The sequence below is a fragment of the Dromiciops gliroides genome, chromosome 1, assembly GCF_019393635.1.
Source record: "Dromiciops gliroides isolate mDroGli1 chromosome 1, mDroGli1.pri, whole genome shotgun sequence".
Taxonomy (NCBI): Eukaryota; Metazoa; Chordata; class Mammalia; order Microbiotheria; family Microbiotheriidae; genus Dromiciops; species Dromiciops gliroides.
In genome coordinates, this window is record NC_057861.1 from 262,282,945 (window position 1) to 262,355,033 (window position 72,089).

General features: G+C 37.8%; 1 protein-coding gene across 1 annotated transcript; it reads right to left on the bottom strand.

Moving 5' to 3' along the window:
- Window positions 1-11,879: 11,879 nt before the first annotated feature.
- On the bottom strand, window positions 11,880-49,797 carry LYPLA1 (lysophospholipase 1). Its single transcript, XM_043975624.1, has 9 exons — window positions 49,586-49,797; window positions 48,475-48,506; window positions 36,338-36,403; window positions 32,794-32,841; window positions 23,155-23,225; window positions 21,859-21,932; window positions 17,664-17,765; window positions 14,674-14,850; window positions 11,880-13,952 (listed from the first exon to the last, which is right to left on the bottom strand). Exons 1-9 carry the CDS (start codon window positions 49,652-49,654, stop codon window positions 13,899-13,901), a joined length of 693 nt encoding a protein of 230 aa, XP_043831559.1. The 5' UTR covers window positions 49,655-49,797; the 3' UTR covers window positions 11,880-13,898.
- Between the last annotated feature and the right edge of the window lie 22,292 nt (window positions 49,798-72,089).

Here is a 72,089-nt window from a genome sequence, read left to right on the forward strand (position 1 = left end):
TAGGAAAGCTCCACCATGAGGAGAAGGCATCTGAGGGCAAGCCATGTGGCTTGGAAGGTCAGTTCCTGGGCGTCAGGAAGTGATGTTTGCTGGTGAGTACTGTCTATCAAAGCTACCATCCAATTAGCCTGGAGCTGTGTGTGTGCACGTGTGTGGATGGGATGTCCCCGGTTTCACAGGAGGCTTCCAGGAGGAAAAGGGGCGAGGTGCTCTCTTTCTCCCCCCCCCCCCCAGGACCTCAGCGGGGAGTGGAGATGGAGACACTGGCTCCCTGAGATAGATAGCCTCTTTCTCTCTCTCTTCACCAAATTCTTATGCTCCTTAATAAATGCTAAAGGGGGCAGCTAGATGGCGCAGTGGATAGAGCACCGGCCCTGGAGTCAGGAGTACCTGAGTTCAAATTCGGCCTCAGACACTTAACACTTACTAGCTGTGTGACCCTGGGCAAGTCACTTAACCCCAGTTGCCTCACTAAAATAAATAAATAAATAAATGCTTAAAAGTCTAAACTCTTGCTAACGCTTCTAATTTATTGGCGACCACTCATTAGATAGACAGTATAGCTAGAATTTTAGCCTCTTACAGACTGTAAGCCCCAAAGGGCAATAAACCATGTCTAATCCAGTGATCTGCACATACTAAGCAGGCATTTTGCTAGATAAATTGAAAGCCTTATTATTCCCCTACAAAAAGAATCCTTTGTGGCTAAATTCTAAAACACCCCATCCTAATACTGACAACCCTTCATAATAAATCCAACCTATCTTTCTACCAACTGTTGTCCTCATTATTCCTAGGTCATTACGATATTGTCCAAATCCTTCCTTCATGTTGTTCCACCTGTCTGAAAGTCTTCCCCCAGTATCTCCCTCTATGAAAATGTGACCCATTCTCAAAAGCCCAACTCAAATACCACCTCTTTCATGAACCTTTCTTTTTTTTTTTTTTTTAAAGTGAGGCAATTGGGGTTAAGTGACTTGCCCAGGGTCACACAGCTAGTAAGTGTCAAGTGTCTGAGGCCGAATTTGAACTCAGGTACTCCTGACTCCAGGGCCGGTGCTCTATCCACTGCGCCATCTAGCTGCCCCACATGAACCTTTCTTGACCCAACATGACCAAATGTGAATTCCCAATTCATCCTCCAAACCCAAAGCAACACTGTACCTCTCCTATAGCACTTATCTACCTTGAATTATGCTAGTTTGCATAAAAAGACTTTATCTATAAAACATACGTTAACAAAAGATTCAAAATATCTGATCCTCTAATTCTGCACAGAAATATAGTGGAGATAAAAAACATGCAATTGTGTTCTTGTTGCCTCTGAATTTAATAGAATTAATGTATAACTATCCCTAACTGCAGGGAAATATTTAGAAATGTTATAGTTTATCAATTAGATTTTAACTGCCTTCACCTACCCTTTAATTTTAACTTGATTCAATTTCATATTATTTTAGAGCTGGAAGGGTCCTTAGAGATCTTCTAATCCAGTTCTCTTATTTTGTTGATAGGAAAATAGATTGGGCCAAAAACTGACATAGCTAATTTGTAGAAGAGCCAGTTAACAAATTTTGACAAAATCTCACCCATGTATACCAAGAAAAATGTTCATTAAAACATTTTCTGGGGGCAGCTAGGTGGCGCAATGGATAAAGCACTGGCCTTGGATTCAGGAGAACCTGAATTCAAATCCAGCCTCAGACACTTGGCACTTACTAGCTGTGTGACCCTGGGCAAGTCACTTAACCCTCATTGCCCCACAAAAACAAACAAACAAACAAACAAAAAGAACCCAAACATTTTCTGCTTTGGAAGTTTCAGGAGAAAAACTTCCCAATTGCCTTAAGCATTTGGTCCCATGTCTCTGCATCTGTATCTTCCATTTAATGTAGATCTTGCATTTCTAAAATTCAACTCCTCTAATAAAAAGCTGAAAATAAATTGGGTCAGAGTAACTAAGGAGTTACATGTTACTCAATAAGCCAAGTGACTTTCCAATGTTGGCATTGTTTTTCCTTTGACTCTACATCATGCTAACAAAAAGATGTTTTCAATTTTCTATTTTGTGTCTTATATTCTTAACACATCTGATCAAAAGATATGTGATTAAGCCTCATATAGGTAGAGGTATATCCAACCAGAAAATGAGAATCAATCTATCTTCAAGCCTGATATCAATATATCTGTGAGCTGTTTGACACCACCTTCTCTTCCACTCCCCACCAAAGTTTCCTGGGATTCCCAGGAGGGGAACATCACTAAAAGAATTGAGACAAAAAGATTTTCAAGCTGGAAGGATTGGTCACTGTGGTGTTTAAAATCGAATGTTTGGTTGCCTTGTTTCTACCCCCTGTTGGGGGAGAACTAGCTAAGGTTTATTTATAAGCTAGAAATGTCAGCACCAGTTTTTGTCATTAAGCATTTATTAAAGAGTAAAGAGAGCACAGGGAGTACAATATAGCAAGAAAACACAGTTGCTCCAAAAAACATCCAAATAAAGCCATAGGAAAATGCCTAGAGCAATAAAACTCACAGAAGAATGTGCTGAAATCATTTTCTAACCAAGAACGGCTAGGAAGGTCAGAAGGAGGGAGCTGCTGTGCTGATACAGGAGTCGAGCCCAACTCCACAGTCACCCTGACACAGATCCAGTCTCAGGAAGGTCTCACCAGAGGAGGAGACCCCAAGAGCCTCTGAATCAGCTGAAGTGCCAGTGTCGTCTAGAACTAAGCTCACAGTCTGGTGAGAGGGCTGAGCCCTGAGCAGAGGGGAGACTACAGGGGTCTATGCTGGTGCTAAGGCAGAACTTGGATTTTTACACCCCTGCTGAGAACCAGGAGGTAGGCTTGAGTAGCAGTGGCCCAGGTGGGGGAGGGGCACAGGCTCATCGGAGCTAACAGCCACAACACACAAAGCTGGTTGATTAGCAAGTTGGTCTGGGGTCATCTACAGACCAGGGAAGTGAAGAACCTGATCCTCCTTAAATCATACCACCTGGGATTCTTAAGCTTGGGATACTGCAGCCTGGAAACACTGCCCCACTTTAAGGAGCTAAAAGTCAACTAAAAGAAAGGCAAGATGAGCAGACAAAGGTGAGAACCGTAGAAAGTTTCTCTAGTGACAAGGAAGATCGTGGTGCACCCTCAGAGGAAGATGGCAACATCAGGGCCCCTGTATCTAAAGCTTCCAAGAAAAATATGAATTGGTCTCAGGCCAAGAGGCACTCAAAAAGGACTTTGAAGATAGAGTTAGAGAGGTAGAGGAAAAAATGGAAAGAGAAATGAGGGTGATGCAGGAAAGACATAAGAAAAAAGTCAACAGCTTGCAAAGCCAATTGGAAAAGCTCTCTGATGAAAATAATTGCCTAAGAATTAGGATTGAACAAATGGAAGCCAGTGACTTTATGAGAAACCAAGACACAATAAAGCAAATCCAAATGAATAAAAAAATAGAGGGCAATGTGAAATATCTTATGGGAAAAACTGCTGACCTGGAAAACAGGTCCAGGAGAGATCATTTGAAAATTACTGGTCTACCTGAAAACCATGATCAAGGAAAGAGCTTAGACCTGTAACGATCAGAATGATGCCACCTGCTGGAGACTTACTGTAGAAAAGCTCCGCCATGAGGTGAAGGTCTCTGAGGGCAAGACCATGCGTCTTTTCTTTGGTGTCAAGAAGTGACGTTTGCTTGTGGGAGGAAGAAGGGGGAGGCTGGTGCTCTGACTCGCTTTTTTTTCATGTGGACTCTGGCAAAGAGCAGAGCTAGGAATGCTCTCTCTCTTTAATAGATAGATGAATCTAGGCCTTTCCCTTTCTCTTCACCAAATTTTTTTTTTTTTTTTTTTGCAGGGCAATGGGGGTTAAGTGACTTGCCCAGGGTCACACAGCTAGTAAGTATCAAGTGTCTGAGGCCAGATTTGAACTCAGGTACTCCTGAATCCAGGGCCAGTGCTTTATCCACTGCAACACCTAGCCGCCCCACCTTCACCAAATTCTTATTCTCCTTAATAAATGCTTAAAAGTCTAACTCTTGCTAAAGCTTATAATTTATTGGTGACCACTCATTAGGTATTTTAGACAGACTAGCTAGAATTTTAGTCTATATAGACATTATCTTCCAAGATATTCTCAGGGAAAATTGCCCTGAAATTCTAGAAGCAGAAACTAAAATAGAAATTGAAAGAATCCACTGATCACCTCCAGAAAAAGATCCCAAAAGGAAAACTCCTAGGAATATTATAGCCAAATTACAGAGCTCTCAGGTCAAGGAGAAAATATTGCAAGCTGCCAAAAAGAAAGAATTCAAGTACTGTGGAGCCCCAGTCAAGATAGCTCAAGATCTATCAAGCTTCTACATTAAAGGACTGGAGGGCATGAAATGTGATATTCCAGAGGGCAAAGGAATTGGGATTACAACCAAGAATAACCTACCCAGAAAAACTCAGCATAATCTTGCAGAGGAAAAAATGGGCCTTTAATGAAAAAGACTTTCAGGTATTTGTGATGAAAAGACCTGAACTGAATGGCAAATTTGACTTTCAAATGCAAGACCCTAGAGAACTATAAAAAATTGGAGTTGGGGGACATACCTGGGGTTGTACAGTGTGTGACTGTCTTGTGTCTCCAAGGCCAGGTTATGGCTGGGATCCCCCTGGGTCCAGGGGTGATACTTTGTTTACTGTGTCACTTAGCTGCCCCATGATGACATCCTTAGGGTTAAATTGAAGGGTGAGGGGAATGCACTGTGGGAAGGGGAAGGGCAGAGGTGAAATCCTACATGAAAGAAACAGGAACAGGCTTATGGAGTTGGGGAAGAGATGGGAGAGGAGCAGGGCAGTAAATGAATTTTACACTCATCAGAAAAGGCTCAAAGAATGTAAACTCATCAGAGTTGCCTCAAGGAGGGACTAACACACACACCCCCAACTGGGTGAAATAATCTATTTAATCTGGGCAGTAAAGGTGCCTAACATTCATCAGAATTGGCTCAAAGACCACAATCTCATTAGAATTGGCTCAAGGAAGGAATAATGTACACACTCAATTGGGTGGATTAATCTCTAACCCTGCAAGAAAATAGGAGGGGAAGGGGATAAAGAGAGAGGGGCAAAAGAAGGAAGGGCAGAGTGGGGGAGGAGGCAGACAGAAGCAAATCCCTTTTGAAGAGTGATAGGATGAAAGAAGATGGATAATAGAATAAATATCATGGGGAAAGGAATAGAATGGAAGAGAAACAGTTAACAAATCAAGAAAAAGAAAAGGGGGGGGAATTGTACAAAATATATTTATAGCGACTCTTTGTGGAGGCTAAGAATTGAGAATCAAGGGAATGTCTATCAAATGAGGAATGATGGAAGAAGCTGTGCTATATGATTGTGGTGGAATGCTGTTGTGCTACAGGAAATGACAAACAGGATGATCCCAGAAAAACCTGGAAAAACTAATGAACATTGATGTATAGTGAAGTGAGCAGAGCTGGGAAGACATTGTGCATAGTGACAGCAGTATTGTTCAATGAGCAATTGTGAATGACTTAACTACTCTCAGCAATGCAATGATCCAAGACAATCCCAAGGAACTAATGAGGAAGCTTACTATCCACCCCCATAGAAAGAACTGATAAAAAGAACACTTGTGGATTGTACGTATATAACCCGGATCCAATCTTGTGGAGGGGGGAGGGAGGGAGAAAAAGAATGTTGAAAACTACCCTTACATGTAACTGGAAAAAATAAATTACAATAAAGCAAGAAAAGCCTATTTCCTTTCCTCTCTCTCTGCCACCAACCTGAAGTCCCAGAACAAAAAGAGGCCAGAGCTAGGGAGCCAACCTCCCTTCCTACTTCCTGTCTCCCTTCCCTAGAAGGGGAGGTCCTTCAAGCTGATTGGTTCATGGTGGTCTCATGTTGATGTCATGGCCACAACCTCTGAGAACACCCATACCCCCCCCACACACACACACACACACTCAGGGCCAGCCAGATGTGGTCTCGATTTAATCAACCTTAACTAGGTTCTAAGTCTCTCAGTCTCATCCAATTCATTCAATTCAAAATCAATCTTTAGGTGGGGCCCTTGGGCATCTGCCAAATCCCATTATTTTTTCACATCACATAGTTAATGATGCATGTTTTACAGCTGAGGTAACTGGGGTCCAGAGAATGAAATGACTACTTCAGTCATACAGAGTGAGGATGGGAATTCAAGTCTTCTGAGCTCCAAATCCAGTGTTCTACTTCACAAACATATTTATACCATCATCCTTTTCACTCCCTACTGATCTCAATAAATATCTCTTTGCAAAAAGTTGCAAGAATCCATAAATGGTTGATTTTTTAAAGTTTGGCTGTAAGCTCAGTAATACTAATGTGTTCTCCAACCCTCTTTCCTCAAATATTTTATGATAAAACATGGGGAGAGGAATTATTGGGGGGGAAAATGAAGGAAGGTAACCTAGCCATACCACATCTCAAACTGTATTATAAAGCGATCCTCAAGGGGCAGATAGGTGGCACAGTGGATAAAGCACCGGCCCTGGATTCAGGAGGACCTGAGTTCAAATCCGGCCCCAGACACTTGACACTAGCTGTGTGACCCTGGGCAAGTCACTTAACCCCAATTGCTTCACCCTAAATAGATAGGTAGATAGATAGATGAATGAATGAATGAAGCAATCTTCAAAACAATCTAATACAGAATCAATTAGGTGCACAATAGTAAATGACCACAGTAATCTAGTGTTTGATAAACCCAGAGATCCAAGATTTTGGGACAAGAACTATTTGACAACTGCTGGGAAAATTGTAAAACAATTTGATAGAAACTAGGTATAGACCAACATCTCACACCATATACCAAGATAAGATCAAAATAGGTACACGATTTAGACATAAAGGGTGAAATCTTGAACAAATGGGGGAGGGGGGGCGTGGAATGTCTATCTGTCAGATATATGGGGAAGGGAAGAATGCATTGATATATAAAATGGATGCTTTTGATTATATTAAATAAAAAGATTTTGCACAAATAAAGCCAATGCAGCCAAGATTAGAAGGAAAGCAAAAATGGAGGGGGGGAGGGGGGGTGTGGGTTTACAGTGTCTCTGATAAAGACTACTTCTCAGATACATAGAGAATTGAACCAAATTTATAAGAATCCAAGTCATTCTCCAACTGATAAATGGTCAAAGGACATGAACAGGTAATTTTCAGATTAAGAAATCAAAGTTACCTAGTCATGTGAAAAAATGCTCTAAATCACTATTGATTAGAGAAATGCATATCAAAACAACTTTGAAGTACTACCTCACACCTATCAGACTGGGTAATGTGACAGAAAATTAATGTTGATGGGGATGTGGGAAAATTAGGATACTAATGCATTGTTGATAGAATTGCAAATTGATCCAACCATTGTGGAGACCAATTTAGAACTATACACAAAGGGTCATAAACCTGTGTATACCCTTTGACCTAGCAATATCAATACTAAGTCTGCATCCCACAGAGACTGGGGGAAAAAAAAGAGGGAAGAACCTATCTGTACAAAATTATTTATAGCAATTCTTTGTGGTAGCAAAGAATTGAAGATTGAGGGGATGTCCATCAATTGGGGAATGGCTGAACAAGTTGTGGTATATGTGATGAAATATTATTGTGCTATAAGAAATGATGAGCAGTACGTTTTCTGAAGGAACTGGGAAGACTTTTATGAACTGATGTAAAGTGAAGTGAGCAGAATTGGAACAGTGTACAAAATAGTAATTTTGTACAATGAAAAACTGTAAATGACTTGCTATTCCCAGCAATACAATGATCCAAGATAATATCAAAAGTCTTATGGTGAAAATGCTATCTACCTCCAGAGAAAGATCTGATGTAGTCTGAATACAAATTGAAGAATACTATTATTTACTTTTTGGCGGGGGGAGATGGTATCTGTTTTCTTTCACAACATGACTGATATGGGAATATGTTTTGCATGATTTCACATGTATAATTTGTATCAAATTGTTTGCTGTCTTGGGACGAGGGGAAAGAAAATTTAGAACTCAAAATTTTAAAACAAAATAATGTTTAAAAAAAATTCTACACGTACTTAAAAAAATAAAATCTTCAAAAAATTTTAAAAGATCAATATGGGAAGAGAACTGTTTATGGAAAATGATACCATATGCTAGACTGGTGAATTTCTGAAACCTCCAAAACAGATATGCAGTCAGAAATTTTATCCTTTCCTTTGCATTCTTCCTACCTTAAAAGCTATAGGAACTCTGAAGAAGAGTTCTGAAAAGGAATGAAGATGTTAAAACTGTATGTGGAGGGCAGCTAGGTGGCACAGTGGATAAAGCACCGGCCCTGGATTCAGGAAGACCTAAGTTCAAATGTGGCCTCAGACACTTGACACTAGCTGTGTGACCCCGGGGAAATCACTTAACCCCCGTTACCCTGCCCCCCCCAAAAAAAGTGTATGTGTGTATGTTTATTTCTTACTTCGAACATACAGAATCAGTCTGTACTTCAACTACTCTTACCAATATTCCTAACATTCACAAAAAACCTCAGGGGAAATTATGGGGAAAAGGAAAAAATCTGTTTCTTCTTTAAAACGTTGGGAAAAAAAGGGGGCAGCTAGGTGGCCTAGTGGATAAAGCATTGTCCTGGGATTCAGGAGGACCTGAGTTCAAATCTGACCTTGACTTGACACTTACTAGCTATGTGACCCTGGACAAATCACTTAACCATCATTGTCCCACCCCCCGCAAAAAAATGTTGGAAAAAGGAAAATGAAATGGAAAAAAAGTATATTAGAAAATACAATACTGTTATGTTCTGAGACCAAAAAAAATGTTAGAATCTCATCTGCAGTGTTATAATTAAAGTTAATAAGAAAACATGATTTATTTTGCAGGGAACTTTGTTGAAGCATAAAGTGAACAAACCATACTGTTAAAAAAAATTAAAATACATTAGAGTTGTTCATTGTGGACTTAAATGATATACAATATTTTTACAGAGAGAAGCAACATGATGTAGCAAATGGAACACGGACTGGATCTATGATTTCAGTGTTTTAAGGAGCTTCTCTGCTGTGGAATTCCACTACCAATTTAGATAGTCAATTTACATTCTTAGAAAGTTACTTGCATTGAGAGTGACCCGTCAGCTAGTAAGTATCAGATGTGGAAATTAAATGCAAATTTCCCTATTTCCAAGGCCAATCCTATCCACTACACCATGCATCCTTTTCAATTTCCCCATCACTGACAAAGTATGAAAACAAATGTATAAAACAAAAATATAGATCCTTCTAGATTGAATTATTAAACATTTGGTTTGTGCATATTAGCAAATATGTAGGACTTAAGAGGAACAAAATAAAAATAAATCATGATAAATTAACTAATTTTTAAAAATATAGCATTACTGTGGGAAAATTGGAACACCAATGCATTGTTGGTGGAGCTATGAACTGATCCAACCATTCTAGAGAGCAATTTAGAATTATGCCCAAAGTGCTATAAAGCTCTGCATACCCTTTGACCCAGCAATACCACTATTGGGTTTTTCCCAAAGAGATCATAAAAAAGGAAAAAGGACCCACATGTACAAAAATATTTATAGCTGCTCTTTTTGTAGTGGCAAGGAATTGGAAATTGAGGGGTTGACCATCAGTTGGGGAATGGCTGAACAAGTTGTGCTGTAAGAATCGATGAGCAAGCGGATTTCAGAGAAACCTGGAAGGACTTGCATGAGCTGATGAGTGAAATGAGCAGAACCAGGAGAACATTGTTCACAGTATCATCAACATTATGTGTTGATGTACTGTGATAGACTTGATCAGTCTCAGCAATACAACGGTACAAGATAGTTCCAAAGGACTCATGATGGAAAAGGCTCTCCAAATCCAGAAAAAAAAAGAACTGTGGAATATGGATGCAGATTCAACCATTGTATTTCTTTTGGTTTTGGTGGTGCTGTTTTTCTTTTTTGAGGTTTTTCCTTTTTGCTCTGGTTCTTCTCTTATAATGTGACTGATGCAGAAATATGTTTAATGTTATTGTACATATATAACCTATATCCAATTACTTGCTGTCTTGGGGAGGGGAAACTGTCTCTACATGTAACTGGAAAATAATAAAATACTTTTATAATTAAAAAATATATAGCATTATTAAACGGAAGTAGATAAAGAATAAGATACACTATATATTGATTTCACATAAAAAATGACATTTCTTCTGAAATCCTTATGGATATGATAAAAGGCTGGTTAGATGAAATGGGTGGGAGAATTGACGGAAAACTAAACCGTTTTGTGCTTTGTCAGTAGATCAATGACAACCCCACAGTGAGGGTCTCTAGTGACAGAACACAAAATGCTCTTTACCTAGTCCTATTCTGGTACAAAAGTTTTAGCAATCACTTGGATGAAGATATAGAAGGCATGATTATCAAATATGATGACACAAATCTGGGAAGGATAGCTAATATAACAGAAAACAGAAGAGTGAAAATTCTCTTATACTGTAATGATGGACTCTAACAAGAAAACAATAATGATCATTGTTAAAGCCTTATGTTTTATTTCAGAAAATCAACTCTACAACAAACTTGGTAGCATGGGATTTTTATCTGATCACAAGTTCTCTATGAAGTTAGCAGTATGAGGACCTGTGATTTCAGTAGGATAGTGAACTCCCAGATAAGTAAACTTCCTCTACCAGTGAAGATTCTGGCACTCTTCTCTGCAACTCTGCAAAATATAACGGGCCCATAGCACTAAAAAATTAAGTGACTTACCCAGGTCATCTTCTTCATTCCAGGCCAACTTTATCCACTGCATTACAGTGCTTCTCAATAAAAGCAATATATGCAAAAAACAAAAAACAATGGTACCACTGTACTATGTGCTAATCAGATAAATCTGGAGTACTGTGTTCAACTTTGTATATAGCATTTCAAGAGGGCCATTAACAAACCAGAATGCTTCTGCAGGAGAGTAATTTAGCTAACGAGGGGTTTTAGTAACCATAACCATATCAAGTTATATGATGTAAAAGTGTTAAACCTACAAGAGAAAAAATTATGGGAGAATGATAGTCAAATATTTTAATGGCTAGTATTTGGAAAAGGGAAGATATTTCTTCCATGTTTGCTCCAGAGGACATGATGATGAATAAATGGAAAGCACAGGGAGGCAGATTACAAATTGGGACAATTCCCCCTCCCCTTCCCCTGCAAAAAAAAAATGATCAATCAGAACTATCCAACAATGGAATGAAATAGTAAAATAGTAAGGTTTCCATTACTGTAAGTACTCAAGTAGAAGCTATATAAGTATCATGACTTTTCTGGAAGGGGTCCCTGCAAGTAATTGCAAACTGATTAATTATAAATTATTTGGCTAAATGATCATAGCGGTCCTTTCCAAATATAAGATTAAATAGCAATACTAAAGACTGAAAATAAAGGAAGGTGTTTGTAAATAACCTGCTATGTAAATAATTTAAGGGTTATCAATGAAAGACCATAAAGGGAATAAACAAGGACTAAAAAAACTACTAATACTTAAAAAACATCTAAAACCCCCAGGAAATGCAAACAAAATAAACTTTTGCTATTGTTCCTAAAATAAAAAGGCAAACAAAACAATAAACAAAATACTCTGAGTAAGGGATATTATATTCCGGTGCCTGGACCAATTCTTATGAATTGCCTAAAATGGGGGGAAAACCCAGATACAATAATAATAATCTCTTCATGATTGCTATGTTATTTTCCCTCTCTTCTTTGTTAGGGACTCAACAAAATGTGAATACAAATGTTAAAAGACAGTGAAAGGAAAATACTTTAAAGAGCATTCACAAAAATGTCAGCTTTAAACTTTATTTCACATTGATAGAAACTGTGAAAAAGATGTACATCTTCCCATCTACAGCAAAACATTTCAACGGAATATAAGAGATTTCTTACCATAAATAAAGTAGTTAACATCTCATTGATTTTCATATCAACTAAAACAGTTTATGTTCTTCAAAATAAAGTGATTCAGTAAATGATTGTTTTAAATTTTTAAGCCCAGACCTTAAACTTATGGTTTAATTATTAACATTTCATACAGTACATTACTAAATTATATCCATTATGTGACAATTAGCACCTATTTAATAAAGATGCATTGATAACATAGCAATACAGTATAACAATTACTAACAGTTCTAAATCCCCAAGCATACTTTTCTGCTATGTCTTAAAGTATTCTAATAACAGAATGCTTACTTAAATAGGGTTCTGACTAGTTACACAACCCTATTAGTACATTAACAAATTTGCCTCTCAATAATTTTCCAAGTGATCTGAGACTTTTGTCTGTATAAAAATCAACTTTATGTTTGCACAAAAATTAATTCTAAAAAGGCATTTGTAAAAGTCAGAATCTTATATTGGTCAACTGACAGGAAAAAAAAAAAAGCAAATTCTGCAATGGCTAATGAGTTTTCCACAGTGCTTGGTTTAAAATATATCTATAAAACAGGTAACCTCAAATCGAAATCCATTAATTTATTGAAACCCAAGCATTCCTATATCCATGACAGGAAGATCATTGAAATTAAATATCTACTCGAGTTCATAACAAATCTGAGTTATGAATTTGGAAGGTCATAAAGGAATTAAAACCTGATGATTAAATGTTCCGGTACATGTAGGTATGAATAAAAGGTCCTCAGTAATTTTTCTCTATTGAGTTTTCTTAAAGGTAACTCCTCAGATATGTAAGAAACTTGCTCTAACAAAGCAAATCATTACCTTTCACAAAGGAAAGTCAATTATTTCCACTCTATTTTAGTCTCAAATCAACAGAGTAAAGGAAATCCTTTAGGACCAAAATCCAGGAAGCATTTAAACTACTTGATGTAGAATAACAACATATATTTTCCAGCTGATTACAGCAAAATATAATCCTGAAAGTAGTCTTATTAACCAACTTGTAAAATTTGTTGAACTAAACAGTTCTTAGCTTGCATTAATATACAAATTAAGAAATAAGCAATTTTGAAAGTAAAAAGTGTTATCTACTTTCTTCCTACCAAATAAATATATCTTATATACCATATGTCTGATTTAGGGTATCACTTCATAGCAACATATTAACACCAAATAACCATGGTATGAAGAAAATATTTGGTCTGCTAGGAGGGGTAATATAAGAAGAATGAGTTTCATGATCAGAGAAAAAAAATGTGACAAATGATTTTTTGAAAAAGAAAGGAAACAACCCTGTCCCTAAATACAAGGGCCATTAAGATGAAGAGCACAATATTACTTATACATTGACACTTAAAAGCATTATCCCATATTCTCAGGGATAATGTAATATCATCACCTCATTCCTATTATGGATTACACACACATATATATGAATACATATATAAAAATACAGAAGATGCATGGTGACTAAGCAATTTTGGAGCAAATCCTTATACTAAGTCACCGCACGCATAAAGTGATTATATTTTAACTGCTCATTTATACCTGACCAAATTTTCATTAAGCATACTAACACTTTTTTTAAAATGATTTAATCAAAAAAGTCAGATCGCAGTGTTTTATCTTAGTATGCTGAATTACATTTGGAGAAAACCCAGCTGCCTCATTTATTTTAATACTTGTATATTTTATAACATATATCATAAATATATGTATAGAAACTTGAAAGACCCTAATTTTCCCAAGAAGAGACATTATTTCATCTGTATCATTGGCATGTATTTGCAAATTGGTAGTAACACTGCTATAGTAGATGTAAAGTTTCGGGACTGGGCATGTGAAAAGGTTTATTCTTGACTACAATGATGCTGGTGTACTTCTATAGAAGGCCTCTTAAATGATGTCAGTCAACTGGAGGTAGGAGTTTATCAACGAAGCTCTTGACATCTTTCATTTCCTATTGAGAATGAAATTATTTATTAAGCAAACAAGTATGAAAAATTTAGAAAAATATTGCAACTGAAAAGTATACATGAAATATCACCAGGAGCCTTGAAAAAAAAAATCATATTATATAAGCGGTTACAGTGAATGTCTAGTTTTCTTAGTCCTATACTAAAGAAATGAAGTTTCCCCGTAAAATATATCCAAATACTTTCGTTTCCATCTATTTGGACATTATTTTATATTTTTCCACCATACCAGGAACCACTTCTTGCTTATTAAGAACTGCCAGGGCTTACACCATCATATTCAGAGGGCAACTAAATAGGATATTAGTAAAGGATATATGTTTTTCATAATTCAGAATATACTAATGAATAAAGCCCTGGTAACTTCTGATTTAACATAAATTCATTGAAAGCTTTCTCAACTCTATAAAAGTCCCATGAAAGTAATAAAGTAAGTGTCGGGAGCCATTTACTCTCGTCTTCTTTAAAATGATCACCTCAGGGCAGCTAGGTGGCTCAGTGGAAAAAGCACCGGCCCTGGATTCAGGAGGACCTAAGTTCAAATCCAGCCTCAGACACTTGACACTTATTAGCTGTGTGACCCTGGGCAAGTCACTTAACCCTTGTTGCCCCACAAAAAACAAAACAAAACAAAACAAAACAAAAAAAACATCACCTCAGAGAAAAAATATATGGTTCGTACAGAGCAGTAAAACTGACATTTACCTGGTTACATGAACTGTGCATCATGCCTTCATAGGTACGGAAGCTTACATTAGCTGGATTTACCAATGTTTTTAGCTTTTCAACAGTGAGAGAACCAAACATATGGGGAACCAAAGGGTCACAGTCTCCATGACACTGGAGAATAGAAATATCTTTATTAACCCCACTGATGGGACCCTGTAAGAAGACAAAAAAAGTTATTTGACTCACTAAATGTTCAAATGTATATGGCATTATGCCAGATAACCTTAAGATAAATACATATAAGCATTAAGTATTTTATGAACTATAAGCCAAAGAAATGAAATGGGTGTATTGCTTTGTACACATATCACATATCACATCTAAAGTCTCAGAACCAGCTAATGTCCACATGGATTATAGATTATATCTGTTTTCTTATATTCCCATCCCAAAGTTTCTCCTCTTTAGGAGCTCTAAGCAAATTTAAAAGGTGCTTTAAAAAACTCAACAGGTCAAAGGATATGAATAAACAGTTCTCAAAAGCAGGATAAATTTTAACTACCATATGAATCATAAATCACTAATTTAAGAGAAATGCAAATCAAAAAAACACAAGTTATCTCTTATCTATTAATTTGGCACAGATGACAAAAGCTAGGAATAGTCAATGATGGAAGGGCTATGGAAAGTAAACACATTAAAGCACTGTTGGAGTTGTGAAGTGGTCTGACCATGGGGCAGCTAGGTGGTATAGTGGATAAAGCACCAGCCCTGGATTCAGGAGGACCTGAGTTCAAATCTGACCTCAGACACTTATCACTTACTAGCTGTGTGACCTTGGGCAAGTCACTTAACCCCAACTGCCCTGCCCAAAAAAAGGAAAAAAAAAAAAGTGGTCTGACCACTCCAGAAACCAACTTGGAATTATTTCAAGTTCATACTCTCTCACTCAAAGATTCAACTGCTAGTCACATATATAAAGGAAGTAAATTATAAAATAGAAAGCTTCCCTATACACCAATATATTTATGGCAGTACTTTTTGTAAAGGCAAATAACTGGAAACAAAGTAAATGCTCATCTGCTGGGGAATGGCTTAAGAAGCTGTGGTACATAAATACAATGGAATAGTGTAATATAAGAAACAATGAATATGATGAATACAGAGAATGGGAAGAATTCTATAACCTGATACAAAGTAAGCAGAACAAGAAAAAAAGTGTCTCTGTGTGTATGTATATGTTTGTGTGTGTCTGTGTATAGATAACCATATGTATATAAATAACTATAGCAACATAAATGGAAAGAAAATCAACAAAACAATTGAAGTTGAACACTTCAAAATTAATAATGAAGTTTGGCCCCAAAGAAGAGATATGAGACAGTATCTCTTTCCCTTCTTATATCAAGATATCAAATGATTTTGATGAGTTGGTTAGTTTTGCTGAACTATTTTATATTCTCTTTTTTAGTCTTTGCTTTAAAGGATAGCAGTCCAAGAGGGTTAAGTGAAAGGACACATGAAAAAGTACTGATGTCAAAAACAAAATCTTAATACAAATTTAATATTTTTTAAAGGGAAAAAGGAAACTTCAAAAAATTTATCAATGTGCAACCACTGGTAAAGCACAACTCCCACTTCTCAGCTGAGGATGTGAAAAATAAGGCACACCTTTTTACAAACAGGCCAATGTGCTGATTTGTTTTGACTATACTGATTTTTACATGGGAGTGTTCTAGAAGAGCTAGGAAGGGGAAAAGTCAGTGGTCGGCAGCAACATGCAAAAGTGCTTAAATAAAATGTTTACAAAAAAAGCTTTTAAAACCAACAATTAAATTTGGAACCAAAGAAAATACAGACACATGTCCTGTCAAGAATCAAGTAATTAAGCCTTTAGACTATATATTAAAAAAAAAAAACAAAAATAGAAAAACACTAAGGATTTTAGTTAGCCAAGACAAGCTTCTGTTGTCTTTGGTTCTCCATATTATCAAGACCACCATAGGACTCTTTATCTTCCTAATCAGTCAGCTTCTAATTTTTCACCACTTCTATCCAATTTATCTATCACTACCAAATCAATCTTACTTATGCAGAGATCTGGCCAATTTGTTCATCTACTTAAAATTCTTCAATACCTCTCTTAAAACCTAATGGATAAAATTAGGGGGAAGACAAAGACCTTGATGAAATGGTCTACCTCAAGAAATGGCGAGTTTCCTCTTGTTGGAGGACTTGTCTTTAAGCTATAGTTTAATGAACATTTGGAAATTCTTTTAGATATGTTTGACTAGATCAGTGGTCAGCAAGCTATGGCCCACTAACAGGCTGCAAATGAAAAATGGTTTTTACATTTTAAAAGTTTTATTTTATATATATATATACATATATAAAAATATATTTCTTTGTATTAAAAAATATAAAAACCCTTCTTAGCTCTCTGACCAACAAAATTTGGCCCATGAGTCAAAGTTTGCCAACCTCTAGACTAAATGGACACTGGGATCCTTTTTAATTCTCAAATTCTGTGATTCTGAGTTTACCTTTTCAGATATGGCTATTGTTTATTCTTGGTTATATGTTTTAATTTTGTTGACGATTACCAATTTTGATTTTTAAGTTAAAAAAAAAACACACCAAGCTTCTTTAGGATGTGGAATGTGCTTTTATTCCAGTAAGATGACATAATATAGATTCTAGGGTTTAAACTGTGGGTGACCCCATGTGGGGGGTGACAAAAAATTTGGCAATAATTAAAGGTTATATATACCTATTTTATATGCCAAATACCCAGAGTCACATAAAAATTTCTCAGGTGAAAAGGGGTCGTGAATGGAAAAAGTTGAATAAATCCTGCTATAGATAATTCCAACACACAAGTATGGAGTTCTACTGCAATGTATACTTAAATGCTAGTGATAAAATGCAAAAGTAGAAGAAAATCCTTAAGGATACTAATGATGCTCTTACTAACATTATACAGTTGGCAATTTCATTTTGTCAATTATATTTATTAAATATGTTACCTGTGAAAACGAAGATCGAAGTGGAAGCCAACAGCTGAGGGCTATAACACCAGCCAATTTCTGCTGTGTTGTAAGAGCAGTATACAAAGACAAAGCTCCTCCCTGTATAAAGGAGACATGTCAAAATTAGTGCAAGTTGAACATAAGTTTTGCCGGCTATTAGCTTCAAAGCAATTTTTCTCTTTATCAGCTGTGTCTCTTCCTATACAATGCTAAATAACTGACTTCATCAAGGTAATCAAAACTGCAAGAATAGCAATGCACATACTACTATGTTTCTAAATAACACAAAGGTCCTTTTATAAAGAAACAAAATATTAGTTAATAAATAAATTAATAATTCATATTATAATGAAATTCTTTACCTGCAAAGTATTTGTGATTAAAGATTTCAAATATAGTAAAACCTCACACATTCAAACATTACTAATTCTGAACCTATGGATTTAGTAATTAGCATATATGGATTCTCATTGAGGAAAAGTTGAAAGTAATTTTCTCATCTGAAAATTTCCACTATCTTACTCACAAAATAGGTTGTGTAGTTTAAAAGAGATAGAATTTTTGACACTCAAGATTCAAGAAATAAAAGGATTCATTCAAAGTTGCCTTCAATATCTGGCTCTAACAATTAATTCTCATACATTTATGACATGGGATTACATAATGAATAAATTCTAACAAATTTACTACCCATTTGTTCTTAATTACATTACATGCTGAACTGAAATAGGATTTCTTTTCAAATATTCAATAATTCACACCAGTCTTAACATTAAATTGCTACTACAGTTTCAACATATACACATGTACATATATACAGTATATGCTCATAATAAATTTTATCCAATCCCTTGGAAATTAAAAGTTAGTTTCTGATACAAAGACAGTGACATTTTAAATATAAGTTCTATGTTTTTCAAAAGAAAATTTTATAAAAAGAAATTATAGGGGCAGCTAGGTGGCACAGTGGATAGAGCACCGGCCCTGGAGTCAGGAGTACCTGAGTTCAAATCCGGCCTCAGACATTTAATACTTACTAGCTGTGTGACCCTGGGCAAGTCACTTAACCCCAATTGCCTCACAAAAAAAAAAAAAAGAAATTATAACTTTTTTAAAGCACCAATCACTATTTTCTTCATTCAGACAATAAGTCATCCAAAAAAGCTAATGTAATCTTAAACCATTTTAACAGAATGAAAAATGATGAAATCCAGAATGCACAAGATCAAAGTTTTATAGCAGAATAGCATACATAGTCAGATAACACCTCTAGTACTGGATTAGAACCTAAGAGCTAATTATATTTTAGGAGACACTGACAAGCTGCAACTCATCAATAGGAAAGTAACCTAGACAATGTGACTGCTTTTATTTTCTCTGCCAAGTAGAATGATCTTTGGACTGGAAAGGACAGAACAAAAATGGGGAAAGAACAGGAACCAAAATGATTTATATTGCAACATACTGAAACTACTGATATATTGATTGCTGAGCCACTGTGATTTCTGAAATACTATGAATATGGAAGTTAATACAAGAATGAAGATGAAATGTTACCCTAATTTTCTCAAAAAAAAAAAAAAAAGAATAGAGATTGCAATCTATCATTCAGTGAATTTGACTTTCATTCCTGGTTAATTTCTAAATTATTAGAAGGATAGTTAAGAAGCATGTAGAAAACGAAACAGTTATCACAGCTCAAATAATATCAGCAAAAAAAAGATCTTATTAGATTAATCCCATTTCCATTTTTGACAGTTAATAGGCAGATCAGGAGAATGCTTTAAATATAGTTTACACCTATGTTTTAGCAAAACATTTTACAAAATCTCTCATGTTATTTTTGTGGACAAAAGAGAGGTGTAGACTAAACAATAATATAATTAGGTAATTTGAAACTAGTTGAATAGTCACACTGAAAGAGTATCAATAATAGTCTAATGTCAGCTCTAACAGAGGGCCACAGGGATTTGTCTTTGGCCATGTACAGTTTAACATTTCTAGCAATAACTTCAAAAAGGCATGGAATGTATGCTGATCCAATTTGCAGAAAGTACAAATAGAGGAAGGGTAACTCGACATTGTGATATGGCGGCCTTTTTGGCTAACAAAATCTTAGAACATACTAAGATGAAGATACCCCTGTATTCTCTGTTCTTTTCAGATTACATGTGGAATACTGTGTTTGGTTTATGGGCACCTAATTTTAAGTAGTACATTGATAAGTGGCAAAGTGTCCACTGGAGGTTTATAAGAAATCCATGCCACATAAAGATGAATTGAAGGAACCAGGTACATTTAGTCAGGAGATCAGAATATTCAAGAAGGATAGGATAGCTGGTTTCAAGTATATGTCATGTGGAAAAGGATTAGATGTGATTAGATTTGTTCTATTTGCACATATGGGGCAGAACTGGGAGTAACTGGTAAAAGTTGTAGAGTCAAATTTAGGCTTAACATAAGGAAAAACTTCCTAACCACTAGAGCTCTCCAAAGGTAGAATCCTAGATCCAGATCAATGTTCAAGATTTACAAATCAATAATGAAACTGCTCCACATTTTTTCCAGTGTGAATACTCAAACCAGTATCAATGCAAATAACATGTCATCTGAAAATAGGAGAATTTGGGAAATTCAACATCAATAGGGAATCCTATTTTTTTTTTTAATTTGAACTCTATATAGGGTAGCTTTCATGACATGTGAAACATGTTAAATGAGTATGTGCCACTTTCTGTTACATCTTGATATCACCTCTCAGTGGGCCTTTGGGCAAAGTTGCAGTTTTTCAGTCATGTCCGAGTCTTTGTGACCCCATTTGGAGTTTTCTTAGCAAAGATACTGGGGTAGTTTGCCATTTCCTTCTCCAGCTCATTTTACAGATAAGGAAACTGATGCAATCAGGTTAAGTGACTTGCTCAGGGTCACCCAGCTATTAAGTGTCTGAGACAGAATTTGAACTCAGGAATGAGTCTTCCTGTCTCTAGGCCTGGCCCTCTAGCCACTGTGGTACCTACATGCCCTTGAGCAAAACGGTACCTATATAATCTATAAAGCATAACTATATAAGAGCCATGATCATAAAACAAAACTAGAATAAGGAAACACTGTAAACTGGGAGAAAAATCTTTATATCAAATCTCCAATGAGGATCTGATACCCAAGTTATAAAGATGACCAAAAGAAGTAAGATCAAAGCAATTCTCTAATAAAAAATTAAAAGATATGAACAGCTTTTTAAAAATTGCAAAGTATTAATAACCACATGAAAGAATATTCTAAATCACTAATAAGAGACTGCAAATCAAAAGAGGTTTCACCTCATACCCAGAAAACTGGAAAAGATAACAAAATCTGTTTTTTCTTTCACAAAATGACTAATTTACAAGGAAGGTTAGCTCTCTAGGAGAGGAACATATTCATTAAGGTAGATTATATAAAAACAAAAGATATTATTGAGAATTTTTTTTCAAAGAAAGGTAGTTGACGATAGGTACTGATAATTATTTATGTTGTCAGACACCAATATTGTTTGGGTTTAATTATTTTTCTTCGTCATGGGAAGAGGGGCTCTATGATGTAAGCACAGAGGTTTTAATAAGGGACAGATATATAAGCAAAGTTTATACAACATTAAAAAAAATAAAGTAATGGGCTTAGTTCTCCCTTCCACATTCCCTAAAATAGAAAGACAATTAGGAGCCAAATAAGAAAAGGCTACAAAGATGACCTACCTCAGAATAGCCACTAATCAGAATTGTATCCCTTTATTCCTAGCATGTTAACTTCAAAGACTAAATTTTTACATCAGGAAATTATTATAGTTCAAAAAACACAAAGGCATCAATGAAACTTAAAACAAAAAATTAACTCTTCCCAGTTTATTCAAAGTCTAAATGAGTATTAAAACAAAGACTGGGGGCAGCTAGGTGGCGCAGTAGATAAAGCACTGGCCCTGGATTCAGGAGGACCTCAGTCCAAACCCAATCTCAGACACTTGACACTTACAAACTGTGTTACCCTGAGCAAGTCACTTAACCCTCACTGCCCACAAAACAAAAACAAAACAAAAAACAAAGACTGACAACTAAGATATTATAACATTCCCTGATAAGGATTAAGAAATAGATTCAACAAGGATTGGAACTGCTTCTCATGTAAAGGTAAAGGCCCTTCTCACTCTGTATCTTACCTGAGAAAAGCCTCCCAAAACAATCCTATGAGATGGAATTCCATTCTTCACTTCTTGTTCTATTAAAGCCTTAACTGTTTAAAAAAAAGAAAGAAAGAAAGGAAGTTTAAGAGTTAATCAGCAAAATCTCCAAATTTAATTCTAATATAATTTAAGGATAATAAACAGGCTTTGGCAAAATGCAAAGTGGGTTTTTCCTCAAAAAACTCATTTTATTGTTGCCTTAAGAACCAACTAGCAATACTAATTTGTGTGTTAAGTTATTTCAAGTTTTTTAAAAATTAAATATTTTAAAAGCAAAATCAGAATTGTGCCCAGTTGCCAAATATTACATAATTTAAAATAGGTAAACATCTTACACTACTGTAAAGTCCTACTCAGATCCTTTTATGTTATGAAGATAAGCTGGATTGCTGAAGATAACATTCTTTGTAAGGTAAACTCTGGTACAAGTCTGTCATACAAATACCACCCCAATTAAGTTTAGAAAGGCTAATTAATAGAATTCAACTACACAGTGATTCATCTTTCAACCCTGACAAAAACATTCTGAGGAGGAATCCACAAACTTTATCAGTCAGCCAAACTGGCTCAGGATTCCATGACACAAAAAAGGTTAATACTTTGTTATAGAGGGCTTTCCTGATTCATTCAATTGTCAGAGACACCAAAAAATCACTGGGTTTTTTTTCTGTAAACATTTTTTTTTTTTTTTGCGGGGCAATGGGGGTTAAGTGACTTGCCCAGGGTCACACAGCCAGTAAGTGTCAAGTGTCTGAGGCCAGATTTGAACTCAGGAACTCCTGAATCCAGGGCCGGTACTTTATCCACTGTGCCACCTAGCCGCCCCCTGTAAACATTTAAAAAAATTTATTTAGGCAGTTATTTTTCTGTAAACATACTGTATCTTTCTAACACAATGTGAGTACCTTCAGATTGAAACACATTTTTTTTGACAATCCTTTAATCTGAAGTTTTGTTTTTATCTGTTTTCTCTCACACCTAGCTAATGTGGAGATGTTTTCCATGACTACTCATGTATAACTTATATTGAATCACGTGAGCTCTTGGGGATGGGGGGTGGGAAGGGAGGAGGAAGAGAAGTTGGAACACAAGGTTTTTTTAAAAACTGATGCCGAAATTTGTTTTTACATGTAATTTGAAAAATAAAATTCTAAACTACAATGTGAGTACCTTAAGAACAGGATTATTTCAATTTTGTACTTGTATTCCTGGAGCTTAGAGCATTTAATAAGTGCTAATATTTCAACTGATAAAATATATTTATGAACTTACTATTTTCTGCAGCTTGTTTTATCCCATGTTCATCCTCTTGTGAGTCAGGAGAGAGTCCAATAATATCAAACCTAAAAATAGTATTTAACATTAATAAATATAGAAGTATTAACCTTTAGGAATTCTATACTCATGAAGTATGCTATAACAAACTTATGTCAGACAGAAGCTGCCAAAGTAGAGACATGATCTACATCTTAGATACTTAAGATGTCTAGTAATAATGAAAGAAAGAGATCTTTGGAGCTTGAAGTGACCTTAAAAGATCCTCATTTAGTTCAACCACCTTATCTTGCAGATGAGTAAAATGTCCCTAACAGATTAAGTAAACACAGCCAGTTAGTGGCACAGCAAGGACTAGACTCTGAGGGCTGTCAAATTCTCTAATTCAAAGTTCTTTCAATCACTCCAAAATACAGTCTTTGCTGACTGTCTATCTCAATGAAAGTCTCTAGCAAGCTCTCTAGTTTCCTGACCAATCTAATCTTACATATGCTCAATATGAAAAGTGATAATTATGAGAAATCTGTTACTTTATTTCCTTTAATGAAGTATTTCATCCTTAAAAAGCACTAAGCAAAATAACATGATGAATGGGATTTTAAATCCAAAAGCTTTTAACTGAGAAAAAAAGTAAAATTAACCGATAGGATCATTTTTAGAGGAAAAATTGGAATAATGTAGCATTCTCTTCTAGTCATGTCTAACTTCATATTAATAAGAGAATCACCAAATTTCATTCTATAGTTACATCTTTCGAGCAATCTTATATAAATGACAAACATGGGAAACACTTTGTTGAAGGAAAGCTTTTAAACCTGGATTCTATCTTACCAGATACAATGCTTTTTTATAGCCAAGTAATATTCAGAATAGGACTTTGTATTACCTGGACTTTTCATTAAACTGTGAGGCTAGAAACAGATGGTCTACTGTAGCATATCATTAGCAAAAACTTATTTCTTCTCTTAAATCTCTTGGAAATATGTACATCTTATTCTCCCCCCCAAAAAATTATAGATATAGAATACTAAGTCTGTCACTAGACACAAAGGTCTTCAACAAAATATTAATACTCACTTATGATTTTAAACTACGGGCACAAAAAGACATACCTTCATTAAAAGAATATTTAAAATCAAGAAATAGCACTGTTATAATAGTCAAACACAAAGTTATGCCCCAAAAGATCATAAGAACAAGAATATCCACTACATCCACAATTATTTAACACAGGAACAGAAAGGCTAGCTACACTAGGATAGGGTTGGAAGTAATTTCACTGGCATAGGGGACACCCAGATGAAAAAACTCCCACTAACAATATAAGCAAGCACCTCCTCTGCAACTTAAGTCTTAAAGAATTGCTTAAACTTAGCAAAGTAAATTTAAGTGATTTGCTAAGAAATATAAAGGGCCCAAGTATAAGCAAAGAGAAGTTTAAATTATCCCTATTTGCAAGTTTTCTTAGAAAACTTAGAAAAGCCCAAAGTCAATGAAAATATAAGAACTAACAGTTTTATGTAGAAAAATACAAAACAGGGGCAGTTAGGCAGCATAGTAGATAAAGTACCGGTCCTGGATTCAGGAGGACCTGAGTTCAAATCTGACCTCAGACATTTGACACTAGCTGTGTGACCCTGGGCAAGTCACTTAACCCCCATTAGCCTGCCCCCCCCCCCAAAAAAAAGAAAAAGAAAAATAGAAAACAAGACCAAAAAATTCACTAGTTTTTCCTTTTTATTTCTAATAAAACCCAAAAGGAAAAACTAAGAAAAAAATATTCCAGTAAATATAAATGTCTAGCTAATTAATCTACCAAAGGGCAGCTAGGTGGTTCAGTGGATATAGAGCAGGGCCTGGAATTAGGAAGACACTTCTTCCTGAGTTCAAATCTGGCCTCAGACACTTATTAGCTGTGTGACCCTGGGCAAGTTTGCCTCAGTTTCCTCATCTGTAAAATGATCTGGAGAAGGAAATAGCAAACCACAAATGAAGTCACAAAGAATCAGACATGACTAAAAAATGATTCAACAACAATCTACCAAAACATATAATAGGATCATATAAATAAAAAAAACAAAACTATTTTTATAGAAATAATATATGACCTAAATAATTGGAGATAATGAATCTCCTGGCTGATTCCCACCATATTAAAAAAATGATACTATCCAAATTATTATACCTCATCTTTGTCAGGAATATATGAGATCATCTATGAAATAGTTCCTTCCACTGATACATCCTTTCCTGCCTGTCCACCCTGACTCCTGTAAACATCTTCCCATAAGTTCACAACTTGGAGGTGTGAAGTACTCTACATGCTGGAGGCCCTTCTTCAATTTTTGAGGGCACATGTGGAACCCTCTGGCTGCCCAGTGATCATCCCTTTTTCTTGCTATTTGATCAGCACATATTCTCTTCCTACTGTACAATTCTTTGATGGGTTTATCTTATTCTTATGTAGAGTTCCTCAACGCTTATAAATGTTGCACACTACTCATATCTATCATATTTCTATGCTGTCCTCTGTATGACAATCCTTTAGAGGTAGTTATAGTCCATGTCTCACTATGATACAGCAATAGTAGTAGAATGATACAACTTTTTTAAATGGGCCTTTGCTTTCAGGGCAAGCTTGGTATCACAAACGGAGATCTGCAATCTCCCAAAGGCAATCCACTTCACTCTTCCTAAGTTATTCAATTCTAAAGCCTGACTTGTTGCCATCTGCACTATCTGTCCCAGTAACAAAACAACAATAGCTAGCATTTATTTAATATGTAATGGCCAACATAGCACTTACTATGTGCCAGGCACTATGCTAAGCACTTTTACAAATATGATCATTGATCTTCACAACTCTTCAAGGTAGGTGCTGTTCTATCCCCATTTTACAGATAAGGAAACAGGCAAAAGACAGATTAAGTGACTTCTCCAGGGTAACACAGCCAGTGTATGAGGCCAAATTTTAACTCAGTTTTTCTGACTCCAGACCCAGCACTTGATCTATTGTGCAATCTAGCTGTCCCTCAATATCCCCAAACAGATTGACAGTCAAGATCTCTAACTTGTCCATACACGTAATCTGGGCAACAGACATTTTTCACCCACTTGATGTTTCCTCTGTAGATGGTGAGGCTAAATTCCTTTGAGGGAATACAGATCTCTTCCAAGGAGGTTTGCAGAATTTTGGGGATTTTATGGGAGCAGCAAAATGTCAATGACAAACAAGAATATCTGGAGGATTCCCCCATCCTCTTCAAAATGGACCCTGCCTGATCTCCTTCACAGTGTTAAATACTTTGGCAAGCATACATTTCCTGGTTTTATGCCTAACTTGATATCTAATATTAGATAGTTGCTCAACAATGTTATTTATGTTGTTGGAATCTTGAATGATTTTAATGTATGGATGAGACATTTTCTTGCAAAAGTGCCAAATACCAAAATAAATCTTAAAGACTAAACAATCTATAGAGATCAGTAGAAAGGTTATATATTTCACAATTATGTGTAGAGGAAAACTAATGAGCACTACAATCCTTCCAGTTACAAAGGTTTCTAAGTTTGACATCATACTACTTACCCAACATATCCAATAGGTGCTAAATCTTATTGTTTCCAAATCCTTTATTTCTACTTACATAACCACTGCACCAGTTCAGGCCCCAATCATCTGTAGCCTGGACTAGTACAATAGTCTGACTACTGATCTTTGTACCCCAATTCTATCCTCAAAGCTGCCAAAATGTTTTTCCTAAAGAATAGATCTAACCATCTTACTCCCCAATTCCAACTCCAATAGCTCTTCCTCTCTGATATTCACAACCTGGCCCCAACCTATCCTTCTAGTCTTGTTATATATTATTCGAAGTACACTGGAATGTAACCAAACTATCCCTCTTACTCTTCCATCTCCATCTCCATGATTTTGCAGTGGCTATCCCCAAGGCGGGTATACACAGCATACACACCCTCCTCACCTCTGTCTCTTAAAACTCTCTAGTGGGGGGAGCTAGGTGGTGCAGTGGATAGAGCACCGGCCCTGGAGTCAGGAGGACCTAAGTTCAAATCCGGCCTCAGACACTTAACACTTACTAGCTGTGTGACCCTAGGCAAGTCACTTAACCCCAACTGCCTCACCAAAAGAAAAAAGAAAAAAAGAAAATTCTCTAGGGGCAGCTAGGTGGCACAGTGGATAAAGCACAGCCCTGGATTCAGGAGGACCTGAATTCAAATACAGCCTCAGACACTTGACACTAGCTGTGTAACCTTGGGAAAGTCACTTAACCCTCATTGCCCTGCCCCCCCCCCAAAAAAAAACAACAAACAAAACTCTCTAACTCACTTTCAAGGGTCAGTAAACACCACCTTCTATGTGAAGCCTTTCTTGATTACCTAGCTGCTAGTATCTCTTTCCCCAAATTATCTTTATATATGTACATGTTGTCTCTCATTTCCAGACTGTCAGCTCTTTGAGGGCAGAAGCTGTTTTACTGTATCTCTAGACCCTAGCACATAACAGACATTCAATAAATCAAAGGGGAAAAAAGAGACCAACAGTGCCTAAATCAACAAGACCTCCATCAGAGCTAAGTCCAGTACTTCTCTCACAGGTATTCCTACAACACTTAGTTGTGTCTGAGTTTCTTTTGGTCTGAATTCACCAGGTCCTTCTCTACTTTGGGTGAGTTATAAGGTATAGATCAATAAAAGCTCTTTTCTAAGTAGTTTCATGTCTCCATGCTGGGAATACTCCAAACTATTATGTCAAAATTCTCACACACATACCCCAACATCTCCCCCACCCCCAAACCTCCCCACACACACCCTCCCCTTTTGTTCCATATAATCTCAGCAGTATTTAATTCACAAAGGACACATCCATACCAAAAGGAGTATACTAATTTACAAAGCAGTCTTACAGAAAACTGATTTCTTTAAAGCAAGTAGGAAAACGCAAAATAGACAACTAACAAATAAGAACTGGTAAAAGAGATTCATCTCTCCTTAGAGTCAAAACAAGATGGCAGAGGAAGATAATTATTAGCAGGGAATGAATGTGCACTGGGATATTCTATCTGCATAGTTCAACAGGTCTAGCACTTTGCCCTATTCTGTCTTACACTCAGTCTTATCAGTCCTAATAACATAATAAAATATTATAGCATGATTCTCTCCTAACTCCCTACAGCAACTCAAATTGCTTGCATGTGGAACTTGTGGCTGGGGCCAACAACAGTTCCCTACAATATTTTAGTAATTTAGTAGTTTCCCTACAATATTTTAGCTAAGCACACACACTCTATATCAGTGGTATTATAGTGATTAGAAAATATATCCCAGTACAATACTGTAGGATTTCCATGTTCTCCCCAAAGTGCCCTTGCTCAACTCTATATTATAGCACACAGTGTTTCAGCTCTCTCCTCTCCTTGAAGATGAGGGAAGGGGAGACTGCCCTTTCAAAAAATAGTCACAGCCCCTTTAGTCCTTGAGTCAAAATGCATTAGGGATTTCTGTCCTGACCCTGAGACTTCCATCTCCAAATGCTTGGTCAAAAAGGGTGCTACAGCGGGGCAGCTAGATGGCGCCTTGGTTAAAGCACCGGCCCTGAATTCAGGAGTACCTGAGTTCAAATCCGGCCTCAGACACTTGACACTTACTAGCTGTGTGACCATGGGCAAGTCACTTAACCCCCATTGCCTGCAAAAAAACAAAACAAAAAAAAAAAAAGGGTGCTACATATAAAGTTAAAAAGCTTCTATACAGGGCAGCTAGGTGGCGCAGTGGATAGAGCTCCGGCCCTGGATTTCAAGAGGACCTGAATTGAAATCCGACCTCAGACACTTAACACTTACTAGCTGTGTGATGCTGGGCAAGTCACTTAACCCCAATTGCCTCAAAAAAAATGTTTTTAATTAAAAAAAAAAGCTTCTATACAACAAATCCAACTGAGAGATTAGAGAACAAAAAATACTTTGCACTAAATATTTCAATATGTCTGACATCTGAATATACAAAAAACTAGCACAAAAATATTTATGTATGTACATACACACACACAAATGAAAGCCGTTTTCCAATAGGCAAGTGCTCAAAGGATATGAGCAGTTTTAATTCAAACTCTTAAAAACCACTTTAAAAATGTTCAATCAGATAGATGAGTGCAAATTAGCCCTTGTGAAAATTCACCTCAAAAGCATCAGGCTAGCAAAGATGCTAGCTACAAAGGCTAGGCAAAATCATTGTTAGGTGGCTATGTGAAGATAAGCATGCTATAATTCACTTTTAGTAAAGCTGTAAATTGGTTCCATAACTCTGAAAATCAATTTAGAAGTATGCAAGTTAAGTTACTGCACTGTTCTTTTACCAATAAATTCCACTTCTGGAATCCATGGAGGCTAATGACAAGAAAAGACATACACATATTTAGATAGATACATATAGATGCATTGTTATAACAAAAAGTAGGAAACAAAATATGTAAACAATGACTGAAGAGTGACTAAACAAATAACATATAAACATAATGGAATGCTAATATACCTTAAGAAATTAATATAAAGAATTCAGAGGGGGCAGCTAGGTGGTGCAGTAGATAAAGTACCAGCCCGGGGTTCAGGAGTACCTGAGTTCAAATCCGGCCTCAGACACTTGACACTTACTAGCTGTGTGACCCTGGGCAAGTCACATAACTCCCATTGCCCCGGGGGAAAAAAAAAAAAGAATTCAGAGAAACATAAGAATACTTATAAGAAATTATACACAGTAAAGAAAGCAAAACCAAAAAAACCAATGAGACAGGGACAAGTTCAAAACATAACAAAAAATTAACACAGAGAAGCAACAAAGAGTGGTGTCTATGCAAATGAAATGATGTTAGTACCACAGAGTACACTTTCTTCATTTCTCTTAATAAATGATAAACTAATTGGGGTGGGAGGAGCAGGGCATAACCTGTAGCAGGTTTAGTTTGGAAATCCCTATCATGGTTGAAGAACAAAATGTCTTTCTACCACCTATCTTACCAAAGTCACAGCCTCCAAATGGAAAAGATGAAACCATTAGTTTTTCGGCAATTTGCTATCCACAACTTCAGTTTCTAGAGATACATTCTTCTTGCTTGATTCATTCCATTTGAATAAGATAATGATCTTGACAGGAGGCAATTATCTCTTGGTTGCATATTCGCCAAAAGCAAAAATGATTTTCACATCAAGTCTATACATAATCTGTCCCCTTCAGATGGGGAATCATCAACCACAAAGATGATTCCTTCCAATTTCTAACTGTAAATTCTCCTTGGTAATATGGGACCACAGGAGGATTCTTATTTTAAGTGTAATGAATCATGAAATACAGAAAGATATAAGGATATATCCTATAGAGCTCCACTGGTCTAAGAGGTTTTCTCCTTGTTTTGCTGGAATTACTCTACCTCTTGACAAGTAAGTATTTGTGCTCCCTCAGAAACTTTTCATTTCTGCTCTCTTGTGAATTTTTTCTTTTATTCTGTCAAAGAATGCTTCCTCTTTACTAAGTGAGAAAGAACATGTAGAGGTATTCCTCAAGCCCTTTTATATTCTTCCTTTATAGATAATCCATAAAGTCTTTTTCAAATTTATTGTTATTCCCTAGCAAGAGAACCCATTTGAATTTGAAAAATAAATTAGTGACTAGCACAGGCAGAACAGAAACCTAAAACAAACTGATAGTCACTGCAATAGTGATTGGTGGCCATAGTTCTAAGTTGAGTAGCTTCCTCTTTGTCCAAGTCACCAAAGGAAGTACCTTTTCCTAAGGTCTGTTCACTTTTCTCCTGGGTCACAGTTGTGTGATCTCAAGAAAATCTACTCTTAAACCTCATCAACCTCATACCTTCCAAGCTTAATCTGTTGATGATAAGCAAGTGCTCAAACATTTCCTCTTTAAATACACTCATACAGAACAACACCTAACACAAACTTCCAAAACTATTTATTACAAGCATTCAATCTAAGTAGTAACTTGTAATTAAAGCAATTTCCATTTGACACTCACTGCACTTACCTGTCCTCAATTATTTCTGGAGCTAATATGACACTGCTTCTTAAGTGTGAGTCTACTTTTTGATTGTTTTTTGAGGTTTCCCCTTGTGTTCTGATTCTTCTTTCACATCATGACTAATGCAGAAATATGTTTAATATGACTGTACATATATAACCCATACCAGATTGCTTTCTGTCTTGGGAGGGGGAAAAATTTGGAACTAAAAATATTATGAAAAATATTATGGGGCAGCTAGGTGGTGCAGTGGATAGAGCACCGGCCCTGGAGTCAGGAGTACCTGAGTTCAAATCCGGCCTCAGACACTTAACACTTACTAGCTGTGTGACCCTGGGCAAGTCACTTAACCCCAATTGCCTCACTTTAAAAAAAAAACCAAATGTTGAAAACTGTCTTTACATATAACTGAAAAAAAATACTTTTATGATTTAAAAAAACTGTGAGTCTAAAGCACAAAATTTTGCAACTTTTATTTAAAAAATTGAAAAATTAAAAATAGATAACAACTCAAAACAAATATATCCACCAATTCTTCTGGCAGAACACTCCCTATACATTCTTTTTTGCCCTGCCTTGTAATTTTATCCATAATGTAGGGAGAATTATCAACAATCACAAATATGCAGATGATACCACTTTGATGGCAGAAAGTGAAGAATTAAGAAGCCTCTTGATGAGGATAAAAAGAGTAGAGTATAAAAGCTAGCTTAAAGCTTAACATTCAAAAATTAACATCTTGGCAACTAGTCCCATGACTTTCTGGCAAACAGAGGGAGAAGAAATAGAGAGTCTCAGATTTTATATACTTGGGCTCAAAGATCACTGTGAAGACAGCAACTGCAGTCATGAAATTAAAAGATGCTTGTTCCTTGGAAGAGAAGCTATGGCAAATCTGGACAGCATACTAATCAATTTGCCATATAGGTCCATAGTCAAAGCTACACTTTTACCAGTAGCAATGTATGGCTGTGAGAATTGGACTACAAGGAAAGCTTGAGTGCCACAGAATTAATGCTTCTGAATTGTAATGTTGGAGAAGACTTTTGAGAATCCCTTGAACATCGAGGAGATCAAATCATTCAATACTTAAATAAATTAATTCAGGCTATTGACTGAAAAGTCAAATAATGAAGCTGAAGCTTAAATACTTTGGTCACATAATGAGAAGATGGGACCCATGGAAAAGACCCTCATGTTAGGAAAGATTGAAGGCAAAAGAAGAAGGGAATGGCAGAGGATAAGATGGATAGTGTCATGGAAACAAGGGACATGAACCTGGACAAAATTCGAAAGGTAGTGGAGGATAGAAGGGCCTGGCCTGGTCACGAAGTCAGACACAACTAAACAACAATAACAAGGGAACTCCTGGTGAGGAACTTCCTCTATCAAAGCAAACTGATTCTTTCTCTGTGACTTAAAGCCTTAGAGTTCTTTTAGAACTCTGAGAGGTCAAGGGACTTGCCCAGGGTCACACAGCCAGTAGACAGGTTGTAAGAGCTGAGACTAGAAGTCTTCAAGTCCTTTATCTACTATGTCATACTACCTAAATAATAAGACAAGTTTATTATTAAATAACATACTTACCAAGAAGGCATAGCCATGTTCATATTTAGGGTAACAGGCATAACTGGTCTTTAATTGGGTTGGAGGGAGGGGAGAGAAAAAAGAAAAAAAGAACATTAAAACAAGAATTTCAATGTACCAAAACATGAAATATTGTGAATTTCATCAATTACAATTACTTGAGGTCTAATCTATAAAATAAAGAGCCATAACTATTAATTTACATTTTGCATTTTCTCTATTATTTTTGAGGCCCCTTTTCCTGCTTTTTTAAAAGACTGGGTCTAGGGGCAGCTAGGTGGCGCAGTGGATAGAGCACTGGCCCTGGAGTCAGGAGGACCTGAGTTCAAATCCGGCCTCAGACACTTGACACTTACTAGCTGTGTGACCCTGGGCAAGTCACTTAATCCCAATCACCTCATCCAAAAAAAAAAAAAAAAGACTGGGTCTCTTCCACTTTACCAGGTTGAAATGCAGGGGAGCTATTCACAGGCCTAATCCTCCTACTGATAAGCACAGGAACTCCCAACCTGGGGTGGTTCTCCTATCCTTAGGAGACCTGGTGCCCTCCCTAACCAATGATCACCACATTGACACTAAAATTAATTGCAGCCACCCAATTGTAGGTCACTGCAACTCAGAGATTACTAGCCTCACCCTCCCCAGTAGCTGGGATTGCAGGCATGTACCACCACACCCAGCCTCTTTTTTTCAAATATTTTTTGCAGTAGTCTATTTGTAGACTAGTCACAATAATGCACAGCTTTTAAAAAATGAACTCTGTAGAAATCTGAGACAGTTCAAATGAACTGATGAAGAGTGAAATGAGCAGAATAATTTATTAAATGACAACATCGTAAAGATAAACAACTTCAAAAGACTCAAAACTCGGCTTATTGCAACAAACAACTATGATTCCAGGGGACTAATGAGAGGTGATAAACTCAAGATGATGAATGAAATATATACTGGGCGCATGGATGTGGGAATTTGCTTTGGCTGAGTAGACCTATATTTTTCAAGGGTGGTTTTTTTTTTAAATAAGGGAAGGAGAAAATTAATGTTTAATTGAAAAATAAAGTATAAAAATGAACCAGAGAAATTTCATTTGTGAACAGCATAAATATCTGTTAGTATGGAGTGAGAAAATATTAGTTCTAAAAAGTATAGAAAAGTTCTTCGAATCAACTGTTACTGTAACCATTACTGAACAAAAAGATTCTGGACTCACTGATGGCACAGTATGTGATTACAAAAGAACTAAGATACTAAGGATATAAGATTAAGATCACTACTTTGCAAAGTTCATAGCACATACTTAGTGCTGAATAAATGTTTTTTCATTTGTTCATTTAACATACTGCTCAAACCTCTTCAATAAATCCAAATCAGGTCTTCACAGGTGTTGCTTCTATTGCAAGAGTTCTTAAGCGGGGGTTCCATGGATAGATTTCAGGGGATCTACTACACATGTGATCTCATGAACTTTATTTTATTCTTTAAAAAATATTATTATTATTAAGTCATAGGTTTCGTCAGATTGCCAAAGAGGTCTATGACACAAAGTTAAGAATCTTAGCTTTAAAGTATACTTGTACAAAAAAGGCTCAGAATTGCATAAGCACAATCACTAAATAGTATTAATAAAATGTCTTTTAAAGGGGAAGGGATTTTTCTAAGACTGAGATGTGAGAGATTGTTTATTTTTAGATATTTCTAAGAACCAGGGTTACCATGGAAACCAATGTGTGAACAAAGCATCCTTCATGCAACAAAAAATCTTTTAAATATACACAAAATATAGTAAAAGTTGATTAATTTCATCTCCATAAATTCTAAATCTGAGATAATTCAAATGAAAGATAGCTGAATTTATAAACAGCTTGCCTAACAAAATAAAAATGTAAACAATAGGAACACGTTTAATATAGTTGAGAATAAATTTTCAAAAACAGCTTACAAGGATATGCTTGCTAGCTGCAAATCATTCTTCTTTATTTTCTACAAGTACTCTCGAAAAACTTCTACTAAGACTAAGAATGTATTAATATCCTTATAATCACGATATACATTTGAAGGAAATAACAATCACAAAAATTAATGGTAGCATAGATGGAGAGCTAGAAGGGACCTTAGTTACTTCAACTCCCTACTTATTCTACAGAAGAGAAAAAACAAGACTTAGGTGAAGTGACTGTTTAAAGTCACAAGGTGAGTAAATGATAAAGGTAAAACTTAAAAGTCAGGCTTCTGTCTCTAAACCTGATGCTCTTTTTTTTTTTTTTTTTTTTTTAGTGAGGCAATTGGGGTTAAGTGACTTGCCCAGGGTCACACAGCTAGTAAGTGTTAAGTGTCTGAGGCTGGATTTGAACTCAGGTACTCCTGAATCCAGGGCCAGTGCTCTATCCACTTCGCCATCTAGCTGCCCCATGATGCTCTTTCTACTACACTGATATCTCTCTCTTGGTTGAGAAATTCAAATCTGCTTTCCTTCCAAATGGTCAGATAATCAGGTTTTCTGTACAGCTCAAATCTCATTACAATAAAACACAAGGAACTGTACAAATCCTTTGGTTGTATTACTTTAAATGATTACTTTAGGTAAGCTTGACAGTAATCTTTTTGAGATACTTTTTTCTTTTTTTCTTTTTTTTTTTAGTGATGCAATTGGGGTTAAGTGACTTGCCCAGGGTCACAGAGCTAGTAAGTGTTAAGTGTCTGAGGCCGGATTTGAACTCAGGTCCTCCTGACACCAGGGCCGGTGCTCTATCCACTGAGCCACCTAGCCGCCCAAGATACTTTGTTTTAAGAAAACTAACTTGTAAATCAAGACAAGACAAATTGTGGATATTTTTGGACTTCTGCATATTCACTCCTTAAATGCTAATAGGAGGCAAAGATATAAAGACAATTACATGGTCCCTGCCATCAAGAAGCTTAAGATGTGTGGGTAACTGAATGTAGGGATCAGGAAAAATTTGGCAACAGTAAAAGGTTACATATATCTATTTTATATACCTATATAACTGGGGTCAGTAAAAATTTCTCAGGTGAAAAGGGGTTGCAAGTGGAAAAAGTTTAAGGATCCCTGATACAGCAGATTGTAATGAATTCTTTCAAGTTGTGAACCTAAGTGGTTATTGTATCCTGATTTCTTAATATAATTTTCCAATCTAATGATGGTTTTTTCCATTTCCTATTAAGAAAGCAGTATCATTTCATCTTTCAAAACATTCCCTTGTACAATAACAGAATTATATAAAGATACAATTAAAGTATTATATTGTTCTGTTTAATACCTTCAAAAGGTAATTAAAATATTGCCTTCAAAATACATTTCTGGAAAAGTAGCTCTTTCATCACAGCACAACCAACCTATGGTCCTGGCAGCAAGATGAATTTAAAGTCTCAGGATAAGGATAAAGAATATGCTACAGGTTTTCTTCCCTGAGGCTCCCTCCCCCCACCACATCCCACCCTAGTCAAACCATTCCAACCTTTCCTAGAATTATGGGAGGGTGGGGGGAAGGGGGAGAGGGGGAGGAGTTTAAGTAGAAATACTTACGCATGTGGACAAATATATTTGATGTGTGAACTTTTGATACCTGCAAAAGCTTCTGCCCATCCATGCCTGATGGAGAAAATTTTAAATTATGTGAATGTCATTTGATAAACAATGTTTTATACTAAATGTCAAGTTGGTAAGAGAACAATACTTTTTTAAAAAGTCTTACGAATTAGTTTAAAAAACCAAACCCACTTTCAGCTTTGGGAACAAGTTAACTACGATTCTTATAGATATAATTTTTGTTGTTGTTGTTCCCGACCTGTAACTGTACTGGTATGTGGAACTCCCATTGAGGAACTCCCCTTTACCAGTGCAGTTCACCAATTGTAGTGCTATTTCTACTCATAAAGTTGCTTGGGGAACTGAGAGGTTAAATGACTTGCCCACAGTCACACAGATCAATGTGGCAGTCAGGGAGGACACTTGAACCCAGGTCTTCCTGACTGTGAAGTCATCTCTTAATCCTTACATCATACTGCTTGTCAACATAAGGATTACACAATAGCAGGGTTGTTTTTTTTTTTATCATAGAGCAATAGAGCACTATAAGAGGATTACAGCATCATCATTATATACTAATACCTTACATTTTTATACCTTTACTATTTTCTAAAATATATTCTAAAATATATCTTATACCTTTACTATTTTCTAAAATATATTCACATGGATTCAATTCAATTAAAATCAAACAAAAATTTATGTGTGAAACACCATGCTAGGCATTAGGAATACAGAGACAAAAACATAATCTGTATTCAAGGAGCTTACATTTTAACTAATACATATATGTACATAGAGAAGTTTCATGCAAGGTAACTTCAGGGTGGAAAAAAGCATTCGCAAAGGAGAGACTGCCTAGGTTTCATTAAATCAGCACCACAGAAGAATCTGAAAGACAGAAATGAAGAGAAAGTATTTTCCAAGCACAGATGATATTGTCTTGGGGAATAGTTATTACAATCTGGTTAAGAGACAGACTTCATAAAAAGGAGTAACATGAAAGAAGATAAGAAAGGTAGGTTGGAACCAGACTGTGAAGAACAAGGCATAAGAGTTAATATTTAAAGCTAGAGGCAGCAGGAGGCAACTTAAGCTTGCAGGAGAGGGATATTTTCTTATTAGATTCACACTTACTTAGTATGGTAAATAAGAAAAAAATATTACTAGTCTCATTTTACAAATGAGAAAAATGACATTTAAAGAGTTTAACCTGCCAAAAATCAGAGAGAAACAAGATTCCCAAATCTAATGTTCTCTCACTATAATGTTTCCCCTCATACGATCTCTTATGTCAAAAGAAAATGAGTACAATTCATTTAATATTCTATTTCATAATTCAGTCAGAAAATAAGAATTAAATCCTCCTCCTTTGTTTTTAAAGGAACATCCTTTGCTCCTTACCTTTCCTGGAAAAACTGTGTATATTTAAAGTAGTGATTTTTAACCTGAGGGGATACATGGACAAATTTCAGGAGGGTCCAAGAACTTTAATGGGGGAAAAAAATCTTTATTTTCACTAACTTTTAGCTGAAAGTTAGCATTTCCTTCAATTATGAATTCTTTTTTAAAAATTCCAATTAGTGTTGGGGGCAGCTAGGTGGCACAGTAGATAGAGCATCGGCCCTGGATTCAGGAGGACCTGAGTTCAAATCAGACCTCAGACACTTGACACTTACTAGCTGTGTGATCCTGGGCAAGTCACATAACCCCATTTGCCTCACCAAAAAAAAAAAAGAAAGAAAGAAAGAAATTCCAAAACTGCCAAAGGAATTGCTGGCACAAAAAAGGTTAAAGAAAACCCTACTTTTTTAAAGGGTAAAAACCCTCAACTATCTAGATCAAATCATTCCATAGTGATTCTGAAAGGATGACATTTAACCATACTAGGCAGAGTTTTGGTTTTTTTTAAATGACAAAATTATGAGCCTTTTCACAGCCTGGTCTTTGGTTTTTTTGGATACTGAGACTGAAAGAAAAAAGACTTGGAAGTTAGGGAAAACTATGAGAGCTGTCCTGATTGAATCTGAAAGGTCGTCATATGGAAAAGTAATGAAGCCTGATCTCTCCTTGTCCCCAGAATAAGAAGTTTGCAAAGAGAAACATTCAGTCTTCTGATGGTATTTGTTAGTTCCTCTTTCTAAAGTTATTTTGTCTATTTTCTTTCAGAAAGTGACTAATGTGAAGATGTTTTGCATAACTGCACATGGATAGATAACATATTGAATTGCTTGATTGCATAGGGAGAGTTAAAGAGGAAGGAAGAAAATTCAGAACATAAAGTTTTTAAAAATCAATGTGGGGGCAGCTAGGTGGCGCAGTGGATAGAGCACCGGCCCTGGAGTCAGGAGTACCTGAGTTCAAATCGGGCCTCAGACACTTAACACCTACTAGCTGTGTGACCCTGGGCAAGTCACTTAACCCCAATTGCCTCACTAAAAAAAAAAAAAAAATCAATGTGAAATTCTTTTTTCTTTTCTTACATGTAACTTGGGGAAAATTCTAAATTAAAGTTTTTAAAAAAAGAAACATCCAGTCTTGATGGCAGGAAAATATTTCCTAACTATTCAAGGTCATCAGAAAGTTCAATGGTCTGTCCTGGGAGACCAGTTTCTCCTCATGGGAGGCCTTCAATTAAAGATGAATAGGGGGGGGCAGCTAGGTGGCGCAGTGGATAGAGCACCGGCCCTGGAGTCAGGCGGACCTGAGTTCAAATTCAACCTCAGACACTTGACACTTACTAGCTGTGTGACCCCAATTGCCTCACTAAAAAAAAAAAAAGATGAATAGGGACCCTATACAGGTGAGCTGCACAAACACTGAGTTGTTTTACTCTGAAATTCTGTGATTTGTCCATTCCATAGCAGTTCCCAAGGGAAAAGAATGTTGCTTTTGCCATCTTACTTATTCATGATTTCTCCTCCCCTTTGGGAGGGAATTTAGTCCTTTCCTTCCACCCCCCCCCCTTTTCTTTTCTTTTTGCAGGGCAATGAGGGTTAAGTGACTTGCCCAGGGTCACACAGCTAGTAAGTGTCAAGTGTCTGAGGCTGGATTTGAACTCAGGTCCTCCTGAATCCAAGGCCCCATGCTCTATCCACTGTGCCGCCAGGCTGCCTCTCCGCCCCCCCCCAACATTAGTACTTTCCAAGGTGTGTCCCCCACCCCTTTCCTCCTGCCATGCTACTCCCATTTGGGAGGGGACTGCTCTTTCTCCTCCCTTCTTTGTTATGATCTCATAAATATGCAAAGCTTCGGTTTGGATAGTGAACTCCTTGCACTTGCACAGGGTTCCACATGCATATTCATTTCTCTTGTAAAAAACCAAGTTTTTCCACGTGTTTCTCCTGAAACAATTCCTACTGACATAGCTAATGGGCTATTGGTTCACAAAGGCTTTGGTTTTTTCTCCCCTCCCTGTAAGAGGGAAGATATGGAGAAAAAAATAAAAAGTGAAACTATTGGGGCAGCTTGGTGGTGCAGAGGATAGAGCACTGGCCCTGGAATTCAGGAGGACCTGAGTTCAAATCCAGCCTCCGACATGACACTAGATACTTATTAGCTGTGTGACCCTGGGCAAGTCACTTAACCCGACTGCCTCACCCAAAAAAAAAAAAAAAAGAAAGAAACGATTGCTGTAGTTCTGTCTCAATCTCTTCTGTCTATCTCTCCAATACTGGTTACAATGTCTACAAAGCCTTAGGGGGTAAACTGAAGAATTGATGTCAAAAATTCTCTTACTTTCCTTACAAATTATATTCTATTTTACCTACAAACTTCATTTGTTGCAGTAGTACTATTAGAAGGACAACCTCTGACAAAAAAAAGGTTATAGTCTCATAAAATATCCTACAGTAACACTTTCAAATCTACATTACTTTAAGTATTTTGGTTGTTTTCAATAATTTTTTCAATAATTTCAATTCAATAATTTTCAATAAAGGGAAAATTTCTCAGGAAAAAATGGGGAAAAATCACCTAATAGTAGGAAATGACAGAAATTAAATTTCTCCATGAGCTTAGATAATCATTTCAGTACAAAAACTTCAACAAAGATAAGAGTATTTATTAAATTACAAAGAACTATTTATTAGCACTGTGCTAATTCTCAAATGAAAGGACTGAAAGAGATGCAAAAATCCAACATATTGGTTGATGAACATTCCTCTTTTTCCCCCCTTTATTTCTAAATGTAAACTCCTTTTCCCCACAATTACTCGTCAGTTCTAATACTTAGCAATATTATTTGACATGGTTAAGAAACTGAATTCTTCACAATCCAACATGTGGCTTATATAAACAGAACCAAAACCCACTTATATCTTTCACTTCTGCTTTCTGACCTCCTAATCCTAATCTGATCCTGCCCAATTTATTTTAACCACTGTTGCCATTTTTAACTATGAACCATGTGTTTCCCTTTCACAGCTTTTCTTCCATAAAAGCACACTGTTCTTTTTTCATATAAGCTCACAGCTCTACAGCCAAAAGATTTTAAACTGAAGTCAAAGTAGCAGTTTTGGTACTCCAAGGAGAGTTGCAAATAAGGAGAAGTTTCAAGTCAGGTTTTTTGTCTTGCTCCAAATTTTACCCAAAATGAGATTAACAGAATTAAAGAATTTGAGCATTAGAAGGGAAATGGCATCACATGGATGCCACATTTTAGGAAAAACTTGATAGGTTGAAGAATAAAATCAGAATACAAAAAGGGGCCTTAAGATAAGAAGAGGCTGAAGGAATGGGATGTTTAACCTGAAGAAAAGGAGACAGGAGAAACACAATAGATGTCTTCAAGTATTTGATGGATTGTCAAAAGGAAGACAGAAGGAAGAAGGTAGAACCAGGAACAATGGGTACAAGTTGTAAAGAGGCTAATTTTGGCTTGCAGCATAGAAAAAAGTCCTAACAATCAGAGCTATCCAAAAATGAAATAGGTTGTCCCAAATTTGCCCTTTCTGGAGATCTTCAAGCAAACGCTGGAAAACCACTTATAAAATACACCAGAAGAAATTCTTTTTCAGGCAGGTCTAGGGGGGTTCTGAAATCCCTTCAACTCCTGAGATTCTAATTCACTTATTTTACAGTTAAGAACCACCAAAATCACTAGTTTATCCAGAGACAGAATATGATCTTCTAGATGATTTGCTCTAGGGTTATGAAGAAAGTTTGGCTATTTCTTTAAAATGTTATAAAATTATGAGGCAGCTACATGCCAGAATGCAGAAAATGCTGGGCTTAGAATGAGTTCACAACTTGTCTCAGACACTTACTATGTGACCAGTGTTAAGTCAGTTAACCTCTCTCAGCCAGAGTTTCAACATCTCTAAATTGGAGATGATAATAGCTCATGGTGTTCTTGTGAAGATCAAGTCAGATACTGTATGTAAAGCACTTTGAAATCTTTAAAGTGCAATATAAATGCCAGCTGCAATTATTTACACTATAACATGCATTTCAGTTGAAAATTAAACCTATTTGTATTCAATTTTTAGGCTTTCTTCTCCATTATACGTACAATTTTAAATATAAGCAAAATAACCTCTACCTACCTAAACTTCAGCTAGCACTGAATAAAGACATACTAGCATATTCTTGCAGAGGCAGCTCATGGCAAGAGTAGATGGATTCCAGGGCCTGGAGTCAGAAATACTGGAGTTCAAATGTGTCCCTAGACACTAGCTGCATAACGTTAGGCAAATCACTTAATCTGTTTGCCTCAGTTTCCTCAAATGTAAAATGGGGACAACAAGAGTAACTACTTTGAAGGTTGTTGTGAAGATCAAATGAGATAATATCTGTAAAAAGTGCCTGGGAGATAGTAGGTACTATATAGAGGAACTTATTCCTTTCCCTTCCACTGACACTCTACCCCAATTCAATCTTATCATTAAACATGGGCAGCTTAAACCTACCTAAAAACCTCAGATGAACTTGCAGGACTTATAAAGTTTCTCTATGACCTAATTACTAATAGGAAACTACTCTTATTAAGTCCCAACAAATGTCTAAAAAATTACTCTTTGGGAGCAGCTAGGTGGCACAGTGGATAAAGCACCGGCCTTGGATTCAGGAAGACTTGAGTTCAAATTTGACCTCAGACACCTGACACTTACTAGCTGTGTGACCCTGGGCAAGTCACTTAACCCTTATTGCCTCCCCCCAAATTATTCTTTGAACCATCTACATTTCAAAATCGAGTGCCTGAAACAAAGTTATCATTAATTTTAAAGAGTTGCAATGCTCTGAGGTACCACTTCACACCTATCACATTGACTAATATGACATAAAAGGAAAATGATCAATGTTGATGGAGATGTGGGAAAAGTGGAACACGCCCACTCTCTTAGATAGCTAGATGAAGGCTGTTTTTCCTCTCTTCTCTTCACTAACTTCTAATACACTTTAATACATACTTAACAGCCTAAACTCTTTCTGAATTGATCAGTAAATCTTAGCTAGTTTCTCCCCCATACTGGGGTCAGGTCAGGTGACCACACATTAGATTTTAAACATCACAGCTAGAATTTTAGGCTTTACAAAGACATCTAGAAGGTCTCATGATGAAAAATTATTTCTCCCTCCAGAAAAAGAACTTATGGAGTTTGAATGCAGATAGAAGCATACTTTTTCACCTTTTTTTGTGGATTTTTCTGTGGCCTGTGTTTTCGTTTACATTTTTCATATTTCATGGAAATGTTTTGCATGATTGCATATATATAATCTATATCAAATTACTTACTGTCTCAAGGAAGGGGGAAGGAGGGAAGGAAGAGAGAAGAGAATTGGGAAGTAAAAAAAATTCTAAGGAATGTCAAAAATTGTTTTTAAACATAGTTGGGAAAAAATAAAGTATTGTTTAAAAATATAGGGTTGCAAACCAGCACTCCAAAGTAAAAGGGCATTTAACAATTTTAATATCTTTTTTGTTTTTTAGTGAGGCAATTGGGGTTAAGTGACTTGCCCGAGGTCACTCAGCTAGTAAGTGTTAAGTGTCTGAGGCCAGATTTGAACTCAGGTACTTCTGACTCCAGGGCCGGTGCTCTATCCACTGTGCCACCTAGCTGCCCCCGCATTTAACAATTTTAAAGAGTCAAATTTTTATTATGTGTGATCAGCAACTATCACCCTGACAATTTCTGCGAGGGTTTTAATTCTCTACACTCCTATCCTGAGATAGATAGAGATATAGAGAAATTTGGAAACAATCTTAAGTGACCTTAAGAATTGTTCTATATGACATAAATGCAAATTATCATCAAAATGAAGCATATACCTAGTCTCATAACACAAAAATGTCCTATAATAGTAACCCAAATGGTATGTATCAGCAAATATCTCTTGGCTCTAGTTGCTAAAAACAATGAAAAACTTTCATGTTATAATCATAAGATTTAGAGTTAGAGTCTTAAGAGATTATGCAGTCCAAATTCTCATTTTGCAGATGAGGAAACAGAGAACAGAGATAAGGCGATTTACCCACTGTCATGGAAATAATAAATGGTACAGAGCAGGGATTCAAACCCAGGTCCACAGACAAATCCAGTCCTCTTTCCACTATACAATACTATACTAAGTCAATATTAACTATGTGCATGAGCAGTCTAAAAAATTTAATAAAAAGACACTCAGGGGGGCAGCTAGGTGGCACAATGGATAAGGCACTAGCCTTGGATTCAGGAGGACCTGAGTTCAAACCCAGCCTCAGACACTTACTAGCTGTGTGACCCTGGGCAAGTCACTTAAACCCCATTGCCCTGCAAAAAAAAAAAAAAAAAAGGCACTCAGCTTCTCATTCTGAATGTCTAAAAAAAATTCAGTATGACAGTTATATACGCATGGTTCACCTATGTCTCTTAGTGACTGCATATTATAGAAATGCATGATGTTTAAAGCATTAAAACCCCAACTAACTAATCCCCAAACCAAAAAGTTCCTTGCTATCCAAAATTTTTATTTTCCTTCCTTTTTAGGAAAAAGGAACATTAAGAAAAGAAGCTCACATTAGGTATTTAGTCGACTTTCTGCACTAGATATCTAATGAAAAATCCTAATGCTTCTCATCTATACCTTTATACAAGTACTGATCTTCAAAATAATGACCTCAAAGCATCACAGGTCATTTGTTAATTACAACGTAACTAATACTTTATAGAAATATTTGCAAGAAAAATGGGCTGAAAAGAAAAAAGACTTATGTAGTCCCAAATGAAACAATTTCAATTAGCTTTAACTATTCCTCAAACATCTCAGTTAATTGAGAAATTAATGTACTTAAACATTTAACTATCTACTATATCTTTCCCCTCAGAATACTTTGCTTTACCCTGCTGACCAAACATAACCGACAACTTCACCATTCATAGCATACTGTGTAACTCCTGAAAATGGAAATTGTGTATCTAGCACAGTATTGAAGATTTAGCTTAGAATATCCCCCCCACCAAAAAAATAAACAAAATGAGAATTGGTGTAGCATTAATTATATGTATACACTAGGCAGCATACATGTGGCCTAGTGGATAGAACAATGGACCTGGAGTCAGGAAGACCCAGGTCCAAATCCTGACTCAGATACTCTGCGTGTGACCCTGGACAAGTCACTTAACCTGCCTTAGTTTCCTCATCTGTAAAAAATGGGGATAATAGCACCTTCCTCTCAAGGCTGTTGTGTGGATAAAATGAGATAATATTTGTAAAGCTATTTGCAAACCTTAAAGAGCTGTATAAATACCAGTTATTATTTAGCATAATATCAACTAAGCCAGGTCTCTATGATTTCCAGAAGCAAAATTCACTTTATTAGTAACTGACTGTGGTGATGCTATGATTTCTGTGTGATTTAGTCAGCTCTCAGTAACCCATTCCAATGGAAAGCAGTACAAATCACTGAAAATCAGAACTGATTCAATAGACAAGTTTTTACCTTCTAAAAATGCCTTTAGGCCTCATAATAATAGCATTTATAATAAAACTCTCAGGTTTGCAAAGCACTTTACAAATATTATCTCATTTTGTCCTCACAATAACCTTGAGAGATAGGTGCTATCATTATCCTCATTTTACATGTGAGTAATCTACTATATAGAAAACCCATGCGAATTTAATTGTATTTTAAAATTATGTTTTATTTTAAAGCTCTTATGTAATAATAAGATATATTACATATTAAAAATTTTAAACTAAAAATTTCCCCCAAAAATCTTATACTAGATATTACTCAAGAGTACGAAATGACAATGAAGTTAGTCTATTAAATGTCTGTATGACTATTTTGTTTCAAGCTTACAAAACTACCCAGCCTAGCCTTTTTTAATTTGAATGTCTGATGCCTCTTCCAAAATTACTAGGTTGTGCTTAGGCTGTAGAATTAGTAAAAGGGTTAAAAAACCAACTAACAGGTCACTATTTCCTTTTCAGTATTTGGCCAAATATACTTTCCTTTGCCCTCTCTTTTGCTCTAGCATTAACAAAGAATGGGGGGGGGGGGGCTGCTCTTCACAGGACACTACCTACCATATGATGTTGTAACATAGTAGCTTTGACAGATCAGCCTTCTTTTTCGAGCTACAGAAATTCCTTATGCTATTAACCAAGCCTGTTCTTCCTTTTCCAGTTCACTATGATTGGTCTTAAAGTTGCTCAAAGCAGTTCATAATGCCTGGAAATTCTAACTATGAATTTGTAAGCTACCTTCCCACTAGTTCTGTTAATTGTACTACCATCCTCACACAGGATTATAGCCTTCGAATCATCTTTGACATTCCTCTTTTCATCCAACAAATCAGATTCATTGCTAAATCCAATCATTTCATTGCAAATGTCCTCTACCTTTAAAACTTCCATGGTTTTGACTATACAAGTAAGTTTAGTTAGACCAGTTTTTCAATGAGGGTCCTCTTTGGCAATAGCAGCCTGTCACTTTCACAACACAGGCCTAGCTGCTGGGAAAAATCCAGCTACCCTTTTACTTAAACAAAGCAAAGGACAATGTAAAGGTTATGTAAATCCTTAATCTTGTAGCCACATAGAATATCTGGAACCTCAGAGTTTTTCAATCTGGAAAGGTCCTTAGAGGTTACAAAGTTCAATCCTTTCACTTTAGACATTAGAATTAAGGAGCTGTTTTGTTTCTAATTTTATTCATTTTTCTTCCTTTTGGTTTTGTCTTATCGTTGTTCATTTCTCATGTGGTTTCAAAAGATTTCATAAAATAATCAAATAAACATTCATTAGTTGTGTGACCCAGGGCCTGTAACTTAACCTCTCTCAGCCTCAGTTTCCTCATCTATAAAATGGGAAAGGAGCTGTTATTAAGGATCTAATGAGATAACATATGTATAGTGCTTTGCAAACCTTAAAGTACTATGTAAATGCTAATTATTACTATTACAAGTCAAGCAAAAAGAGAAAGTTCAAAATAAAAGATGGCAAAAGATAAGTAGAATTAGCCAAGACTCTTGATGGGTTGTGTGGGCCTCAAGCAATCTCTCAGTGTTTTCTGATTTGTAAAATTAGGGGTTGTACTACAATGAAGTATAGTCCTTCCTGCCTCGTAGTTACTTGAGTCTCAGTGTTTTTAAACATTCTAACAGATTTGGAGAGTTTGACTCTCCTACTCTTTAAAACAACCTTTCATAGTTTCAAGAGATCAGAATGTTATTTCTAAACTCTCTAAGGATCTTTCATCGGGAGCACCATGGGTCACATGTTGCCTCTAATTTTTCCTTGTCTTCAAATTTACCACTATCTTTCCTTGTTAGTGAGTTAATCTACTGCCCTGACTTTAATCACCACCTCTGGAACACATGACTCCCAAATCCCAACCTCTTCCCCAGAGCTTAAATACTACATTTCCAACTAGCTGCTATATATTTCCACATGGATTTCCCACTGGGACCTCAAAGGTCTAAAACTGAACTTACCTCTGCTCCCCTAAACCTTCTCCTCTCCCCCTAGGTTCTGTTAATGGCATTATCATGCTTACTCAGTCTGATAACCTTGGTGTCATCTTAAACTTTTGTCTCTTTCACCCTACAAATTCAATTAGTTGCCAAATCCACTCCTTTCTACCCATGCAAACTCTCATATTCAGCCCTTCTCCAAACACACTGCAACTGCTGTGGTTTAATGCTCTCAACTTCCCCCTAACTTATCAGTATCCTAGTTGGTCTTCTTGCCTCTAGTCTATCCCTTCACTAATCCACTGTTCATACTCAAATAACCTGAATAATATCATGCCACTTCTCTAACCAAAAATGTTGAGTAGCTTCTCATTTGCCTGTTGAACAAACTCCTGATTGATTTCTGGCATTTAAGATATTCCTCAATCTGATTACAAACCTTATCTCAGCCTCCCTTTAAATAATATAGATTCCAGCCTAACCAGACCAGTTTCTATTCTTTTTTTCTCCTAAGCATCAATTTTCAAGCCTGTAAAAGGGCATGACATTGTCACCACCTCTTTTAATGTCCCTTCCTTCAAGTCCCAATGATGCCTTCTTTCAAGGGATCTCTCCCTACTCAAATTTCTCATAGAACTTGTAGCCTGTACTTCCATGTCCCACTCCACTGTTTATTTTGTGCACTTTTCCCTTCTTTCCACTAAATTATAAACTTCTAGAGAGTAGCATCAGTCTAAAGCAGAGCCTAAATGTCTCCAATATGCTTATCTCAAGGATCTGAGGGATGTTGATTTGAATAACAAAGGCAAGGGAAAGGAAGGAAACAGGCATTTATTAAGTGTCTTCTAAGTGTAAGGCATGGTGGTAAGAGCTTTATAAACATTATCCCATTTTATCCTCACAATAACCCAAATAGGTGCCATTATTATCCCCATTTTATGGGTGAGGAAACTCAGGCAAACAGAGGTTAAGTGACTAGCCTAGGGTCACATAACTAGGAATTGTCTGAGGCCAGATTTAAACTCTCATCTTCCTGATTTCAGGCCCAGCACTATGTCCACTCCACCAGCTGGTTCAAAGAAAGGCTTATGTGTTATTTTACTCATTTAAAATTTCTAACAAAAAACTTTATACAATGTCATAATCACTTAATATAGACTGTTTTCTATATATTTTTTAAAATAACAAGCTAGTTTGTAAACTATAGTTTTATTACTACTGCTCCTTAGTACCTACCCCGTGTCTCCTAATCCATGAAGAAAAATAACCTAGAACAAAACAGCAAAAATTAAAATTAAGCAACACCTAAATAAACCACAGGGAATCATTACAACACAATAGTTTTTGTTTGTTTGTTTGTTTTTAATTATGGCATAAAATCAAGACTTTCAAATCCTATTCCCAGCTCCCCTGAAATTTACTGTAATATCTTCAGCCAATTAATTAAGCTCCTTGGGCCTCATCTAAAATGGCCCTAATACTTCCTTTCTACTTCTCTCCCTGGAGTACAGAGAATTAATTAATTTATGTTTGTAAAGTGCGATAAATCTTCCCACCAAAAAAAAAAAAACACCTAAGTGCAAAATAACCTACTCTACCGAGAAAAATCTCTGGCTGCTATGTTAAACTAGGTACATTCATAAAATATTAAACACAGTTTTCAGGGTTAAAAAGATCTCCGCATCTAACTGCAGAATTTTCCTCCACACATTCCTTAAGGGGCTTTTCCTCAAGGCAACTTGCGTTTTAAACTCTCCGGAATAGATAGCATTCCCCAACCCAGCACTGCTCAGTCTCACGAGAAGCATTTCCTTTCTAGATTCCTCTGGATTTTTTTTGAGAAAGACAAGAGCCCGAATGAGGACTGATTTATCCCTGGCCTCGAACAACCGGGGGGGGGGGGGGGCAGAGGCAGCTATTACCGGGAACTTCGGTGAAACTGCAGGGGGGGAGGTAAAAGGGGGGGGGGGGGGACACGACTTCGTTCTGAGCACAAACTGCGCTCCAGAGTCCACTTGAAGAAGTCACGGGAGTTTGATTAAATAAGAATTCAATAAAAACCCCTTCCCCCTCGCCCTCGCGAACCCGATAAAACAAGCAGCGAGATGGGGGACAGCATAGCTGGGGGGGCCGTCTCCGGGTCCCGCCCGCCTCCGCAATGCAGAAGACACCCGGGGCCGGGGGCAGCCTCACCCCCGGGGGACCGAGCCCGGCGGCCGAGGCGCCCCAGGGAGAAGCGTCCACCAAGACCAGGCAGGGATGAGACCCCAAGCGGAGGGGCTACGAAGCCCCCAAAGGTCCCTATGCCCCCGCCGCCGCCGCTCCCCTCCTGCCCCCAGACACTCACCGCGGCGCTTGCCTTCCTGGCTGCGGGCACTATGGCAGGGAGCGGCGCCGACATGTTGTTACCGCACATACACCGGGCTCAACCGACAACCAGCTTCGGAACCGGAAGGGAGCGGGGGAGGGCGGCCTCCTTACAGAGGGCATGCGAGGATCGTTTCCCGGACCCTCCCTCGACCAGGCGCGCGCGCCCAGGCTCGAGAGCGCGCGGCGCCGGCGGCGGCGGGGGCGGCGGCAGCGGCGGCCCCCCTTCCGGCAGGTCCATGGCGTGGGCTCGGAGGTAGCGAGGGGACGCCCATTTCCCACCCCTCCTACACCCCGCCCCCCGCCTTCATTCCCCCTCTGTCGGACGACCCCACCCCTCATGTCACAATAGCTCCCCCTTCTTTCTAATCCTCGGATTGGTTGAAGACGAAGGGGTCTAGAGGCAGGCGACTGCGCGCGCGCGTGCACCCTCTCAGCCCCGCGACCTCCTCCTATCTCCCCCTACCCCCTTCCCCCATGGCCAGATTAACCAGGGCGCCCAAGACTCGCGCGCATGCTCTATGGGAGAGCGCATAGACTGGGGACTGGCGGAGCGGAGGTACGAATTCTGAAAGGCTGATGGGCCGAGAAGGTGTTGCTATTGCTAGAGTAACCTGCATCCGTGTGCGTGCTGAGGGCATTGACCTTATTTCACCCACTCCCGCGGTGTTGGGGTATCCCCTCCTATCTCCCGCCTTGCCTCCATGGAAACCACTTGATGAGAAGGGCCTCCCTCTAAGAAGCTGAATCCACGGTTAGGATGCAGGGGACACCTTGGGAGCAGCCCTAGGACCAGGAACCCCGGAATTTAAGGGGAGACATCCTTGGAGAGAAGGGTGTTATAGGTATAGGCCTGGGTTGATTCTCCATCTTGGTTCAAGAGCTGAACCTAGAGTGATTATGCTCAAGTGCCCTGCTGGATCAGCAGCCTCCTCCTTTATTTTAGTGTTTTGAGATATGATATTAGAAAGAATTGAGGACTGAAACCTTGACACACTAAAAACTTTTCATCCTAAATTCTATCCTTTCTCACTCCTTTCATCATCTATATTTCACGAAATCTGGCTTCCGTCCTGATAACATAGCCTTCTTGACCTTACTTTACTTTACCTCATTTACCCCCTAACCACACTCACTGTCCAAGAGGAAAAGTAGGAATCATTGCTCCTCCTTGCCACTTCTGTGTTCTCCTCCTACCACCACCAGTCAATAACATCTCCTAAGAGATTCACTCAGTTCATACCTACCACCTAATCAAAATATTGGTAGCTGTTTTCTACAGACCTTGAAAACATTCCCCTATTTTGCTAAATAAATTCAGTCCCTGGCTTAATCTTTCAAATCTTTCCTCCCCAACTCCTGGCCTCATACTAAGGGATTTCAACATATATACTGAGCTTCACTCAAACACCCTAACCTCAACTTACTCATTTCCCATGTCCTACTTCTCCACCCCACCTCACAAACACACAAAGATGGTCATACCCTTGATCTTGCCATCACCACTCTCATTCATCAATTCTGAAATTCTCTTCTCTGATCACAATCTATTCACATGCCACTTTTACCTTGACCCCAGAATTCTCTCCCGGACATGACCCTTGCATTAGCTCCACTGTCCTTTCCCCAGCTTAAACTCTTGAGAATCAGTTTAGCTCTACATTATTCTCTTCTCTTGATTCCCTTGTCCCCTTTTTGTAACACCTCATGCTTAGGCAGGATAGCCTTTTCCCCACTATCTGCCACTTTCATTCCTACACATATGCTGCTGAACAAAGGTGGAGAAAATCATACAGCCATTCTGATTGAATACACTACAAATTTATTTGACATAATCTTTGGGTCTTCCCAACTGCAAGACAATCATTTTATATCTCCCTAATTAGGTAGCTGGGTGGTGAAGTAGTTAGGTGGAGCCCTGGCCCTGGCCTGAGTCCAAGTCCAGCCTCTGACACTTACTAACTCAGTGACTCTAGCTAGGCAAGTCACTTAACCCTGTTTTCTTCATTTTCCTCATCTGTAAAATGAGCTAGGGAAAATGGCTAAACCACTCTAGTATCTTTGCTAAAAAACCTAAAAACAGGTCATAAATATTTGAACATGACTAAACAACATTAACTCACTATTGTGCTAAAGCAGGTCTTCCAAATCTTTTCTTCATAACTCAAACCTGCCCCTTGGCTCCATTCCCCCCTCTCCACTCTCAGCTGAGAACTCTGCTTCATATTTTATTGAAAAAAATGAAGTCGTTTGCCAAGAGATCCCTCTTCCCCCCTTCTTTTCTCACATCACTATGTGCTCCTTCACCTCTATCTCACATGATGAGGTGGTCCCTCTCTTTGCCCGGACCAAACCCTCTACTTGCACTAGTGATCCAATCCCTTCCCATCTCCTCCAACAGATTGCCCTATCATCCTACCTCTTGCTAATCCCGTGTCTGTCTACTAGTTGCTTCCCTTCTGCCTACAATCATGCCCATGTTGCTCCCAACCTCAACAACAACAACAACAAACCTCACTTGATCCATCCATCCCTACTAGTTATCCCATTTCTTTCCTCCCTTTTGTGGCTAAACTCCTTAAGAAATCCATCTTAAAAAAAAAGTCCATCTACAATAGGTGCTTCCATTATCTCTCCTCTCACTCTTTCCTTAACTCTCAACAGGCCTTCAACTGAAACTGCTCTCTCCATAGTTACCAGTGATTCCTTAATTGTCAAATCAAATTACCTTTTTTCAGTACTCATCCTTCTCAACGTCTCTGTAGCCCACTATCAACTCTTCTCCTTTATCCTCTCTTCTCTCTAGGACACTATTCTCTCCTGGTTCTTCTGTCTATCTGATTGTTCCTTTTCAGTGTCCTTTGCTGAATCTTCATGCAGGTAATGCCTGCATGTTGTGGGCCCTCTTCTCCCTCTATACTATTTCACTTAGTGATCTCATCAGTTCTCATGGACTCAATTATCATCTCTATGCTGGGATTCTCAAATCTATTTATCTAGTCTAACCAGCTGACTGACCTCTAGTCTTTGTATCTCTATCTGCCTATTAGACATCTCGAACTGGAAGCCCTGTAGACATCTTTTTTTATTTTATTTAATTAATTTATTTATTTTTAGGCAGGGCAATGAGGGTTAAGTGACTTGCCCATGGTCACACAGCTAGTGTCAAATGTCTGAGGCTGGATTTGAACTCAGGTACTCCTGATTCCAGGGCCAGTGCTCTATCCACTGTGCCACCTAGCTGCCCTCCTGTAGACATCTTAAACTCAACATTTCTGAAATTGAACTCATTATTTTTCGTCCCCAAGCCCTTCCAAACTTTCTTATTACTGTTGTGTTATTACTACCATACTTCCAGTCTCCCAGATGTCATGTTCTAGTCATCTAGTCTATGTAATTTTCTAGTCTTTGTACATACATCTTACAGTTGTCCCCTTTTCCCAACATACTCTGCTATCCAATGACCCAGTGACACTGCCTTCTCTGCTGTACCTCCAAGGATTTTCACTGGCTGTCCCTCATGCCTTTAATGTTCTTCCTGCTCATCTCCACCTCCTGAATTCCCTGTCTTTCTTCAGATATGGGCTAAAATCCCACCTTCTACAGGAAGCCCTTCCTAATCTCTCTTAATTTTAGTGTCTTCTCTCTTTGTACAGTTGTTTGCTTGCTGTCTCCCCCATTAGATTAAGAGCTCTTAGTGGATAAGGGCTGTCTTTTGTCTTTCTCTGTATCCCCACATAACACAGTGTCTGGCAAATATTAGGCACTTAATAAATATTTATTGACTGACACTGACCCAGATACTTTTTTGCTCCTTATGGGATGACCATCTAGGTGCCCTTAATTAAGAATATTCAGGAAGTAATGGAAGAGGGTCAGTAAACAAGTATTTATCCATTCCACTGGGTAGATTAGGTATACCCAGTAAATAGATTTGGACCCTGTTTTTCAGGAGCTGATACTCCAAGGAGAGAGGAAGACAAGTTTTAGTTAGAGTTGCACCAGAATCCAAGTTGAAATTCAACATTCCTTTGTAAATTCTCTAAGGTGATGACTATCCTTGGTTATAGATCAGTAGAGCATGCACACAGATACAAAATAAAAAGTATATAAATGCTTAGGAGTTAATTTAACTCCTTCACCTGATTCATCTAACCATTCAAAATGTTGTAGCATTTCATAACATATTGGTTTTTTCCTCCCTCCTGTGGGTGATGCATTTTCAATAAATGCTAATTAATATGGAGGCTTTTAGAGAACATTTGGATCCAAATTACTTGGGTTCCTGCCCAGAATGCACTGCCTCCTCACCGCCTATGTGACGCCTTTCCTGATCCCCTTAACTTCTAGTGAATCCCCTCCCCAAAAAATATTACTTGGCATTTCTCTTGTATATGTTATCTCCTCCCAATTGAATGTAAGTTTGTTAAGAGCAGGGACTGTTTTCATTTTTGCATTTGTTTCCCCAGAGCCCATCACAAACTCTGATATATAGTTAGCACTCAATAAATTCCTTTCCACTGAGTGAGACAGGGGCCCTTGTTTTCTGTCCCTGTCCTTCCACTTAGTGTATTGTCTTGGGCAAGTTGCATTACCTCTCTGGTTAACTCTGTTTCTTCATCTGTAAAATGAGAGAGTGAATTTGACCTATGAGATTCCTACATCTAAATCTTTGTTCCTGTGATCTTTAGAATCAGAAAGATTCACTATGGATGATGAGAAATTCATTTTTCTATATCACTATTATTTTGTGATTTTATCTGTTAAATGTCATTCTCATCAAAAAGCATTTATTAAAAGCCTGCTAATTACAATGCAGTTTGTTGTAAGATACTAAGAATGTCGACGTGATACATATAGTTAGCCTAGAAATAATTAACCCCCTTTAGTGGGCAGTGGAGCAGCATGATCCTAGTGACTCATACTGATGCTAGTGTTCAACATCTTTCTAGCGTACCTAATCTCTCCTAATAACTCTGATTAGAATGAAGAGAGGGCCTTGGGATAGCTATATTTTACATGGACAATATCACAGATTTAGATCTAGAAGAGACCATGAAGTCCATCTGGCCCAGCTCCCTTATTTTACAAATGAGGAAGCTGAGGCCCAAAAAGAGTCATTTGTACAACATCACATAGGTAATAAGTGGAAGAACTAAAATGGGGCTCGTGTGCTAGGGTTATAGACACAATGAAATCCAACAGCCCCATCTTTGTTTGGAAGACTAATAGCTCCAGGCTTATTTTGAATTTAAGACACTGGTTGGTAATAATATGTCCCTCATCACCTAAAAAGTACTTATTATTGCCTTCCACGTTAAAAACAAACTCTTCTGCCTTAATGCCTTCTCCATTATCTGGCTCTACCTTGCCTATCTAATCTTATTTCCCAAGGTAGCCCTAGCTTTCCAGGTTCCTTGCTCCAATTACATTGCTATGAAGATATTGAACTCTGGAAGTGGATTATGGATGCTACCCTAGACTTCACCAACATAGGTATGATTTTTTTTTTAAACTTGGCTTTGGAAGCTTAAGAGAAGAGAAAGCTGGAAGAATGTATCCTTCATTATGTGCCATGTGGAAAGAAGCGCATCTGGCAAGGTCAAGCTATATCAGATTTCTAGATGCCAGCTCCCTTTAATCCCTCCTCCAGTGCTCTAGTAACATGTAGCCAGAGAATAAAAACTGTGCTTACTGTTATGCCCTATCCTACTTCCTACTTCCTTTTTTAATTCATGGGAGCTTCCTCCAACAACAGAGAGAGCAATCCATTCATGCTTATACATCCTTTAAAACTCTTATTCTGTTTTCCCAAAAGTTCACCCCAGAGGTCTGCCCAACCCAGTGTACCACCCTTGATTTCTTCTAACCTCATGAGAGCACCAGTGGACCATATTGACTGTTCACCTATCCTACCTAACTCTTACCACTTGACCAACCCATCATTCTCTTCTTATCATACAGTTCCGTGATGATATAATTTATTACTGTTCTTCAGAGTTCCTTGTTGGTGTAAAGAATTAATTGTTATTTGAGGTTTTTATGACCCCATCTTTTGGCTAGAATTTAACCCCCCCTCCCCCCTGCAGCGCATGCACTGGCCTGGGGCTCAGGCCAGGGTCTCTGCAAATAGCATAGAGCTCCACCCACTGTTTGTAGCCATTGCCATGGCACTGGCACCTCATGTCATCACCACTCCCAGACGCCTACATGGGCCTGGCAAAATTATGATGACTGGAAGCCCAGTGAGAGCAGTCATGTGACTGTCAGTCAGGGCTGCCAGCCAATTGGCTTGGGGCTGTGTGTGGTCAGCCTGGGGTCTGCTGGGAAGGAGAAGGGAGGAGTTTCACCATTCTAGCTTGAAGCTGGAAAGTGACAGGATGAAGCCATGTGTTCTCAGCTGATCCCTGGGAGGTGGTGTTATTCAGGTTGTATCGTTTCCCTTCCCCCATTTTTTTTTTCTTTTCCCTTAATTCTACTGATCTTGCTTGTGTTTTTAAGTTTGTTCTCGTTAATAAACCCTGTTCTGTTTTTGAGGGAAGCTCTTGGTCTCCTTCCTTGCCCCAATATTGCAGCGAGCCGCCTAGCTAACACTCCCCAATTAAAATTTGGCCCCTACATTGGTTATGTATGACATACAATCTATTCACATCTACCATGAACCTCCATTGCCCTCTGTGTGATACTCAATCTTAGTTCTTCAAAGGCAGTGGTGGTCATATCTTGTGGCCAAATAGTAAAATGTTAGTATTGAAAAGATGGGTCTATTCTTTCATAGTAAGCTTGGGGTTAGTAAAATAATTTTGCATTTTCTTGAAAGTAATCCAGCCTAGTATCCTCCTCCTTTTTAACCCTGGATCCAGATCATTGCCCATCTCTGCTGTCTGTCCCAGATAGAAATTTTTCAAACTTTTCTATTCCTGTTGAGGCTTATATCATCTGATTCCTCAGGCTCACAATGTAGGTATCATTTTTAACTCTTCATTCCTCTCATCCTCCTTATCCAATCTGTTGCCAAAACCTGTAGATTTTAGTTTTATAGTATCTCTCAAATATGCCTCCTTCTCTACTGTGACATTGCCAGCACTCTGGTACACGCTGGTACCCTCTGGCCATCATTACCTCATACCTAGTCCTTAGCAATAGCCTGATGGTTAGTTTGCTTATCACAAGTCTTTTTCTGGCAATTCAAAGCTGTCCAACTTATCTTCCTAAAGCACATGTCACACACCCATCCCTGTCCCCCCCCCTCCTGTCCCCAATAAACTCTTATCACTTCCTATATAAAATATTAAATCCAATTTTTGGTATTCAAAGCTCTTCATGATCTGACCCTCGTACACACACACACACACACACACACACACACACACACACACACACACACACACCCCTTTTCAGTCTTCTTACACCTTACAGTTCTTTGCCTCTCCTCTCCCTACCCATCCCCTCATTTTCTGCCTCCCCCAACATAGTCTGCTATCTATTGACACAGTAACACTGGTCTTCTTGCTGTTCCTCAAACAAGACACTCCATCTCCAGATTTCAGGCTTTTTCTAGCCTGTCTCCTCCCAGCCTGGAATTCTCTCTCCTCATATCTGCCTCCTGACTTCTCTGGTTTCCTTCAAGTTCCAGCTAAAATTCTACCATCTATGAGAAATGTTTCCTAATCCCCCCTTAATTCTTGTGCCTTCCCTCTGTTGATTATTTATTTATCCTGTATGGATTTTGTTTGCACATAGTTGTCTACATGTTGTCTCCTCCATTACACAGTAAGCTGTTTGAGAGCAGGAATTATTTTCTGCCTTTCTTTGTATACTCATCACTTAGCACAATGCCTGGTACAAAGTAGGCTCTTAATAATGCTTATTGATTGACTTACTATTGGAAAAGCTTTAAAATTTAATGATTCTGTTAAATTCATAATAAAAAAATTAATGGAAATATTCTGTATCATTAGCCACTATCTTCAGTGCTGATTTTCCCTTTTCTCAGGTCCCCAAGACCAGGGTTTCTTAAACTTTTTCCATACATGAGCCCTTTTCACCCAAGAAATTTTTACATGACCCCAGGTATATAGGTATATAAAATAGGTTGCCAAATTTTTCATGACCCCCCCACATTCAGTTATTTGACCCTATGTAGGGTTGTGACCTATAGTTTAAGAAGCTTCCCGATAAGGAGAAAGAGTTGGCAGAGTCTCTACTCTACTACTCTAGACCCCTCCATAACACCATTACTCAATATCCTCTCTTCTTTTCAGGTTCATACCATCTATGTAACACAGTGCAATTCCTTTTTTCTTTGTTCTATCAGCCTTTAAGTCAAAGTCTCTCTTCTTTATCAAGGAACTCAGCAACTGGCTCAAAATATTTCTGTCCAATCCAATGCCTGAACTCATATTTATGTACTTCATTATACATGTTGATGCCCTTTCAAGCATCCTGGACTCATTTAACTAAGTTCCACCAAACCCATGATAGAGTCATTCTATCTCAGTCATCCAGAGGAAGTCATACCTTAAATCTCATCATCGGGGCAGCTAGGTGGCGCAGTGGATGAAGCACCAGCCCTGGATTCAGGAGTACCTGAGTTCAAATCTGGCCTCAGACACTTGACACTTGCTAGCTTCGTGACTCTGGGCAAGTCACTTAACCCCCATTGCCCAGCAAAAAAAAAAAAAAAAGAAAAAAGAAAAAAAATCTCATCATCATCCATAATTATGCCACCTCCATGATTTTGAACTCTAAAATTCATCTTTCATATCATAATTTTGTGGCCTTCTATCCCTCCTTTTGCTTTACTCCTTATAATTTTTTTAAAAATCTGCTCTTTATCTTCTCTATACCACTTCTAATTCCTCCATATCTCCCAGTTCTCCCAGAACATCACTCCTGCTTTGTCCTTATTTCATTCAGTTAATTCAAAAGTGGGTTGACAGGATGAATTGCTGTTGCTGTTATTTTTTCTCAGAAGTCATAGGATAAGAATAAAGGTAAATACAGGTCTGTTTTCATTGATTTATATAGTACTTAAGATACACCAGTCTAAATATGTTAGAAACAATAGATATTATAAAATAACAATAATGTTGTTCAGTTGCTTTAGTCATGTCTCACTCTGTGACCCCATTTAGGGTTTTCTTGGCAAAGATCATTTTATAGATGTGGAAACAAACAGGGTTAAGAAACTTGCCCAGGGTCATACAGCTAGTAAGTGTCTGAGGCTGGATTTGGACTTGGGAAGATGAGTCTTCCTGACATCAGGCTAGGTACTCTATTTACTGTGCCAAACTACTCTGGAGTTAAACATTGGTATATGCCACACACCCTTAGAATTTGCATTGTAACTTCTAATGGTACTCTTGTCTAATCTAGATGAACAGATAATTTTGTTTGCTTGTTTAACATGTGATAAAAACCAAGGTAGTAATTAATAGCAAATATAATTGTTATTATAACTTACAAATTATTTAGCAATAACATCACATGCTATAGAGGTGAATCCTATATCTACATTTCCAGCCCTACCTACTCTCCTAACTTCCAGTCCTGAAATTCCAATTATCTACTAGAGGTCTCTGGCATTTAAAGCCCCTCACAACATGGTTCCAACCTACCTTTCTCTTTCTGGGCTTATCATATTATATCTGGTTGGTGTAGTATATAATATGTAGTATAAATACACAACTGACCCATGTGTGGCAGGGATAGATATGTCTGATCTGGCCTACCCCATCTCCAAGAAAGATTGTGATTTCATCTTTGTGGGGAGCAAGAGGAAAGATGAGCAGACATCATCAGCAAGCAGCCTAGCAGGGGAGGAGCAGGCAGGATTCAGGACTGCTGTGGCAGAAGAATCTTTCCATCACTCTCCTCTCCCCAAAAGGACTATCAGGGTAGGAGTTATAGAGTTCTACCACACATCAAATATCTGTAGTCTACAAGCACAATAAGGATTCAGAATAAAAAAAAACAAAACACTTTTCTACATGACTCTCAATGGGAGGGTCACAGCTTACTCTCATCAGTTTGACTCCCTCAAACTAAATGATGGTTACATAAAGAAGAGCCACTGACAGCTAGTAAACCACTTTATCAAAGTAAAGAGTAATCAAAAATTGGAGAAGTGATACAAATTAGGGGAAAATAGAATGCAATAGGATAAATGAGCTTTTGGACTTGTGAGGATATAAAACTTTGGCTCAGACAAGGAAAAAACAGTCTTATTGAGAGGAGGAAGGAAAAAAGAGGAGGAATTCCATTCTTTGCAGTCTCTTGGGTTGCAGGGTGCTAGGAGCCAAGAGACATTTGCAAACTAAATTCCTCATTTATCAGCAGCCCCATGTAAGCCTCCCGTCAACCATTTAAAAGTTCACACTAGCCACTCTCAAAGGCCTCTCTCCAAGTCCTCTGAAATGTGTGGCACCTTTGTTGGCACTGTCAGCTAAGAGGTCTTTGGGTCAATCCAAAGTAACATCTCTCTTCCATAACAGCTTCATAGGGCAACACACAGCCTCATTGGGCTGTCCCTTGGGAAAACCACCCCAGGTTCTTTAGGAAGTAGTTACAATATTCTTCTTTCCAGCCAAACTAAAGTACTTTAAACCTTCACTGGAAATTTTGGGGCTTAGAGTATTTGCTTCTTTTACAGGAAATAAATGAAAGGACTTAATGTCATGAAAACTGGGACTGGATTGTGTAGGATTGTATATCCCTGTAGAAAGCTTGAAGAAGTTTGAAGTGAGACACGAGAGAGAGAAAGTTGGAGCTGGGATACAAAGTAGTGACAGAAGAGCAAGGAAACAACTGAGCAGATCAGGATTGTAGACTAAGGGTAAAGACTGGTCTAAGTCAGGCTCAGCTTTCCCTTTTTCACAAGGATTGCTGACTGTGTATACTGGGACATACTACACATTCTGTGAGAACTGACACAGCTTTACAAAAGTCTTCTCTCTCTAAATCACCTTTTTCTAAACATGTTTTGTTGCTTTGGTTTTGTTTTTGTTTTTTAAATCAAGACTGCTTCCACTGTTGCCTCATCATGATCTAACTATGCTTTTATTTTGATTCTATTTCACCTCACATAAAATAGCTGTGGTCAACCCAGAAATATATATTTCCCAGTGTGTACTTTGTTCTAGTTAGAGAATTAAAACAAGGAAGGCTTTGGGTATTTGGTTTCCTTTCTAGCTTAGGATAGAGAGCCCATTCTTAGAGGATCTCTGACTAGAGGCACAATAAGCTGTCATTTGATTTTTTTTAATTTGGATATACATTTTAACCTTTGTAAAATTATTTTTTAAAATTTTCTGTTTCTTGCAATATCATTAGTATCCCATGAATTCCTCTCCCTGTCCTCAAGAGCCAATTATATATGATAAATAATATTTTTTGAAAAGGAAAAAATGTCTACATAACTTGACTACATTAAAAAGTTTGAAAAATTATGTAATGTATAATACCTATGGACCTCCCACCTCCAGGAAGGGGTTAGTTGGGAATGTCTTCTCATATCTTATTATTTGAGCTCCACTTGTTACATTTAATAATAATAATTTTGTTACATTTACTTTTAATTTTTTGGCATATAATTGTTCTTTCCATTTACATTGTTGTAGTCACTGTGTATATAGTCTTCTTGGCTCTGCTTACTTCACTCTGCTTTTGTTCATATAGATCTTTCTATACTTCTATGTAATCTCATACACATAATTTCTTAAAGCACAGTAATATTCCATTACATTCTTGTACTACAATCTGTTTAGCCATTCTATTGATGGGCATCTAATTTGTTTCAAATTCTTAGCTATCACAAAAAGTGCTGCTATAAATATTTTGGAATATATGGGGACTTTTTCTTTTCAATGGTTTCCTTAGGGTATAATCTCAATAATGGAATCTCTAGTCAAAGGATATGAGCATTTTAGTAACTTTATTTACGTAATTCCTAATTGCTTTCCAAAATGATTCTACCATTTCACAGCTCCACTAACAATGTGTGTATACCTAGTTTTCTACAACCCCTCTAACATTGATTGTTGGCATTTTTGGCCTTTTAAATTTTATTTTTACTTATTCATTCATTCATTCATTCATTTATTGCCAGTTTGCAGGGTGTGATGTAAGGGGTTTGGATTTGCATCTCTTTTATTAGTGATTTGGAGCATTTTTTTTAATGTGGTAGTGATTATTTTGCAGTTCTTTTGAGAACTGTTTGTTCATATCCTTTGACCATTTCTCTGTGGGAAATGGCTATTAGTTTTATATATGTTTATTAATTGTTTATATATCTTGAATACTGTTACAGGGTTAGAACTATTAAAGTTTAACCTGGCCAGCTGACATGGGTCTTCTCCTTGAGACACACCTTGAAGCAAGAGAGATAACCCCATTAGGTTGCCGCCTCAGTGGAGTGAGGAGGACAGATCTGCCTGTCACCCAACTTCCCCCAGCCACCACCAGTGGGGGATGGTCCTCCCTCGGGTGATCACACCCAATAAAGGAACTTTCCACAGTCAAATGATCATGCCACCAGACCACCGCCTGTATTTGCTTGTTTCCTGCTCCAGGAGATAGGTATCTCAGATAACCACACCTCAGTGCCATGCCTTCTCCCCATGAGAAAGAAGTCCAAGGACTTCTCTCTTGGTTTCCTTTCTCCAGCGCCCAAATAAAATATTATTTTATTCTAATTGGATTTGTGTATAAGAGAGTGTAATTCTTTAAAGAAAGGGGGGTGAGAGAGGAGGAGGGAAAGCATTGGTGTTAAGTGATTTGCCCAAAGTCCCACAGCTAGTAAGTGCTTCAAGCTGGGTTGTGAACTCAGGTTCTCCTGACTCCAGGGCTAGAGTTCTAGTTATTGCACCACTTAGCTTCCCCTTCTATCTTCTCTTGATATTTACTCTAAACCAGGGCTTCTTAAACTTTTTCCATTCATGACCCCTCCCCCCCAATTTTTATGCAACCCTGTAGTCCTCTCCAACCTACAAAACAAGGCCTCTTTCCTTTCTCTGCCTTTTAATCTTTTTTACAAAATCTTTTAATCTTGACCTTCCCTTAACCCACTCCCCAGCTGGCTTTTTTCTTTCTGACACCATAGAAGTTATCTTCCCCTTATTGCTAGCCCTTGATTTGACCCTGGCACATCACTCACTTTTCTCTATCCCCTTGCTGTCCTCCCCTTATCCTCCTATGTTATAATGTAGCCTCACCAAAAAACAAAAAACACGTTGATTCACCTGTAGGGTAAGATGATGCCAGGTTCTGACCATACCATAACACCCTCTGGCTTCCTTTTCATCGTTACCTCTCCCAGATTTCTAACGTCACTCTTGTTTCCTTGTGTACATTTAGAAAGAAGTTTCTTACTGGTTTCTCTATCATCCTTGTTGTGATGGCAGTCCTTACCTACTGAATGTATTCACCCCTCCTGTAATTCTCTTGTAATGGGTGTTCATGAAGCAAACAATCTCTCCAGTTTGGGTATTCTTTCTAAGAGTATTTCAAACTCTTCATCATAGTACATTCAAATTTTTTCCTGTTTCATTAAGCTCAGATTTGCAGGACAGGTCACCTGGGGCTGCATCCTGAGCACCATGGAATGTAATTATTCCATTCCCTCCTCCTCTTTCTAGTGAGTGCAGAGTAGTATTACATTATTTAAATGTCCTTTCCTGTGTCCAAGGTGGTCCAAAATTTATGAAGGGAGGTCAATATTTAATAACTCCCTTATTTTTTGTTTTTAATTTACAATACCATAGCATCATATACAGTATATGTAGGAATTTAATTTACAATATTGTGAAAAATCAAATCTCATAAATGAAAAAAAAGAAAAATAATTTTCAAAAATTATTAAAACATTGTGACTTTTGGCCCACCCTGTATTTGAAGGTCTTTCTCCTGATGGCTTGAAGAACTTGTTTCTGAATTGCATTGTTAAATTTAACCACCATGAGTCTCGGGGTTTGCAGCCTTTGGTTTTTTTCTGGAGTCAGTCTGTGAATTCTTTCAACTGGAATTTCATTTTCTACGTTTAGAAGTTCTGGGCAGGGGGCAGCTAGATGGTGCAGTGGATAAAGCATTGGCCCTGGATTCAGGAGTACCTGAGTTCAAATCCGACCTCAGACACTTGGCACTTACTAGCTGTGTGTGACCCTGGGCAAGTCACTTAACCCCCATTGCCATACAAAAAAACCCCAAACAAACAAAAACAAAAACCAAAAGAGACAAATAAAGAAACAAACAAACAAAGAAAAAAAGAAGTTCAGGGTAATTTTCTTCTATTATTTCCTTCATTATGGTAATAGTCTTTTGTCCTGTGTCTTCTGTGAAACCTGTGATCTTTTTTTTTTTGCAGGTCAATGGGGGCTAAGTGACTTGCCCAGGGTCACATAGTTAGTAAATGTCAAGTGTCTGAGGCTGGATTTGAACTCAGGTACTCCTGAATCCAGGGCCAGTGCTTTATCCACTGTGCCATCTAGCCGCCCCAAAACCTGTGATCTTTAGGTTTATTCTGTACATCTTAACTTTCAGTTTCATGTGTTGCTTACACAGTGAAAATATTTTCTTTTAACGTTATTGTTTTCTGCTTGGTTTTTTTTTCCTTCTGGGCTGTCCTTCACTTCTACATATTTGCATTCCTAATCTATTCTCTTTTTTGTTGCTTTGGTGAGGCTTGCTGTTGCAGATTCAAGTTTTTCCTATTCTGCCCTTTATTTTTACTGTGCAGGCTATAAGTTCTGATCTCATAATTCTCTTTTGTCTTTTGATTCACTCTAGAAGATCATGTTGTGGTACCATGTTCTCCTCACATTCCACAGGATCCTCTATCTCATCAAGAGTTGCATCATTTGGGGGTGGCTAGATAGCACAGTGGATAAAGCACCGGCCCTGGATTCAGGAGTACCTGAGTTCAAATCCGGCCTCAGACACTTGACACTTACTAGCTGTGTGACCCTGGGCAAGTCACTTAACCCCCATTGCCCCACAAAACAAAAACAAAAAACAAACAAAAAAAAGAGTTGCATCATTTTCCTTTGTTTTGAAGTATTTATTCAAGGATTCCTAAAATAATTTAGTAGATCTAGAGATCTGAAGGCCATATTTTCCTTGTTGTTACTGTTCCCTCATGTCAAATGCCACCTCCAATAGGATTCTTTTACTGATTCCCCCCAACTGCTAGTGCTTCCCATGCCAAAATTTCCTGGCATTTATTATGTGTACCTATGTTCTCCCCCAGTAGGAAGTAAGCTCCTTGAGGACAGGGATGATCTCATTTTTGTCTTAGTATCCCCAATGATTAACACATTGTAGATGTTTAATAAATGATGATTGATTGATCTCTTAGATATCTGCCTATCACCCCAAATTCAACAGTATAAAGTCTGAATTTGTTATTTTTCCTAGGAAAATTATTTTTCCTGACTTCTCTATTTCTTCCTGTTTTGGACCACATCTAATCTAGTCTAGTCTAAAGATTCACATTTGGGAATGGAATAAAATGGAAGGTGTTAAAAGAAAATCTCTGTTCAGACTTTTGCCCTCAATAATGAAGCAAAAAGGGGTCAGGGGGCAGTGGATAAAGCACTGGCCCTGGATTCAGGAGGACCTGAGTTCAAATTTGACCTCAGACACTTGACATTTACTAGCTGTGTGACCCTGGGCAAGTCACTTAACTCTCATTGCCCCACCAAATTAAAAAAAAAATGAAGCAAAAAGGTAGAAAAAATTAAAAGGAGTTTATTGTAGTACCCAAGGGAAAAAAACGTGTTGAATTCAGCCAAGTGGATAATTACATACACACACTTTTATAGATAACTTTTCATAATAATAGCAAGATTCTGATAGGTTTCCACTGCCACATAATCAGGAAATGAGATTAGAGAAAAGGGGAGACATGATGAAAGACCATGTGGCACCTGATGACTAGCAGGTAATACAAAGTCAAGGGGATGGGTTCACAGAACATGCTGTCTCCCAATAAACTAGTTAATACATACCTTGAAGACAAGCAGGACTGGAAATAGTGGGGTCACTTAGATTGACTCAACACAAATTTCAACAAAGTGGGGAGGAAGAGGAGGAGGAATAATCATTTTTACCATGCCTATTATGTGCCAGGCACTATACTAAACATTTTTTTTACAAATATTATCTCATTTGCTCTTCACAACTCTAGGAGGTAAGTGCTATTATTATCTTCATTTTACAGCTGAAGAAACTGAAATAAGTAACATGCTTGGGGTTACAGTTAGTAAATGTCTGAGGCCGAATTTGAACTTGGGTTTTCCTGACTTCAAGCCCAGTGTTCTATCCACTGCACCACCACTTGCCTTTAATGGAATATTTATAGACATGATATATGGAGTGTTCAGGGAGGACTAGCACCTCTGGTGTGAGGGCTTGCTGAGCCCTTTTCAGGGCTGCTCATTCACCTTTGCTGTTCCCCTGTCACCTGACTCTCACCTGTAGCTCCAAGAATCTGTAGCGTGCACAGTGCCCACACCCCAGTAAAACTGTCTTGGCAGATGGGTTAAACCATACTGAGGGTAACTGATGGGTTTCAAATCTAGTGAGTTTCAAATCTGGCTGAAGAAGGGAGTTAGAGCTTGGTCAGACGTTGAAAATGCCAAAATCATCCACTGCATCCTAGGCCATTGCCAGTCATCTTGACTTTTTTCCTTCCACTGCACTTTGATGACTCTGGAAAAGAGAGTGAGGCTGATGACTATGCAATTCCGCCTAACTTAAATCTAATTCATGAGCAAGTCAAGACATTATCCATGATGTCATTAGTCTTCTTAAAAAATGAAGGATGAACAACAACTTATAGACCATCTAACATTTAGCAAAAGGAAATTTACTGAACAATATCATGGAAATGACATTCAGCAAGAATACAGCATTGAAAAAAAGGGGGGGCAGCTAGGTGGCGCAGTGGATAGAGCACTGGCCCTGGATTCAGGAGGACCTGAGTTCAAATCCAGCCTCAGACACTTGACACTTAAATAGCTATGTGACCTCGGGCAAGTCACTTAACCCCAATTGCCTCACCAAAAAAAAAAAAAAAAAAAAAAAGAGAATACAGCACTGATTTAATTGCATAAAAGCTCCCTGTCTCCATATTTTCCATGTTGGGTTATAGCTCATGAAAAGTGTATGTCAAGCACCTAATTCCTGGTGGGTTGGGCTTTTGTACTTAGGCAACCAGGAAGACACATTAAGGGTTTGTCTAAACATTAGTTCCCCTGGCCCAATTAAGTCTTAAGAATGATTTTATTTTTACCTTTTGGGAAAATTATCCTACTCTCCAAGGCTTAGACTTTAGAGATGCTTTTTCTACCATGCTGCCAATAGCATTACCATTCATCCAATCATCTATTACCTAAACCTTAGTGTTATCTTTGATTCTTCACTCTGCCTTCCCTTTTTTTTTTTTTTTTTTTGCAGGGCAATGAGGGTTAAGTGACTTGCCCAGGGTCACACAACTAATAAGTGTCAAGTGTCTGAGGCCAGATTTGAACTCAGGTCCTCCTGAATCCAGGGCCAGTGTTTTATCCACTGTATCACCTAGCTGCCCCATCTGCTTTCCTTTTTATATCTATTCATTTGCCAAGTCCTCTTGATTATATTTTTAATATGTCTTTCATATGTATCTCTTCCTATCTATTATCACTGCTTCTCTCAAATCCATCCTTCACACAGCTGCCAAAATAATCTTCCTAAAACACTTATGCCTCTGCTCAGAAACCTTTAGTGGCTCCCTATTGCTTCTAGGATAAAATAAAACTTCTACATTTGTCATTTAAAGGCCTTCCACAATCTGGCTTCAGCTTATCTTTACAAACTTATTTCACATTATTCTCCTTCACTCACTCTATGTTAGAACATAGCCAAATTGGACTTTTAGCTCTTTCTGAACTTAATACACTATTTCCCAAATTCTGTATCTAACTCCTACCTTCCAAGAATCATACAAACTGTCCCCCATGCCTAGGATGCTTGACATACTGTTACCCAAAAAATGCATGCCCTCTCTTACCTTCCATTTTTCTCTTACCTAGGATTACTTCCTTCTCATTTCCACCTTCTAAATTCTTCATCTTCCTTCAACGAATCAATCAACAAGGATTTATTAAACACCCACTACATTCCAGGCCTCATAATACACACTGATGAGACAAGTAGAAAAAAATGAAATAATCTCTACTTGCAAGAAGCCTACATTCAACTGGGGAGACAACAATGTATACAACACTCAGATACACACTGAATAAACATAAAGTTAATAAAGGTGTTTGGAATGGAGAGAGTGGGGTAAGGAAAGGCTTCATCCAGAATATGGTGCCTAAACTACAGTTTAAAGGAATAGAGGGACTCTCAGACTGAGGTAAGGAGGGAGTACATTCTAGGTATGAAGGATAGCCAGTGAAAAGAAGAGGAGGTGGGAAATAGGGCATCCTCTATAAGGAATAAAGAAAAACACCAGTTTTGCTGGATCTCAGTGTGTAGAGTGGAAAATGAGAGCATGATGTCTTTTGTTCAAGGAACAGCCAGGAGGTCAGTGTCATTGGATTGAAATGTGTATGGTATAGAATAAGGTGTAAGAAGACCTGAACGGTAGGAGGGGGTTAGCTTATGAAATAATGTTAGAAAATTTTACATTTGATCCTGGAGGTAATCTAAAGTTACTGGAGTTTCTTAAATAGGGTGGGGAGGGGTAGTGTGACATGACCATACCTGAGCTTTAGGTAAAACATTTTGGTGGCTGAATGGAGTATTGGAGTAGGGAGAGACTTGAGACAGGCAGATCTACCAGGAGGCTTTTGCAACAATCCAGATGTGAGGTGACATGAGTGGTGGCAGTATCAGAACTATTCCCTTCTCTCAAGAAGGCATATTAAAGTGATGTTGCAAAGGTAAAATTGACAAGCTTTAGCAACAGACTAGGTATGGGAGAGTGAAAGACAAGATCATATAAGACCTGGCAACTTCTACTATAAGATACAAGAGATTTTGGAATACTGCATCCTAAAAGGAAAAAATATAGGCTTATGGGGCAGCTAGGTGGAGCAGTGGATAAAGCACCAGCCCTGGATTCAGGAGTACCTGAGTTCAAATCCGGCCTCAGACACCTGACACTTATTAGCTTGTGTGACCCTGGGCAAGTCATTTAACTCCCACTGCCCTGTAAAAAAAAAAAAATAGGCTTACAACCAAAAATAACTTACAGCTGCGCAAAGCTTATGGGGGAAAGAAAAAAATGTTTAATGGAAGAGAAGACTTTCAAGTACTCTGAGTGAAAACAGCTAAGCTGAGTAGGAACTTTGAAACACTAAACAAGAATCCAGAGAAACCTAAAAAGGCAAATTAATTTGAGCAATAGAAAGAGCTATATGATAATGTTAACCTAACATTCTAAAAACATAACTCCTTTTGAAACCTTAATGTCTTCGAAAAGTATTGAGGGAACTAAATTGAAAAAAAAACACACAACAGAAGTGAGAGGGGAATGGTTCTGTTCTCAGCATTTGAAGAGGGGAAAGAGAAGGGAAGGTAAAAGGAGGAACATATTAATTTAGAAAAGAGGAAGAAGTGGGTGAAACTTGCCACTTCTCATAATTGGGATATGTGAGAAGAAGAAAATACAAACATGGAGGAAAGAAGGGAAAGGCATCAGATAAATACCATTCAACTGAAACTGACAAAAGATAGCCGAACAATACACAGTTTGGTGTAGCATCGAACTCAGGGAAATTAAGTGGAGAGAGGGGACTTTCAGTTAAGCGTGAGACTAATACCAAGAAATCACAAGAAAGCAAACTTCTTTTTTCTTGATGGAGGACTAAAAGGGGGTGATGATTATTTGGTAAAGTTCTTTTTTTTTTTTCCCCTAGAGGAACTGTATGAAAACCTAACCTAACAAATCAAAGGTCCTTATGGTAACAGAGATCGAACCTGGCTGATGGACAGATAATCAGACATTCCTGAGAACAAACCAAGTAGGCTTCTCTTGAATCTTTTGGAGACATCGTCTTCTGTCTTGGTTTCCCAACATCCCTGAGCCAATGGTGTGTGTGTGGGGGGGTATGTACATGGATCTTTCTTATCTGCAAAGATCCCTAGAAGCTTTCTGTTTCACATCCATACTGTTTGTTTTAAGGGAGTGAGCTATCAAACTGATTTATATTATACAAATGGAATTAAGAGCATTCTGTTGTAAATCTAGGAAGCGGGACCTGGCTGATCCAGGGACCACATCTCATTGGAATCTCTTGAGAGATTTCCATTGCAATTGCATGTAACTGAGTTGCTGAGAATAGAAATGGATGCTTGTTTTTATAACTGTGATTCACTCTGATTATGTTTATTTTATTTATTTTTTGGTGGGGCAATGAGGGTTAAGTGACTTGCCCAGGGTCACACAGCTAGTAAGTGTCAAGGGTCTGAGGCAGGATTTGAACTCAGGTCCTCCTGAATATAGGGCCGGTGCTTTATCCACTGTGCCATCTAGCTGCCCCCCACTCTGCTTATGTTTTTGTGGGGGACAGGTTTCTGTTTAACAGGGGTAAATAAAAGAACTAGAATCTAAGGGAATTCCTTAGAGACTCTTTCTTACACAGCTGGGGAATGGCTCAACAAATTGTGGTACATAGTGGAATATTATTGTACTGTAAGTAATGACAAGAGATTTTAGAGAGTCCTTTGTATCATGACTGAAACAGAGTGAAGTGTGCAGAATGAGAACAATTTCATTGTTATAAGAAACTCTCAAAGAGAAAATGAGGAACCCCCTACCAATATAGGGCAGCACCTTCTCTGTAAGTCTTTGAGAGTTGGCTGGGGGAGGGGGCAGAGGTGGGGGGACTTAAAAGTTAAATGATTTGCACTGGGTCATAAAAGTAACATGTGTCAGAGCCAGGACTTGAACCCAGGCATTTCTGACTGAGACATCAGGTCTCTATTCAATATACCATGCTACCTTTTTGTTCTTTTCTTATATACCTATTTTTTTTAGCATCGTTGTTTAATAGTTTATTTACATATGTTTCATATTACCCCCACTAGATTTTAAACTCAGTGAGGGCAGGGTTTATGTCCTAATAATCTTAGTATCTCTTCTCTTGCCTAGCATTATACTTTATATCTTGTAGGCACTAAATAATAGGTATTTAACCAATGAATATGCAACAGATAGTCTCTACTTACAACTACACATTATTAAATGGGCTGAAGTAAAAAAAAAAAAGCAATTTTATATTACCTGTATTTAAGTTTCTATAACATTCATTTAGCTCAATGTAAATCTTATCCTATTGCTGAGGAGCCCACAAGAAAGTTCAGTATTTCTCCAAAAGATTTTTACGATTAAAAAAACCCCAAATACCTTTCTCTGTAAGCCAAGGGCATACATTCTGGTTAATTCCTCCCATTTTCTCTCAAGAAAAAGCTCCCAAGAAACCTGTGAACACTGTTCTATTTAAAGCTATTTAAGTGCAGAAATAAAGACTGTCTCTTTTGTGTTTCCACATAGTATGTAGCACCTAACTTCATTTGAGTAATTTTATAGGATCCTGGGGACAGGTGGACACCAAAGGTGGATTAGTAAATCCTCAAACCAGAGGTACTAGTCTCCCTGAACACCTGGACAGGTCTCAATCCATTATGATTTAGGGGGAATGTCTACTCCAAGCATATGAAGATGTTCCCCAATGGAATGGGCAAATGAAAACAATTTGTTCCGAGGGCCCTGCCTCACTTAAATCCAATTCACACACAAGTCAAGATGTCACCCCTTGATGTCCTTGGTTCTCTGTGAAATGAAGAAGGAACGGCAACAATTGTATGGGAATAGAAACTGCACTCTTGATTCCACTGGTATGGGAAATTCCCAAGTGAGAAATTTCCATTGACCAATTAAGATTGGTATCTTCTCTGAAATTTATCATCTTAGTCACCTATAGTAGAGCTTCTTAAACTTTTTCCACTCACAACCCCTTTTTTCCCTAGGAATTATGCAACCCTGGGTATACAGGTATATAAAATATGTATACATAACCTTTTACTCTTGCCCAATTTTTCACAACCCCTACATTCAGTTACAAGACCCCATGTGAGGCCACAACCCACAGTTTAAGAAGCTAGGACCTAGAGAATTGAGGGATTAAGGGACTAAGTAAAAAGGTTGAAAGCCAAGATATTTTAGCTATAAGACTTAAATCCATGTCCTCTTGGGTTGGAAGCTGGCTCCGTAACCACTGCTCACTTCTCAAACATTTTATAAGACTAATTTCTGTTTTTCTTCTATTTTCATCATAGTGCTGTGATGGGGGAAATGGGGTACGGGTTGAGTTAGGGGTTGGGGTTCTTAGGAATTCCTCTTTAAAGAATTACACCCTCTTGCACACAAAAGTAGTTAGAATAAGGTGGTAGTTTATTTAGGAGCAAGGGAAGGGAAGAGTGGGGGGAGGGAAACCATG

Coding starts and splice junctions, on each gene's coding strand:
- LYPLA1 (XM_043975624.1), bottom strand. CDS start 49,654: ATGTGCGGTAACAACATGTCGGCGCCGCTCCCTGCCATAGTGCCCGCA. Junction 48,507..49,585: donor CCAGGAAGGCAAGCGCCGCG/GTGAGTGTCTGG, acceptor GTTTTGTTCTAG/GTTATTTTTCTTCATGGATT. Junction 32,842..36,337: donor AAATATATTTGTCCACATGC/GTAAGTATTTCT, acceptor ACCCAATTAAAG/ACCAGTTATGCCTGTTACCC.